The following is a 72089-nucleotide window of genomic DNA, read 5'->3' on the forward strand; positions in this document are numbered from 1 at the left end:
ATGCTAGCACCAGCAGTGCACATATGAGAAGAGTCTCAAGATGACCGAATGAGTTCCTCGGTTCGAAGCCAAGTGAAATCGAGCAGCCAAGCAGCCCTCACCATGCATCCGGCATTGGTTGTGGATGCATACCAGCTATAACCGGCTGTATGTATAGCAGCTACTATTGCTCCTTGCCTTTGTCGCAAGTCCCAACCGGCATATCAAGCAACAGCTCTAACCAAGCACTAAACTCACCATGCATGCGGCACGAATAATACGGATGTATGTGCGAGTAATGTAACGCTCCTAGCAAGCACAACCAGCCAGGCGTCTAGCCTTATCCTCCGGCTGTGTATACGGGTTACGCAATGAGCAGCCGGCATTATCCCAGCCGGAGCATGCTATTGCACTCAAAGAGTTAGCCGGCTGTATATGCATGAGCAGAGTCGTTATTACATGCAAATCCCAACAAGCATGCTGAAGCATTATTGTTATTAAAATAATTATTTGATTATAATAATGATTTATCAAATCATTATTATGTTTGGTGTAATGATTTGATTAAAATAATAATTTTTCACATCATTAAAAAAAAAAAAAAAAAAAAAAGAGGACCGGCTGTATATATGCGAGATGAGCCTTGAGATCGCCGGAGGCATGGTGCAAGTATGCATTACGCCATTGATGCCGGTTGTGGGTACATCTTTGCTAAGCCGCCTGTATGTATGTGGTTTAAGCTATGAGCTGTCCGGTTGGGTGATACTTTTGGTACACCATTGAAATCGGCTGTGGTGCGAAGCTATCAAGCAAAGCCTTGTGATTGTAACAAGTGTTCATCATTATTATGATTGTAAAAAAAAAAAAAAAAATTAGAGAGAGCCGGCTGTGTATATTCGAGGTAAGCCTTGAAATTTCCGGATGAATAGTGCATGTATGCATTACGCTATTGAAACCAGTAATTGGTACATCTTTGCTAAGCCTCCTGTATATATGGAGCCTGAGCAACAAGCTTACCGGTTGGGTGATACTCCTGTCACACCATGGAAATCCGCTGAGTGTACAAAGGTCAATACAACCTCATGAGAGGTGTGAGGCTGGAAGCTTTTTTGCGTTTGTAGGGTTTGAAGCATTGCCTCATGTGAAGCCCTACCTTCTGTATGCATTGCCTCTTGTGAAGCCCTGCCTTCTGTATGCATTGCCTCCTGTGAAGCCCTGCCTTCTGTATGCATTGCATCCTGTGAATATGCATTGCCTCCTGTGAAGCCTTGCCTTTTGTATGCATTTCCTCCTGTGAAGCCTTGCCTTCTGTATGCATTGCCTCCTGTGAAGCCCTGCCTTCTGTATGCATTGCATCCTGTGAAGCCCTATCTCTTGTATAAGTGTTGCCTCCTGTATCAGTTGGCCACACAAGTATTCACCAAGCCGAACCAAGGAAAGGTTGGATGAAGGTAGCCTGAGACCCACTCTCCAGCCACTTGTGGTCACACGCTACAGCGGCATGATTATACTTCAATAAAACCGTTTGTTTATATGGGTCGAAATTAAGCTACTCAAATCAAACCGTCTGGGGCATCAATCAAGTAGAGCTTCAGAAGAATGCCTGGGTACCTCAGCAAATTATTGCTCTTTTCCGAGTATATGTTGCTTGGAGTCTTGCTACATGTATATGGGTTGACAGTGCCCTTGGCACTTAAATTCAAAGCTAACTCAAGCGGCATGTCTCATGGCCGCCTGTCACCATTTGAAGAGCCTTGTATCATGAGTTAGCAGGAGGCATTTCAATGCCGACCATCATGTTGGCATCCTCCACCGGAAGGTATCATTCTAACAAACTCAATACGAGTATTGTGTACATCCTTACTTAGTTTTCAATACCGCATTTTACTTGGGTTTTTGAAAACATTTTATATTGGTTCAAGTCTCCCTTAAAGGAAGCATACCGATCGCAAGAGGTCTAAAAAAGTATGCCGAGCAGGCTTAAGTAGAACCACCGCCTGTGCAATGTGCAGGCGGCAAAATTTAAAACAAACCGTCTACCCTAGCAGGCGTTCGGCGACGCCCATACGGGTGAATTCGTCGAAGAGAACATCTCCCTTCTGGGTGGTACATTGTTCTAGCGATCAAGCGAAGGCCAATGGCCGGATGATCCTATTGAGGCCAATGGCCGGAATGATCAAGCAAAGGCCAAAGGCCGGAAGATCTTATTAAAATAAAACAATTCGTCTGCCCTAGCAGGCGTCCGGCGACGCCCATACGGGTGATTTCGTCGAAGAGAACATCTCCCTTCCGGGTAGTACATTGTTCTAGCGATCAAGCAAAGGCTAATGGCCGGATGATCCTATTGAGGCCAATGGCCGGAGTCATGCCATAACCAGCGTTGCTAAAAGCATCCCCTACGGTTATGCGCTCGTATGATCAAGCGAAGGCCAATGGCCGGATGATCTTCCTTCATATATAAAAAGCCGTGTAAAAACACAGGCGGCAAATGTCAAAAAATGGCATCCGGCGACGCCCATGTGGGTGAATTCGCCGAAGAGAACAGCTCCCTTCCGGGTGGTACATTGTTCTAGCGGTCATAACTCAAACGGCTTTAAATCGGCTAAGGTTAAAGATAACTCACGTTTGAATGATCCATTGTAACCAAGATATAAACCGGCTGTCACTGCAAAGTAGTACAGAAGGTATTTAAAATCTTGGTCATACCATAACCAACATTGCTTTGAAGCATCCCATACGGTTATGCACTCAAATGATCAAACAAGCGCCCCCTGGCCTAAATGATAAAATGTAGGCCAACGACCATATAATATTGCATGCAAACCTCCACTTGATGGTCGACAGTTCGCCTAGGCCGGGGCTATCAGCATAGTGGGGCTAAAAGCTATAATCGTCGACATCCGTCTAGTTCAGCAGCAATCATTATTATGATTTGATTAACTCGGAAAATTTCATACCACTCAAGGTATCAAATTTTCCAAGTCAACCAAATCTCTCTCCAATTGAACTAGACAGATGCCGACTGAAGAGGCTCAAGCGGTCTCGTATTCGAAAGGAGCAATCCCTCTTAAAAAGAGAGACTACTCCTTCCGAGGGGCTAATGTTGGGGGTAAAATAGCCCTAACAAGCGGACCACTGTCAACGCGACATGTGTCCCAATAGCTTGCTGACACGTGTCACCAAAGCCCTATAAAGGGATTGATCCCCTTCTCTATAAATAGAGGAGCCATCCTCATTTATAGACAACAATAACAATAACATAAACACAATACACATTATAGAGAGCATACATTGAATACACATTCAATACTCTAAAAAACCAAGCAATCTTCATTGCCAAACCTTCCTGACCCAGGAGGGGTTATTAACCGAGCAATCTTCATTGCCAAACCCTCCTGACCCAGGAGGGGTTATTAACTGAGCAATCCTCATTGCAGAACCCTCCTAACTCAGGAGGGGTTATTACTTTCCGCACTATACTCCTCAAACACGTTCTAACTTGATCGTCGGAGGCGGAACTCCCACCCTTGGGAGTCACCGTTGTTTTACAGGTACAGGCAGCTGGAGGTCAGTCTCAGTGTTATAACTCTCCCGCAGGACACATAAAAAAACCCCGAAACAAATCTTATAATTGATAATATTGTGCAATAGAATCAATTACACTTAGAAATAAGCAACACATTAAACACTAATCAAATATTGCGTCAATCCTTTCAAAAAAAATGCGTGCATCATAAGATTTATATCCATAGTTAATCACACATATTATGTAATATAATCTTATAATTGATAATATTATGTAATAGAATCACACATATATAATATAATATAAGAATATGCTAAAATCGGGGAACTAAAAAGTAGATACACAATATCATATGTTTTGTTGATCTATTTTTGGTCATGCAAAGGATATAATGAGATCGTTAAAAGGACCCAAATATGATGGAAAGTATCTACATGAAATTGCAAAGGAAAAGTTGGGAAATACAAGGCTACATCAGACACTGACTAACATTGTTGTGCCAACATTTGACATTAAGCATATGCAGCCAATTGTCTTCTCCAGCTATGAGGTTATAAACTCTTAGGTATCAAATAAAATTTAGGCCTTGTTCATTCCACCTAATCTCTACTAATTTAAATTACTATGAGGGGTTGTTCATCTAAAGGAAAACAAATGATTTAAATAAATTGAAAAAAGAAGAATAGAATGTAATTCCCTTTAATTTACAATGTTATTTTTTTAAATAAGAAAAGGAATCACAACCACCATACAACCACCCATTCACAACCACCAAGAACGGACCGCCAAGAGTTCATTCCCAGAGATTGTTATCACAGAAGAGGATCTGGGAGGTGTTAAGGGGCCGCATGATGACCCCATTGTTATTGAATGTAAGGTGGCCAACCAAAGAGTTGGCCGCATCCTCATAAATACCGGTAGTTCTTCTGATCTCATCAGTAGCAAGTGTTTAGCAAAGCTCAAGTATAAAACTGACTGCATACATCCGGTATCTCACCCTTTGGTAGGGTTTGGAGGAGGTGTCGTACACCCAGTAGGACGAGTGGATCTACCCATCCGTTTGGGTGAGAAAGGGGAGGGCCGTCACATGGTGGTTCGGTTCTTAGTAGTTGAAGAACTGTCGGCCTACAATTCTAAAGCTGTCATTATACCTTCTCTTATGCTGCTCAAATTTGAGAAGGATGATGGAATAGTCGGCTCCCTAAGGGGAGATCAAAAGATGGAACGAGAGTGTTACCTCTCGGATATCAAACCCAGTGTGGTGGCTGCTGGCCCAAGTGGTGAAAAAACTGACCTTGAACTCATCAAGGAGGATGCGCCTGCTCAAAAGGCAGGCGGCAAGAAAAGAAAGGCTACCCAATTGGTGGCCGAGAGAAAAGAAAAAAGATAGCAATCACTGGCAGAGGAACGGTCAGACGAATTCCGCCCTCAGCCGGCTGGCGAGCACACGGTTGTTGTCCTGGACGACTCACGTCCTGACCGAAAAGTCAAGGTTGGGACGACTGCTCTTGAAGCTTTGGGTGAAGATTTTCACCAACTTTTGAAGGAATTCAAAGATATCTTTGCATTCGAAGTTCATGAAATGCCAGACATCAGTCCTGACCTGGCCGCACATAAATTGGTTGTGGATTAAAAAAAGAAGCCAGTCAGGCAAAAGAAGCGGAACCATGGTGAAGAAAGAAATCAGGCGGCTGCTGCCGAGGTTAAAAAGCTGCTTGATGCTGGGTTCATTCGGCAATGTTGCAAATGTTGTACTTGTAAAGAAGCCGAATGGTACCTGGCGAATGTGTGTGGACTACATTGATTTGAACAAGGCGTGCCCCAAAGATAGCTACCCTTTACCTAAAATTGACAGTCTGGTCGACTCAACAGCCGGCCATGCTTTAACGAGCTTCATGGACACCTACTCTGGCTTCCATCAGATTCCTTTGTGAAAGAGAGAATAGGAGAAGACGGCCTTCGTCACTGATCAAGGGCTTTATTGTTATACGGTCATGCCGTTTGGTTTGAAGAATGCCCCGGCCACCTTCCAACGAATGATAAACACGGTATTCTTTGACCAAATTGGAAGGAATGTCGAGGCATATATAGATGATATGATTGTAAAATCCAAGCTTCAGACAGACCACCTGGCTAACCTTTGAGAAACATTCACCACACTCAGGCGGCACCATGTCATGCTTAATCCCAAGAAATGTGTTTTTGGGGTTGAGTCTTGGAAGTTTCTCGGATTCCTCATTAATCAGAGAGGTATAGAGGCGAACCCTGAGAAAGTGCAGGCAGTCATTGACATGCAGTCGCCTCGCACCGTCTGAGAGGTTCAGAAGTTAACAGGTTGTCTGGCGGCCTTGGGAAGATTTCTCAGCCGGTCAGGCGACAAGTGCCTTTATTTTTTCCAAGCAATAAAGAAGAAGGCAAGGTTTGAATAGCGGCCGGATGCCGAGGCGGCCTTCCAAAAATTGAAAGTTCATCTACATTCCTTGTCAAGGCTGGTCAGTCCCTTGCCCAAAGAAGTGCTTTACATGTATCTCGCAGTATCTGACCATGCTTTGAGTGCCGTCCTCCTTGCTGAAAGAGACGGCTGCCAGCTCCAGGTCTACTTTGTCAGCCATGTGTTGCAGAATGCCGAGTTGAGGTACCCCTTAGTGGAAAAATTCGGTCTTGCTCTCTTCATGGCCGTTAGAAAATTAAAGCCTTATTTCTTGGCACATTCAGTCGTCGTATATACAGATCAGCCAATCAAGCGGCCACTGACAACCATGGAGTCGTCAGGCCGGATGATCAAATGGGCGATAGAGATTCAGAGCCTTGATATCACATTCGAGCCTAGGAAAGAAGTAAAGGGGCAAGCCTTTGTTGATTTTATTGTAGAGATGACTCGGCCCTCTGATTCTCAAATTCCAGACCAAGTCTGGAAGGTCTTTGTGGACGGGAGCTCCACCTCAAATGGTTGTGGAGCAGGCGTCATATGTCAGTCGCCAGAGGGCGACAGGTATGAGTATACTCTACGTTTCAACTTCCAAGCCTCGAACAATGAGGCAGAGTATGAAGCTTTACTGGCAGGTATCCGCATGTGCAAGGCGGCTGGGGCAAGAAGAATAGATGCCTGCTCTGATTCACTATTGATAGTGAGTCAGTATAATGGCGGATACACAGCAACCCATCCGGCCATGATTAAATATTTACAGGCGGTACGAAAAACAGGTGGTACGACAAGCAGTTGGGTCCCTTGAAGAGTTTCATCTAACTCAGGTGCCCAGGTCTAAAAATAACCAGGCGGATTCTCTCTCAAAGTTGGCATCCTCGGCCTCCTGTGATACTCCAAGAACTGTCTTCTGGGAAGTTATGGAGAAAAGAAGTATTGAAGAAGATCCTACTGGAATTCTAGATCGAAGTTCAACCTTGGATGGATCCAATCAGGGCATACTTAACAGAGGACACCTTGCCGGATGATCATTACCTGGCGCTTTACTGAAAAAGCGAGCGTCCAGCTTTGATATGCGAAAAGGGGAACTCTTCAAGAAAGGGTACCTTCAAATCCTCTTGAAATGTGTTACTCCAGAAAAAGGACGAGAGGTTTTAGAAGATCTGCACTCTGGATACTGCGCCTCTCATGTAGGCGGCAGGTCGCTTGCTCAACGAGCAAGGTGGCAAGGTTACTTTTGGCCTATCTTAGAAGCAGACGCCATGGACATGGTGAAAAAATGTGACAAGTGTTTCGGGGTTTTCTGATGTCCTACGGGAGAGTTACAATTCCGAGACTGGAACCGGACGCCTGTACCTGCAAAACAAACGGATGCTCCGGATGATTGGAGATCCGCCTCCGACGGTCAAGTTAGTACTTGATTAAGGAGTAATTAATGCGGAAATTAAAGTGATTGGGTCTCTCTAGGTGAGAGTGTTTAATGTGTGTAATCTGCGTTTTTTGCGTCCTCTCCCTTAATGAGGATTAAGGGAGGTATTTATAACCTCGGGAAACGTGCCAATCTAGGTTTAGGTTAACCTTGGGCTGATTGGGCTTCCCTCGGAAGTTGGGCCTAGGTGACCGGCTTCTCCATTAGGCATGGAGTATGCCACGTGTCATGACATAATAAGTCCAGGGTGGACGAATAAGCGTGTGCCACGTGGCAAGCCCTGAGAGGTCCAACTGGGGGACACTTGGCAGGACCTGATTGGCCCACGTGGCGCATTCCGATTGGTGGGAGCAAAATCCCCTAATCAACAAGTGTCAAAGGTTTGGCAAATTAATACACCGTCCGACTACTGGGTCCCTATACGCTTGCTATAGGCGGCAGGAAGTACATACTTGTTGTAGTGGACTACTTCACCAAATGGGTAGAGGCAGAGGCTGTTAAGGGAATCAAGACGAAGGATGTGATTTCATTCATCTGGAAAAATGTCATCACTCGGTTTGGGGTGCCCATGTCTATGGTTTTTGATAATGGTCCCCAATTTGAGACGTCTGTTCTTAGAAATTGGTTAGGAGACCAAGGAATCTCACACTGCTTTGCATCAGTTGGCCGTCCTCAAGCAAACGGCCGAGTAGAAGCTTTCAATAAAATCATCTCAGACGGTCTTAAGAAGAAGATTAAATGAGCAGGCGGCCTATGGGCAGACGAACTACCACATGTTCTCTGGGCCATTAGGACGACTGAAAAAGGGTCGACTGGAGAAACCCCATTCCTCCTAACTTATGGTGCAGAAGCTATTCTTCCAATTGAACATTACGAGCCGACTCTTCGAGTAATGTTGTATGACGAAGGGGCGAACTGGGAGTCCATGCGCCTGGCATTGGACTCACTTCCAGAAAGAAGGGGCAATGCAACCCTGCACCATGAAATCTACCACCTGAGAATGACAAGGTCATATAACAAAAGAGTGCACAAGCGTCCACTCAAAGTGGGGGACTTTGTACTAAGGAAAATGGAAGCAGTCGGTAGGGCTAATGAGTCAGGCAAGTTAACTCCCAACTGGGAAGGACCCAACCGGATCTATGAAGAGGTTCGGGACGGCACCTACCGCCTGGATACACCAGACGACCAACCCTTGCCTCGGACCTGGAATGTAGATAATCTAAAGAAGTATTATTTCAGAATGATGTAAATAGCCAAGAGCTAGTAATAAAAGTTTGCTACTTTACTTCATCTATTTTATTATGAGGGGCATGCCGCCTGCCCTCCGTTTTTTCTATCAATTGAGGGGCATGCCAAACTGGTAAAACAGTTGGCTACTCTTCATTTTCCTCAAATATGCATTCAATTAAGAGGGGCACGCCGCCTGTAGCCATACAGTCGGCTACTCTCCTATACTTAGTTCGCCATGATCTACCTAAGGCTTATGGCTAAATGATCAGACCAGGCGCCTAGCCATCTGATCTAATCTTTAAGCTAATACGACCTATCCCAACATCATAGCAGGCGTCCGGCGGCATCCATTCGGATGAAATTCGTCGCAGAGAGCAGCTCCCTTTTGGGTGGAACATTGTTCTATAAACTAATTACACGGCACCCAGACGACTGTCCCCAAGGACAACCACGTAGACGTTTTTGAGACAAGGATAACTCTATCACCAACCAAACCAGTGGTAGCAGTTGACATCCGAGTCGGATGACCGCCTATATTACTTGGGATAAATGCAGGAGGTACCTCTTGAGTTAATAGCCAACAAACATTGGCGAATCAAGGGGTCCAGCCGGCCTCCGCCGCCTGGTACCTCTACTACTCAAGCAGGAGTGACGGCGACTGAGTAACACCAACGTTAACTCATAGTCACCCCCTCAAACTTGGTATGGAACCTAAAAGGTTTGCGTAGACCGCCTGTTTTTTTGGCAAACAGGGGCATTCAAACCCCTATCCCTACTAGGTTACCATTTCTTGAGTAAATAGCCAATTAAAATTGGTGAATCAAGAGGATCAGCCAGCCTTCGCCGCCTGGTGCCTCTACTACTCAAGCATAAAAGATGACGAATGGGTAATTTCAAAGATTGCCCTTAAGTCACTCTCTCATACTTAGTAAGGATTCGAAGGGTATGACGAGTCCGCCTGTCTAAAGGCAAACCAGAGCTCTCGTAACCCGACCCTGCTAAGATGATTTCCTTTCAAACCAAACATGTTTAAAAATCTGGTTCGTTGGTCGACTGCTTTTTGACAAGCAAGGACTCAAGAACTATTCTTATCTTAACAAACAGGCGGGCTAGTTATAAGTGGCATGTTCCTTTCTAACTTGAAAAAGTTAAACAAATCTAACGTATTGCCTAAAATATGTTGGGGTCCGCCTGGGAAAATGGCCGACTGATTGCCTTACATGGAACCAAGACAACCAGTCGTCCAGGGGCATAAGCAGTCGTTACTTTGTACCTGTTCACAGTCTGGCTTACAAATTTTAAATATGGCTAAAACACAGTCGGCATGACATGCAAGCGGATATCAAGGATCCTCGACACTTAGCAAAAATAAAGTACGAAACAAATTCAATAAGCAAAGACGACCAAAAGATGGTCGCAAAATTCATATAAACTGCCGGCCATAAAAACCGACAAAATATTCAAATACCCCGGCCCCCTGGCCGGGTAAAGAGACAAAAATAAACGGCACGCAGGGCAAAGAAGTTGAAAATGAAAAGCTTAAGCATTTGGAGGGGCATCGCTATTAACGGCCGCCTGATCGACATCAACCGTGGGCGCTTGGTCCTTCGAAGCACCCTTCTTAGTTGACTCGCCCTCAGGGGCCGAATCCTTGGTTGCATCCACCCCCATTGGATCAAGGGCAACCACCTCCTCTTCCTCCTCGCTGGCCGCCTGTGCCTCATCCGCCACAATCACCGCCTCCATTATCCTTTGATTGTACTCTTCAGTACAAGCTTTGAACTTCTTCTCCCATGAGACATAATTGGCTTTTGGGAAGAGGCTGGACCAGGTCATTTTTTGGATCTTGGCTAGGTCCTCCATCATAGACCTAACCAAAGCCATCATTTCAGTCTCTACTGATTTCAGCAAAGATTCATTAAGGTGCGTAATATGCTTGAGTGGCTCCAGCTCCTCTCGGAGGGTCTTGATGCCGGTCTCCAGCTCCGCATTCTTCTTCTTGGCCGCCTCCAACTCAGTGCGGACCGTCAAAGTGGCATGCGCCTGATAATAAAGAATATCAGTTGTCAAAATTTCATTTTGGGCAATTTGAAACATTGCCTTGTCACAGTCAGAGCGGCCATGGCTTTAGCAGCCTTTACCTCTTTGTTCTTCGCATTAATTGGCTTGCGAAGGCCGTTTACTCGGAGCAAGGACTCCCTGGACCGCGTCCCTCTCCTCAAGAGGGACGGCTCTCACCATGGACTTGGCCATTTCGACCAAGTCTGGTCCTTACTGGCCGCCTGTATCAAACGGTAAAACGTCAGCTCGATGTAGTAAAGAAAATAAAGCAATGAATCAACAAAACAGGGGACCGGATTGTACCTCTCGGGGGCCGGCTATAGACTTGAGTAGTTTTACCCCCAGATTGGGGGGTGACCGGCTGCTTGTCGGTCGCCTGTTTCATGGCAGAACCAGGCGTACTCCCACCAGTCGTTTTCCGAACCTCTGAGTCCGGTTGCTGGGAGGAGGAGGGCTTAGAAGCACCCGCCTGCAAAAACAATGGGTGGTTAATATTAATAAACACAAATGTATAAAAGACAATGTTTGAAGGGTCAAGGCTCACTTGGGGCGACTCATTTGAAGGAGGTTCAGTGGAGGGCCTTGGACTGCCCATTATAGCGGCTTTGAGCATGGCTGTCGCCTTCCTGGAAGCAGAAATATTGTCCATAGCTTCCGCTGAAAAGATACAACCGAGAGTTAGGAAAGTTAGGTGGAATAAATCAACATCTGCTTAAAAAAGAAACAAGGTTCCGGCTACCTCTCGAGACCCGACTACTCAGGCCACAGGCGGCTAGGAAGTATTCGTCATATAGCCACCTAAATTTGGGGATACAGTGTAAAGGCACCTGCTCCCGTTCCCCGCTAGCAGGGTTGAGTTGTGTTTTCATCTTGAAGAGCCCTCGGTCCATCACATGGTCCCATAGAAAGGATTCCAATTTTTCTTTCATGGCCTTGATGCGGCCCTTTGGGACATGACAGAAGTAAGGAGTGTTCAACTCCCTGTTAGAGGCAGATGGTTCTGACCATTCGTCCCCCTTCTCGACCGCATGAGAAAGTCTTGACTCACGCAGTCGGGAGTGTTTCTTCTTTGAGATCAGGGAATGACGGCTTGAGGAACTAGAGCTGGACTCACTATCAGAAGAGTCCGACTCCTCCCCTCTCATAGAGGGGGCCGACCCCTCTCCTTCTGTAGGGGTCAATTGTCGACTAGCTAAGTCAACAGTGAAGTGGGTAGGAAACACCTTGGCTCCCTCCTCTGAGCTCCCAGCGACAGAGCCACTTTGGTTGACTTCAGCATCAGGCGCCTGGTCAGACGTCTCGCTGACCGGCACATAAAAGGAGGAGCCATCAGAGTTGGTGATCCTGGCAGTCCTCTTAGTTCGAGCCATCGTGTTCTGCAAAGGCACAGAGACAGTCGGGCTATGTATAAAGGGCAAATTTTGGTCCGGAAAGGGGTAGGTGGCACTCCTAGTCCTAGATTCAGCCGTCCCCGGTGACCGACTGATCGCTACCCTAGGTCGTGCGGGGTGCTTTCGTGGTTTCATAGTTTAAAAGAAATAAAAGAAAAGTAAGAGAACAGATGGTTAGCTGAATAATTGAAGAATTGATGAAGTTGTAAAAAGTAGGTATCTGAAAAATCAGCCGGCTTGTCAGATCAGGCGGTAGGCTATAAAAGTCCAAAATGTCAGAGCAAGTTCAGGGATCCGAGTGTTCTCTTTCAAAGATTTCAAGTGTGAAAATAAACATGAATTCAACATGCCCTTATATAGGCAAAATGAGAAGTCGAAGGGTCACTCCCAAATTCAAAAATGAGCGTGAAAAACCCTCGGCCACTCGCCAAGCAACACCTGTAGCAGGCTGTCGCCTGTTATAGGCCGACACTTGTCACAGATGACATGTGACCAGTCACGTGCCACCTGTGAGGGGCAAATGATTAGGGGATTTTTCCCTACCAATCACCATCTGACAAGTGGATCAATCAAGTCTTGTCATGTGTCCGCCACATGGGCTAATAGGAGTCTGCCACGTGTCAGGCTGTGATCTGTCCACCATGGACCAATCGTGTCACGCCACGTGGCCTCCATATGCCAGAAAAGGCCAAAAAGCCACCTAGGCCCAATTTCCGAGGGAAGCCCAGTCAGCCCTAGGTTAACTAAAACCTAGGATTTGACACGTTTTCCAAGGTTATAAATACTCCAATTAATCCTCATTAAAAGGGGGTCAGCAATTAATTACTCTCACCTAGAGAAAACCTTTACTTTTTCCGCATTTATTACTCCTAAAACAAGTACTAACTTGACCGTCGGAGGCGGAGCTCCCACCACCCGGAGTCTCCGTTGTTTTGCAAGTATAGGCGCACGGTTCCAGTCCCGGAATTGTAACTCTCCCGCAGGACATCAGAAAACCCCGAAGCAGGCACAATATTTTATAACATACTTTGACCTGCACAAGTGTTGTATACAAATTTAGTATGGGAGTAGTATATAATTCTAATAATATTACCTTATATATGTAGTATATGTAGTTTATTACAGAAAATACCTACTATAAAATATATGAAAGATATGTTAAAATATTTTCATTGAATGTATATAGAATATACTTAGAATATAGTTGCCAAATTGAAAGTTAGATTTTATAGGATATATCAATTAATATGCATGAAGATTTGAAAAAAAAAAAAAAAAAAAAAAAAAAAAAAAAAAAAAAAAAGAAAAAAGTGGCGGGAAATTTTTTAGTCAGATAAGTGTCATGTCAGATTCGCTTGTATTATGTTATTGATTGGAAATAGGAAAAATTGGTCTTATTAATCCCAACTTTAGGCCATTTAGTATAGTTAATCTCAACTCTCGATTAATTTTTTAATAATCCCAATTTTGGAGGCATTGAGTTTTATCAAGCCTTATCGGTTACCAAACCTATAATAGCATGTCATTTGCCACATGTCAACACTATATTGGTTTTAAAAAAAAAAATTAAAAAAAAAGTAAAAAAAAAAAAAAAAAACTAAAACAAACCACCACCACCCAACCTGGAAGCCTACAATGTCGGCGACACCCTTGCCACCAGCAAACCCCCTCCCCTTCCCCCACACCGAAACCCCTCCCCGCCCTTAGCTTCCCCCACCCCGGAAGCTTCCTTCCCCGCCCCCAAAACCTTCCTCTCCCTTCCCCTACCCCGTAAAACACTTCCCCTGCTTTCCCCTTCTTCGATTCCCCTTCTTCGGTTTTCCCCGTCTTAGATTTGGTTGCAAGGGTGGGGGTTTTGAGTGTGGCGATGGAAGCAGGGGTGGTGGGGGTCGATTTTGGCGACGGAAACAAGCAGCGTACTAGGGGTTCGGTGCAGTGGCGACAGAAACAGGGGTGGGAGGCTGGGGGTTCGCGGACTAGGGTTTAAGGTGCTGGGTGGGAGCTTAGCTTTCGTGGGCAGAGGTTTGAGTTTGGTTGGGTCATCGGGATAAGGTAGGGTCGCCGCTGCTGCGTGGCCCGCTGGGGGTGGAGGTGGTTGCGGGCTGGGAAGGAGGCGTTTTCCGGTAGGGGCTAAGCTAGGAAGGAGAAGGGAAGAGGTGGTTCATTATTTATTTTTTAAGAAGAAACTTTATTTTTTGGTCATTTAAAGTGTGACATGTGGCAATATAAAAAAAAAAAAAAAAAAAAAAAAAAAAAAAAAAAAAAAAAACTTTACCTTTTCTTCAGATCACCGGTCATTTGCACCTGATGAAAAAAAATGCCCTCCAAAGATAGTTGGGATTAACAAAAGTAAATGGCCTAAAGTTAAGCTTAATAATACCAATTTTTCATTGGAATTATGCATTGATACACATGAAATGATAATGTTTTGCAACTAATAAAAAAACAGAGGGAGCATATGCCTCCAATTGTTGTTGGTCTAACGACCACCTGATACTTGTCATTTGTCAATGGTTTCTACTGCTTGGTACATTTGGTGTAAAATATGAGGAGTAGAATGCCATCTTCATTTTTGAATTCATATATGTTAATGAAGCTAAGTCGTTTTCTAATGCAAAAGGAGACAGTATATACAACTATCTTCGTTTTTAAAATACATGCAGTCCATGTTCATTATATATAAATGCATACAATAACTAAGTTAAATCGATTTATGCGTACGGAGCATTTGTTTTTCTCTGAATCTAGTAAATTATTTTGAACTCTTTATCCCAAAGATTTTTGATTTTACTGTATAAACCTCTCATAATTTAAATAAAATTTTGATTTATTGTGTTATTTTAAAAATTCAAGGAAAAAAAAAAAGGAATTTGTGTTAAACATTTTGTATAAATTTATATACTATAAATTTGCTTACATTATTGTAGGATGATACATTAACCGGAGATTTAGCATCTGTTGATATTTCAACAGAGGAAAACTTGGTTAATCTAGTAAGAACTGGTGAAGAATTGCTTAAAAAACCAATTTCAAAGGTGAATTTGGCCACTGGTGTATGTGAGCCAACCAGTCAACACACAAATGAAGAAATTCTCAAGAGGTCAGTAATTTACATCGTTTAACACATACTTTGCAAAATAAGAAATGTGCAAAGGATTAAGCTTATATGAGAAATACTTGACATGTGATCTATGTAACCAATGTAGGATAGCAGAGATACTTTCGAAGGAGAGGCGACTACATACGTTACATAAGATCACCTCAAGGGCAAGGACGCGTTCATTCCAGCCTGCTGCTACAGCCGTCGTCCCAGCTCCGAACTCTTTAAAAGGCTATCTCGTACATGTTACATATGTTATTTTATTGTTTCTATTCGGTTATATTCTCATCAAATATGTAATTGTAAAAACACTCATTATAGTTACGGGGCTTCCAAATCCCTATAGAACCGAGCGCTTGACAGTTGCTATGGACACTATGGGGCCAAGGCCCACTACATGACGTTTATATCATCCATATGAAAATTCTAAGCCGGAACATACGAGGGGGGAAAAAGCCTGAAGCTTTAGCAGAACTTGTACACCTAAAGAATAAACACAAACCGGATATTATTTTCATACTAGAAACAATGACTAATGCTGAAAATAGTAAGAAAATTTTTAGATCCTTACATTTTGATCACAAAATGGTAATAGAACCTACTGGTCATTCAGGGGGCATTTGGGTGTGTTGGAATGATGAAAAAATTTCTATAAATCAGACTACCTTAACAGATAGATGTGCACATTTAAATATTAATTTTAAGCCATTAAATCATAATTTCTTAGTTACGGGAATCTATGATCGGACCAGCTCAAGAAATTGATAAAAATAATTTTTGGGATTACCTTACCTCGTTTAGTTCTAATATAAGCATCCATGGTTAGTATTAGGAGATTTTAATGAGATGTTGTGTCTAGAAGACAAGATTGGGGGAGATCTTTTCTACCCCACCAATTAAAACGACTACCAAAATTCTTATCTACTACTTCCTGCGTTTTTAAATACTTGCTCCATTTCTCCATGCGTGGAGTTTTAGGAGAAATTGGATAAAATAAAAAAATATGGAGGTAGTGGGGTAGGTGGAAAAATAAAAAAGTGTAAAAAGCAAAAGTAGTTGAGAAAATTGAAGGGGAGAGAATATGTAATTAGTAAAATATGATTTATGTTGGGTCCACTAGTTGAGAGAAATGAATTAAATATTGTAAAAGCTATCCAAATAAGGAAATGGAGCAAATATTTAAAAATGATCGGAAATGAAAAGTGGAGCAAGTATTTAAAAACGGAGGGAGTACCTCTTCTATAAACATACCAAGCACCCAAAATTCTTTTTCTTGGAAACAATGCACTAATAATAGTGTAATATACGAAAGGTTAGATTGGGCACTATGTAACACCCCGACCCCAAACAAATTAGGGAGGGGCCTATTGTCACGAAATACGCATCAAGGGCCAACAACTATCCTCACAGACCAACACAAATCCTTCCGGCGCATTTTGTCTACATTCATGCGCACCCTAGGAAAACATCCCAGGAGGTCACCCATTCCAAGACTACTCTCAGCCACAAGATGCACCTTGTTGGTATGAGTAGTATATTAAATCTTTTTAAAACAATCATGAGGGGTATCACATACACCCCCACTTGAGAACGACAACGCCCTCGTTGCGCCTGGAACCCTGAGGATCCCAGTATTACGTCTAATGGCAACTGGGTAGCCAAAGTGTTACATCCAATCTGGATATGGCCATATGGCCCCAGAATTCTCCCCCGCTAGGCAACTGACATAGGATTAATTATCCACAATAGCACGCAGTCGCAGGGTTGCTCTGATACCATTTGTAACATCCTAACCCCAAACAAATTAGGCAGGGGCGTATTGTCACGAAATGCGCATCAAGGGCCAACATCTGTCCTCACATACCAATACAAGTCCTTCCAGCGCATTTTGTCCTCACTCATGCGCACCTTGGGAAAACTTCTGATTGTCTGGCCCTATTTTTTACCTATAAATAGAGGTTGTTTTCACTAATTTTGGGAGTCAGTTATAGCTAAATTAACCGGGAATCTCTAATTTTCCTATGCCTCTAGCCTAAACACACATCCTAAACACATCTTAATCATCCACCATACATCCTTTACATGATTTGAGTACTCCAAGCTATACTCGACGTTGTTGTCTTCGACCTCGGCGTGAAAGGTTGGTATTTCTGAGGGTTTGGACCCAAATCTATATTTCTATCCTTAATTAATTCATTTAATTTATTATTTATTAGTTTTACTCTCTGGAAGTTTACTAACGCGTGTATTATTTTGTAGCAAGAAAGTCAAGGCATCAAAGTAAGTAATTTAATTACTTTTTGGATAGAAATCATGTTTAGGATAATGCGTTGATTTCGTTATGAATAACATGCTAGGATTGTTTTTAATCTGTTTAGTATCATGCATAGGATCTTACTAGTTGTTTCGGGGTTTTTTGATGTCCTGCGGGAGAGTTACAATTCCGGGACTGGTATCCGTGCGCCTGTACCTGCAAAACAACGGAGACTCCTTGTGGTGAGAGTTCCGCCTCCGACGGTCAAGTTAGTACTTGTTTGTGGAGTAATAAATGCCCAAAAAGTAAAGGTTGGGAGATCTGGTTCCTCTAGGGGAGGAGTGATTAGTGTGTTTAGGCTCTCTAGGCGAGAGTAATTAAAATTTCTTAATCCCCCTTAATGAGGATTAATTAGAGTATTTAGAACCTTAGGAAACGTGCCAAATACTAGGTTTAGGTTAACCTAGGACTGACTGGGCTTCCCTTGAAATTGGGCCTAGGTGGCCGTTTGACCTGCTTGGCATATGGAGGCCACGTGGCGTGACACAATTGGTCCATGGTGGACAGATCAACGCTCGACACGTGGAAAGATTTTATTAGTCCATGTGGCAGACACTTGGTAAAGCCTGAATGGTTCACTTGTCAGATGATGATTGGTAGGGAAAAATTCCCTGATCATTTGCCCCTCACAAGTGGCACGTGACTGGTCACATGTCATCTGTGACAGGTGTCAACCTGTAACAGGCAACGTCCTGCTACAGGTGTCTCTTAGCGAGTGGCCGAGGGTTTTTCCCTCTCATTTTTGAATTTTGGGATTGACCCTTCCACTTCTCCTTTTGCCTATATAAGGGTTGTTGACTTCAGGTTTATTTTCACACTTGAAATCTTTGAAAGAGAACACTCGGATCCCTGAATTTGCTCTGACATTTTGGACATTTTTAGCTTACCGCCTGATTTGACAAGCCGGCTGATTTTTAGATACTTGCTTTTTACAACATCAATTTTTCAATCATTCAGGTAACCGTCTGTTCTCTTACTTTTCTTTTTATTTCTTTTGAACTATGGTACCTCGAAAGCACCTGGCACGATCTAGGGTAGTGATCAGTCGGTCACCGGGGACAGCTGAATCTAGGACTAGAAGTGACGCTTGCCCCTTTCCGGACCAAACTTTTCCCTTTATACATAACACGATTGTCTCTGTGTCTGTGCAGAACACGATGGCTCGAACTAAGTGAACTGCCAGGATCAGCAACTCTGATGGCTCCTCCTTCTATGTGCCAGTCAACGAGACATCTGACCAGGCGCCTGATGCTGAAGTCAACCAAAGTGGCTCTGTCGCTGGGAGCTCAGAAGAGGGGGTCAAGGTGTTCCCTACCCACTTTACTGTTGACTTAGCTAGTCGACAATTGACCCCTACAGAAAGAGAGGGGTCGGCCCCCTCTAAGAGAGGGGAGGAGTCGGACTCTTCTAATAGTGAGTTCAGCTCTAGCTCCTCAAGCCGTCATTCCCTGAATTCAGAGGAGAGGCACTCCCGACTACGTGACTCAAGACTTTCTCATGCGGTCAAGAAGGGGGACGAATGGTGAGAACCATCCGCCTCTAACAGGGAGTTGAACACTCCTTACTTTTGTCATGTCCCAAAGGGCCGTATCAAGGCCATGAAAGAAAAATTGGACACCTTTCTATCGGACCATGAGATGGGTCCATTTTGATTTATTTGTGCCGGATGCTGAGGATGCGGTAGTTTGGCCTGAGACGATCAGTTATGGAGACGCCTGCTTTGGTTGCTATGAGGCATCTATTAAGGCGGGGCTTCGATTTCCCTTGCATCCGGCTGTTCAGAAAATCCTCGATGGATACGAGGTGGGGCTATGGCAGCTAGCCCCGAACTCTTGGTTTAACATTCCTGGCTATGTGGCTAGATGTGAAATGCACGGGGTGGAGCCAAGTTTTGAGGCGTTCACCCATATGAACTATTTAAGTCGAACTACCTAAAACAAGTGGTACCGGCTGGTACCAGCTAACAAGCCATAAGGGCTACTTGATGACGAGAGGGAAAGAAAATAAATGGAAGGACTGGAGGAACACCTTCTACCTCATCCAAACCTCCGATCCTTTGTTGAACAAGCCGTACAACAGATGGAATAGAAATCCACCCCTCCTTGCAGGCGGTGCTAGAAGCCGCCTGTTCCTCGCAAAGCGAGGGAAGAGATCCTTGACCGAGGGCTCTTCAAAGTGAAGACACAATTCAACCCCGCTAGTGGGGAATGGGAGCAGGTGCCTTTACACTGTATCCCCAAATTCAGGTGGCTATATGATGAATACTTCCTAGCCGCCTGTGGCCTGAGTAGTCGAGTCTCGAGAGGTAGTCGGCACCTTATTTCTTTTTTTAAGCAAATGTTGATTTATTCCTCATAACTTTCCTAACTCTCGGTTGTATCTTTTCAGCGGAAGCTATGGACAATATTTCTGCTTCCAGGAAGGCGGCAGCCATGCTCAGAGTCGCCGTAATGGGCAATCAAAGGCCCTCAACTGAACCTCCTGTAAAGGAGTCACCCCAAGTGAGCTTTGACCCTTCAGCTTTGTCTTCTATACATTTGTGTCTATTAATATTAACCATCCATCGATTTTGCAGGTGGGCATTTCTAAGCCCTCCTCCTCCCAGCAACCGGATGCTAAAGCCCGGAAGCAAACGGCTGGGAGCACTCTTGGTTCTTCCTGGAAACAAGCGACCAACAAGCAGCCGGTCACCCTCCAATCTGGGGGTAAAATTACTCAAGTCTCTAGCCGGCCCCCGAGAGGTACAATTCGGCTCCCTGTTTTATTGATTCGTTGCTTTATTTTCTTTACTACATCGTGCTGATGTTTTAACGTTTGTTGCAGGCAGCCAGCAAGGACCGGACTTGGTGGAAATGGCCAAGTCCATGGTGAAAGTCGTCCCTCTAGAGGAGAGGGACGCGGTCCGGGGAGTCGGCACCCTAGATCTTGACGGCATAATGGGTCTCCTCTCTGAGGTATTTGATTTTTTTTTTTTTGTCGTTGTTTTCCAAGACGCCTGCTTTTTGTCTTAGTATCTGACGCCTGTTTTTCTTTTATATTCCCTGCTCCGAGTACACGGCCTCCGCAAGACAATTAATGCGAAGAACAAAGAGGTAAAGGCTGCTAAAGCCATGGCCGCCTCTGTCTGTGACAAGGCAATGTTTCAAATTGCCCAAAATGAAATTTTGACAACTGATATTCTTTATTATCAGGCGCAGGCCACTTTGACTGTCCGCACTGGGTTGGAGGCGGCCAAGAAAAAGAATGCGGAGCTGGAGACAACCATCAAGACCCTCCGAGAGGAGCTGGAGCCACTCAAGCATACAGCGCACCTTAACGAATCTTTGCTGAAATCAGTAGAGAATCTCAAAGGGCATCTGAAGGTCCAGGAGGCGGCCACCACCAAGGAGCTTACGGCCAAGGCTGAGACTGACAAGATGGCTTTGGTTCGATCTATGATGGAAGACCTGGCCAAGATCCAAAAAATGATCTGGTCCCGCCTCTTCCCAAAAGCCAATTATGCCTCATGGGAGAAGAAGTTTTGCGCTTGTACTGAAGAGTACAATCAAATGATTATGGAGGCGGCGGTTGTGGCGGATGAGGCGCAGGAGGCCAGCAAGGAGGAAGAGGTGGTGGTTGCCCTTGACCCAATGGAGGTGGATGCAACCAAGGATTCAGCCCCTAAAGGCGAGTCAATTAAGAACGGTGCTTCGAAGGACCAAGCGCCCATAGTTGATGTCGATCAGGCGGCCGTTAATACCGATGCCCCTCCAAATGCTTAAGCTTTTTATATCTTCAACTTTTTCTTTGGCCTGCGTGCCGTTTATTTTTGTATCTCTTTACCAGGCTAGGGGGCCGGGGTCTATGAATATTTTGTCGGTCTTTATGGCCGGCTGTTTATATGATTTTAGCGACCATCTTTTGGTCGTCTTTGCTCATTGAATATCGTTCATGCTTTGTTTTTTGCTAGGTGTAGAGGATCTTTGGTATCTGCTTGCATGTCATACCGACTGTTTTGGCCAGCCATTTATTTGAAATTTGTAAGCCAAAAATTGCGAACAAGTACAAAGTAACGACTGCCTATGCCCCTGGACGACTGGTTGTCTAGGTTCCAGATTGGACGATCAATCGGCCATTTTCCCAGTCGGACCCCCAACATATTTTAGGAAATACGTTAGGTTTGTTTATCTTTTTCAAGGTAGAAAGGAACAGGCCGCTTATAACTAGCCCGCCTGTTTGTTAAGATAGGAATAGTTCTTTAGTCCTTGCTTGCCAAAAAGCAGTCGACCTACGAGCCAGATTTTCAAACATGTTTGGTTTGAAAAGAAATCATCTTAGCAAGGTCGGGGTATGAGAGATCTGGTTCGCCTTTAGGTAGGCGGACTCGTCATACCTTTTGAATCCTGACTAAGTATGAGAGAGTGACTTATGGGTAATCTTTGAGGTTATCCACTCGTCATCTTTTATGCTTGAGTAGTAGAGACACCAGGCGGCAGAGGCCAGCTGGTCCCCTTGATTCACCAATTTTTGTTAGCTATTTACTCAAGAGGTACCGGCTGTACTTATCCCAAGTAATACAGACGGTTATCCGACGCGGATGTTAACTGCTAACACTTGCTTGGTTTAGTGTTAGAGTTATCCTTGTCTCAAGAACGGCTACGTGGTTGTCCTTGGTGACAGTCGTATGGGTGCCGTGTAATTAGTTTATAGAACAATGTTCCACCCAAAAGGGAGCTGCTCTCTGCGACGAATTTCATCCGGAGGGATGCCGCCAGAAGCCTGCTATGATGTTGGGACAGGTTGTATTAGTTTAAAGATTGGATCAGTTGGCTGGGCGCCTGGTCTGATCATTCGGCCATAGGCCTTAGGTAGTTCATGGTGAACTAAGTATAGGAGAGTAGCCGACTGTATAGCTACAGGCGTCGTGCCCATCTTAATTGAATGCACATTTGAGTAAAATGGAGAGTAGCCAACTGTTTTATCAGTTGGTATGCCCCTCAATTGATAGAAAAACGGAGAGTAGCTGGCTGCTCATGGAGCAGGCGGCATGCCCCTCATAATACAATATAATTAAAGCAAAGTAGCAAACTTTTATTAGCAGCTCTTGGCTGTTTACATCATTCAAAAATAATATTTCTTTAGATTATCTACATTCCAGGTTCGGGCAAGGGTTGGCCGTCTGGTGTTTCCAGGCGGTAGGTGCCGTCCCGGACCTCTTCATAGATTCGATAGGGTCCTTCCCAGTTGGGATTTAATTTGCCTGACTCATTAGCCCTACCGACTGCTTCCATCTTTCTTAGTACAAAGTCCCCCACTTTGAGTAGACGCCTGTGCACTCTTTTGTTATATGACCTCGTCATTCTCAGGCGGTAGATTTCATGGCGCAATGCTGCATTACCCCTTCGTTCTGGAAGTGAATCCAATGCCAGGCGCATGGACTCCCAGTTCGCCTCTTCGTCATACAACATTACTCGAATAGTCGGCTCGTAGTGTTCAATTGGAAGAACAACTTCTGCACCATAAGTTAGGAGGAATGGAGTTTCTCCAATCGACCCTTTTTCAGTCGTCCTAATGGCCCAGAGAACATGTGGTAGTTCGTCTGCCCATAGGCCGCCTGCTCGTTCAATCTTCTTCTTAAGTCCGTCTGAGATGATCTTATTGAAAGCTTCTACTTGGTCATTTGCTTGAGGATGGCCGACTGATGCAAAGCAGTGCGAGATGCCTTGGTCTCCCAGCCAATTTTTTAGAACAGGCGTCTCAAATTGGGGACCATTATCAAAAACCATAGACATGGGCACCCCAAACCGAGTGATGATATTTTTCCAAATGAATGAGATCACATCCTTCGTCTTGATTCCCTTAACAGCCTCAGCCTCAACCCATTTAGTGAAGTAATCGACTGCGACAAGTATGTACTTCCTACCGCTTGTAGCAGGCGTATAGGGACCTAGAATATCCATGCCCCACTTAGCAAACGATAGTGGGCTATGGATAGCAGTGAGATCAGTAGCCGGACGGTAAATTAGTTTGCCAAACCTTTGACACTTGTCACATTTTTTCACCATCTCCATGGCATCTGCTTCTAAGGTAGGCCAAAAGTAACCCTGCCGCCTTGCTCGCTGAGCAAGCGACCTGCCGCCTACATGAGAGGCGCAGTATCCAGAATGCAGATCTTCTGCGACCTCTTGTCCTTTTTGTGGGGTAACACATTTCAAGAGAGGTTGAAGGTACCCTTTCTTGAAGAGTTCTCCCTTTCGCATCTCAAAACTGGACGCTCGCTTTTTCAGTAAAGTCGCCTGGTAATGATCATCCGGCAAGGTGCCGTCTGTTAAGTATGCCCTGATTGGGTCCATCCAGGTTGAACTTCGATCTAGAATTCCAATAAGATCTTCTTCAATACTTCTCTTCTCCATAACTTCCCAGAAGACGGTTCTTGGAGTATCACAGGAGGCTGAGGAGGCCAACTTTAAGAGAGCATCTGCCTGGTTTTTTTCAGATCTGAGCACTTGAGTCAAATGAAACTCTTCAAGTGACCCGACCGCCCGTCGTACCGCCTGCAAATATTTAATCATGGCCGGATGGGTTGCTTCGTATTCGCCATTATACTGACTCACTATCAATTGTGAGTCGGAGTAGGCGTCTATTCTTCTTGCCCCAGCCGCCTTGCACATGCGGATACCGACCAGTAAAGCTTCATATTCTGCCTCGTTGTTCAAGGCTTGGAAGTTAAAACGTAGAGCATACTCATACATGTCGCCTTCTAGCGACTGACATATGATGCCTGCTCCACAACCATTTGAGGTGGAGCTCCCGTCCACATAGACCTTCCAGACTTGGTCTGGAATTTGAGTATCAGAGGGCCGAGTCATTTCTACAATAATCAGCAAATGCTTGCCCCTTTACTGCTTTTCTTAGCTCGAATGTGATTTCAAGGCTCTGAATCTCTATTGCCCATTTGATCATTCGGCCTGACGACTCCATGGTTGTGAGTGGTCTCTTGATTGGCTGATCTGTGTATACGACGACTGAATGTGCCAGGAAATAAGGCTTCAATTTTCTAACGGCCATGAAGAGAGCAAGCCTGAATTTTTCCACTAAGGGGTACCTTAACTCGGCATTCTTCAACACATGGCTGACAAAGTAGACCGGGAGCTGGCATCCGTCTCTTTTAGCAAGGAGGACGGCACTTAGAGCATGGTCAGACACGGCAAGATATATGTAGAACACTTCTTTGGGCAAGGGACTGACCAGCCTTGGTAAGGAATGTAGATGGACTTTCAGTTTTTGAGAGGCCGCCTCAGCATCCGGCCCTCATTCAAACCTTGCTTTCTTCTTTATTGCCTGGAAAAATTAAAGGCACTTGTCGCCTGACCGACTGAGAAATCTTCCAAGGGCCGCCAGACAACCTGTTAACTTGTGAACCTCTCGGACGGTGCGAGAAAATCTTCCAAGTGTGGTGAATGTTTCTCGGAGGTCAGCCAGATGATCTGTCTGAAGTTTGGACTTTACAATCATATCAACTATGTATGCCTCGACATTCCTTCCAATTTGGTCAAAGAAGACCGTGTTTATCATTCTTTGAAAGGTGGTCGGGGCGTTCTTCAGACCAAACGGCATGACCGTGTAGCAATACAGCCCTTAATCAGTGATGAAGGCCGTCTCCTCCAGATCTTTCTTCCACAACGGAATTTAGTGGAAGCCAGAGTAGGCGTCCATGAAGCTCATTAAAGTGTGGCCGGCTGTTGAGTCGATCAGACTGTCTATCTTAGGCAGTGGGTAGCTGTCTTTTCGGCATGCTTTGTTTAAATCAGTGTAGTCCACACACATGCGCTAGGTACCATTCGGCTTTTTAACTAGTACAACATTTGCAACCCAGTCAGGAAAGTAGCATTGCCGAATGAACCCTGCATCAAGCAACTTTTTAACCTCAGCGGCAGGCGCCTGACTTCTTTCTTCACCATGGTTCCGTTACTTTTGCCGGACCGGCTTCTTTTTCGGATCCACAGCCAATTTATGCACAGCTAGGTCAGGACTGATACCTGACATTTCGTGAACTTCGAAGGCAAAGATATCTTTGAATTCCTTCAAGAGTTGGTGAAAATCTTCTCCCAATACTTTAAGAGCAGTCGTCCCTACTTTGACTGTTCGGTCAGGACATGAGTCGTCCAGGACAACATCCATGTGTTCGACAGCCGGCTGAGGGCGAAATTCGTCCGACCGCTCCTCTGTCAGTGATTGCTATCTTTTTTCTTTTCTCTCGGCCCCCAGTTGGGTAGCCTTTCTTTTCTTGCCGCTTGCCACTTGGGCAGGCGCATCCTCCTTGATGAGTTCAAGATCAATTTTTTCACCACTTGGGCCTGCAGCCGCCACAGTGGGTTTGATATCCAAGAGGTAACACTCTCGTGCCATCTTCTGATCTCCCCTTAGGGAGCCGACTGTTCCATCATCCCTCTCAAATTTGAGCAGCATAAGAGAGGGAATAATGTCAGCTTTAGAGTTGTTCAGGGTGGGTCGTCCCAAGATCATGTTATAGGCCAAGAGTTCCTCAACCACTAAGAACCGAACCACCATGTGACGGCCCTCCCCTTTCTCACCCAGGCGGATGGGCAGATCCACTCGTCCCACTGGGTGTACGACACTTCCTCCAAACCCTACTAAAGGGTGAGATACGGATGTATGCAATCAGTTTTGTACTTGAGATTTGCCAAGCACTTGTTGCTGAAGAGATCAGAGGAACTACAGGTATCTATGAGGATCCGGCCAGCTCTTTGGTTGGCCAACTTGCATTCAATGAAAATGGGGTCATCATGCGGCCCCCTAACTCCTCCCAGATCTTCTTCTGTGATGATAATTTCTGGAAATGGACTCTTTTCGGTCCGTCCTTGGTGAATTAACATCTAACCGCCTGATATTGTCTTTGTTGCCCCTAATGGTGGGCCTGCCTCCTCAGAAGCCGCCTGCTATAGTGTAGACGACTGCGTCATCAGTATCAGAACTGTCAGTCGGCCTGTGATTCTTCTTGGCCAACTACTTGTGCTTGGGGGGAGCATTCCCCTTGGACTTCTTGACATAGGATTCAAGGTTGCCTTTCTCAGCAAGGCGGTCCAGGTAGCGCATGAGGCTAATACATTCATTGGTTTCATGACAGAACCCTTAATGGGGGCCGGCTTGTAGAACCCTCAATCCTCATGAAAATGACAGAACTTATCTTAGTTCCGATTGCTTGTAGAACCCTTAATGGGGGCCGGCTTCTCGATTGAGATCCGGCTCTTGATTTCTTTGAGGATAGCTTGGATATCCTTGTTGAACGCATACTTGGGAGAGTATGGTTTGAATTCTTTCTTCTTTTTCTAGGTCGGCTGTTTAGAGGAGTCGGCCGCCCAGACTTCTTTTCTCTTTTTCTCATCTTTATTTGCCGACTGCTTTTGTTGGCTTTCTTTTTTGTCAGACCTCCTTCCATCCGACTGTTTTCCAGGGTTACAGAGATCAGTCGCCTGTATATAGGCTTCTGCTTCAATCAATGCTTCTTGGAGAGTCGCAACTCTCTTTCGGACCAAGTTGAACTTGAAGGTTGACCCATCCTTAAGACCTCTGAAAAAGTCAGTGTAGGCTACCTCATCCGGTAGCCCTTGTATTTGAATCCTCATCAGGTTAAACCGCCTGATGTAGGAACGGAGTCCCTCTTTCTCACCCTGCTGAATGGTCCCTAAGTCAAGGGTCGTCTTCTTAGCAGGGATGTTCATAGCAAAATTGGAGGTGAACAAGTAGGCAAGTGTCTTGAAATTATTCACACAACCAATCGGCAGGTTGTCGAACCATTGTTGTGCAATTCCCTTGAGAGTGGTTGGGAAGCACTTTCACCAAGTGGGATCATCCAACCCTTGGAGGTACATTAGGTTGGTGAACACCATTAGGTGATCTTCTGGGTCAGTAGTGCCATCATAGGCGCCTACTAACACATTCTTCACTTTGGCCGGCTGGGCGGCCTCAATAATTTCTTTGGAGAAGGCGGACGGCTGTTCTCCAAGTCTGAGCAACCGTAGTTGCCAGTCCAGTGGTTTGACGTTTCTTGCCGCCTGCCCTCCAAACAAAGGGGGCTGCAAGAAGTATTATTGTTGCGGTATGTATGGTACATTCAATAGCGACTGATCTTTATGAGATCCGGACCGACGGGAGGTACCGCTTGTCTGACTCTCATAATTTGATTGAGTATACCTCATGGAGGTATTATGAAAACTATCTTGAAAATCTGATGTAGAGGCCGACTCTGACAGTCGGTTATTCTTCTTCTGCTCTAGCAACAGTCGAGCATCTAAGTAAGTTTTCTTTGACCCATCCGCTTGTACATGACGAATGGGCTTTCACTTCCCTGGTGAGGGAAAGCGATAATTTGTTAAGTCAATCACAGGCGGCTCCCACTTCCTAGAATTAGGGTGAGGAGTCGTCTCTCGACCCTGCACAGGTTTCCTTCTTCCAGACCGAGAAGGTTTTCTAGCCGACTGCTCCTTGGAGGGAGCAGGCGTCTTCTTATTAATCAACTCTTGGATCTCTCCCTTGAACCCCCTCATGAAAGTCATGAGTTCGTTCCTTGTAATGAGAGCGGATCCGTCAGCCGCCTGTTATTGCTCAGGCGGTGGGCCGGCTGGATTGCTGGGTCCAGCTTGGCAATTTACCCATTCTTTCCTCTCGGTGTGACGGGTGCGTCGGGCCCTTAAGGTCCCATTTGAGGCCGTGTGTGCTTCAACCTCGACCTCATTTTCAGTATCTTGGTCTGAGTAGACATGAGGGTCGTCCACTGGACGCCTCTCTTCTGGATTCGGTACTGACTGTGATGCCATCTCGAAAGTACTCTCCCCCACAGACGGCGCCAAAATATTTCGGGGTTTTTTTATGTCCTGCAGGAGAGTTACAATTCCGGGACTGGTATCCGTGCGCCTGTACCTACAAAACAACGGAGACTCCTTGTGGTGGGAGTTCCGCCTCCGACGGTCAAGTTAGTACTTATTTATGGAGTAATAAATGCGGAAAAAGTAAAGGTTGGTTCCTCTAGGGGAGGAGTGATCAGTGTGTTTAGGCTCTCTAGGTGAGAGTAATTAGAATTGCTTAATCCCCCTTAATGAGGATTAATTAGAGTATTTATAACCTTGGAAAACGTGCTAAATACTAGGTTTAGGTTAACCTAGGACTGACTGGGCTTCCCTTGAAATTGGGCCTAGGTGGTCGTTTGACCTGCTTGGCATATGGAGGCCACGTGGCGTGACACAATTGGTCCATGGTGGGACAGATCAACGCCCGACACGTGGCAGGCTTTTATTGGTCCATGTGGCGGACACTTGGCAAAGCCTGAATGGTCCACTTGTCAGATGATGATTGGTAGGGAAAAATCCCCTAATCACTAGTAATGATGTTTTTTATGATTATGATAATTATATGTTGCTTGATTATTAATGTTTTGTTGCCATTGCTTGATCACCCCCTTTTTGCAGGTTTAAAGGGAATTTGTAATTGAAATCATGCTAAATAAGATAATTAATAATTGAATTTAGGTTTAACATGATTTTTAATTCAAGTGATCACAAGTATTAAATTTAATTATGCATTAATAATCAACCAACGTAGATTAAACATGTTTAGGATTAATTTTATGTATGTATGTTGATCGAAAAGCTCGCAAAAATATCAATAAGAATTAAGTAGAGGCCTATTTTAGGGCGGGTTTGACCTCTTTGAAGGTTAAGTTCGTACCATCATCCCCGAACATCCAGTCATGGTTCCAGACCACTATGGAGTTAGCAATCTCTGTGATTGTGAATGGCGACAGTGTAACCTTCACAATCGTAAACGGTTTAAAAGTTCCTAAAACTTATTGGCGACTCTCTTTCTCTAACTTTTTTCTTAGGATCAGTGACATGCCTAAAAACATGACCCACAGTAGGGTGAGATAAAAATTCCCTACAATGGTGGTGGTGGTTGAAGCCAACTTGGTGTAAAACAAAATTGAGTGGATTTTGGACACCAGAGCATCAAGGAATTTTTGTGCTAACAAGGCTTTATCGACCGAGTTTGAAGATGCAACCGACGGCGATCATGTCTACATAGGCAATAGTAGCACCACCGGAGTCCTTAGCAAAGGAAAAGTCCATCTTAAACTCACCTCCGGATAAACTTTGTTTTTGAACAATGTGTTGTACGTACCTTCTCTTAGAAGAATTCTTATTTCGGAAGCCCTTCTCAACAAAGCCAACCTTAAACTTGTATTTGAGACCGACAAGATTGTAATGTCTAAGAATGGTGACTTTATTGGGAAAGGTTACCTCAATAATGGTTTGTTTGTGTTGAATGATATGAATGAGAACGATAGTACTTCTGTTGCTTATATTGATAAGTCTTTGGACGTTTGGCACAACCGTTTTGGCCACCTTAATTCTTCTTACTTGAAAAAACTGAAGGACATGAATTTGATTAATTTTTCAATGGATAATAAACTTGCCAAATTCCAAATTTGTGTTGAGGCCAAACATACTAAAAAAGCCATTTAAGAAAGTGGTCTCAAGAAGTACTAGACTACTAGAATTGATTCATTCGGATTTAGCAGACTTTAAAAATTACACAAGTAGCGGTGGAAAAAAATTATTACATTAGTTTTCTTGATGTCTTTTCACGATTTACCAAAGTGTATTTGCTTAAAAAAAAAAAAAAAAAAAAAAAAAAAAAAAAAAAAAAAAAAGATGAAGCCGAAAGTGCATTTTTAATAACAAAGCCAAAGTTGAAAATCAATTGGACTTAAAGATCGAAAGAGTTAGAACCGATAGAGGTTGTGAGTATGGTAAAAGTTCTTTAAAAGATTTTTGTGAGGCCAATGGTATCATACATGAGTTAAGTGCACCTTACACACCCCAATCAAATAGTGTTGCCAAAAGGAAAAATAAATCTTTGAAAGAGACTATGAATGTTATGCTTCTTAGTTCCGGTTTTCCCAATAACTTATGGGGATAAGCGTTTCTTTCCGATTGTTATGTACTCAATAGAGTGCCCCATAAGAAATTGGACAAAACCCCCTATGAACTTTTGGAAATGATATGGTCCTACTTTAAAATTTTTGAAAGTGTGGAGGTGTTTGGCTAAGGTTGTTTTTTCGGATTTTAAGAAAACAACTATCGAGTCTTAACTTTTTATTGTGTGTTCATTGGATATTCTCATAATAGTGAAACCTATAGATTCATGTTATTAAGTGATAAATCAATTTGTAAAGCTAGAGATGCGGTATTTTTCGAGCATATTTTTCCTATGAACAAGTCCTTGTCTTTTAATGTCGATGTGCATGTTAGTGAGTCAAATATGAATGTGTCTCTTGTTAATTCTATGCCAAATTCTAGTCTCCCCCCTTCCTCTACCAAATTGGTAGAAGTTGAACCTAGGAGAAGTAGGATACGTAGAGTAGAGTCTTCCTTTGGACCGGATTTCTTGACTTCTCTTGTAGTAGAAGACTTTGATGTGGATTCTTCAAGTGCGCAGGTTGTGTCTTTGTTTCTTTTAGAAGAAGGCCCTAAGACTTATGATGAGACAATGAGGTCCATAAATGCTAGTTTTTGGAAAGAGGCCATTAAGAGTGAACTTGATTCTATTATGGCCAATCATACTTGGGATGTTTGTGACTTGCCTAAGGGTTATAAACCTATAAGTTATAAGTGAATTTTCAAGAAGAATCTTAGACCAGATGGGACCATAAAAAAATTCAAAGCTAGACTTGTTATTAGAGGTTTCATCCTAAAGGAAGGTGTAGATATTTTTGACACTTATTCTCCTGTGACTAAGATTTCCACCATTAGAAACTTCGTAGCCATTGCGGCTATTCATGACTTAGTGGCTCACCAAATGGATGTTAAAATGACTGGAGACCTTGATAAAGAAATTTATATGACTCAACCGAAAGGTTTTGTGGTGAAGGGACAAGAACACAAAGTGTGTAAGCTTAGAAAGTCTCTTTGCGATGTTAAGCAAGCTCCTAAGAAATTGTTTGAAAAGTTTAATTGTACTCTTAGGAGTGTTGGCTATGTGACTAACTCTTCGAATTCTTGTTTGTACTCTCAGGAGTTTGGTTCATCATGTGTGATAGTTTGTTTATATGTTGATGATATGCTAGTGGTAAAAATCTTGATGTTGTGAATGATGCTAAGGATTTACTTTATACTAAGTTTGAGATGAAGGACTTTGGAGATGCCGATGTTATTCTTGGAATTCGTTTAAGGAAAACCAAGAACGGATAATGATGAAGTTTCTTCTACTAGTGGGTATGTTTTTGTTTTAGGTGGTGTTGCTATTTCATGAAATTAAAGTCCGATCCTCAAAACAACCTTGTCTAGCTTGCTCTACCATGGAATATAGATTGATTGCTCTTGAGTTGCCAAGTCATGAAGCGGGATGGCTTACGAATCTCCTAGCCGACGTACCAGTGTGTAGGGAAAGACTTCATCTCTGGTGTCTTTATATTGTGATTCTCAAGCAGCAATCGGAGTAGCTAACAATAGCAACTACAATGGCAAGAAGAGACATATTCGTATGAGACAAAAAGTTATGAGACAATTGCTCAAGAATGGAGTGATTGCATTGGACTTTGTGAGGTGCGAAATGAACTTGGCAAATCCTTTGACGAAAGGGTTAGCAAGAAAACAAGTTGAAGAATTATCAAGGGGAATTGGACTCAAGGCCATGTGATACATTACACTTGTCCTAGCTCCTATGGTGATTGAGTTTGTAATGCATGTATGAGGTTGAGTTGTTTAACTCTTAATGGATGAGTGGTACCCACCGTTGTATTTTTGTGAGGTTGAGATTTTACCTCTTAATGAGTCCTTATGCTATTAAGACGCATTTTTTGGACTCACCTATGTGGTTGTGAAGATTAGCTATCTTCTATGAAAACTTTGGTAGGCTTTCTAGAGCCTTCACTAGACCTAAGGTGATGTACTTGGCTATAAAAAGTACATCTTTTCGCAGCGATCATGTAAAGTATGGAGCTATGTGTGTGTTGTGGAAGTCTTGATTTAAATCTTAGAGTTTCAAGGTTAGTCCACTCTTTGATCAAGGGTGTAAGGATTTCAAGGTTTGTCCACCCTTATGCTTGTAGCTCATTGCCTCATTTCACAAAGCTACTACTGTAATATCTAAGTGTTACGTATTACATCTCCTCTTATGCCCATATGTTGTTTCTTAATTCTTTTGTTGGATTTTCATTTCTTCCTTTAGTGGGGATTGTTAGAATAAAGGTAGAAAAATGTTGACCTTGATGCATCTGCCTAGTTGGGCGCTCGACAGGGTGAGGTCCGCCCGACAAGACGCGAGAGCACGCAAATTTTGAGGTTGAAGTTCACCCGGTCAGGCGAGGTCCGCTTGACCGAGCGCAAGAGTGATCGTTTCTAACGTTGATCCATCACCTGTTAAGGTGAGCTCCGCCCAGTCGGGTGCGTGAACGTGCCAGGTGACCGTTAGAAGCTCCAATCTTTTTCCTTCCTAATCTCCTTTGTAACTTCCTCTTAACTCCCAATTACTGGGATGTTTAAGGGATTGTTAAACACCTTAATCTCTGATTAAGGCTTGTCTTTTTGGCTTTATCAACTCTTGATTTACCCATACACATTATATATTGTTGCAAAAATCGGAAAAGGGCGAAAAAAAAAAAACACTAAACTAAACATAATTCTCTCTTTGGGCATAAGTTTACTAGTCTCCAACCTCCCATTCAAAAGTGCCTTTGTGTGAGAGTGGTGCGTGTCACCTTAGGTGTAGGGAATTTTTCATCTCGCCCTACTGTGGGTCATGTTTTTAGGCATGCCGGCGCTCCAAGGAAAAGAATCTAGAGAAAAAGAGTCACCAACAAGTTTTAGGAACTTGTAAACCGTTCAAGATTGTAACGGTTACACCCCATTCACAATCACCGAGATTGCTAACTTCATAGTGGTCCGGAACCATGACTGGATGTTCGGGGATGATGGTACAAATTTGACCGAAGAGAAGCCAAACCCGCCCTAAAATAGGCCTCTACTTGATTCTTATTGATATTCATGTGCGCTTTTCGATCAACATACATACATCAAAATAATCCTAAACCTGTTTAATCAATGTTGGTCGATTATTAATGCACAAATCAAATCTAATATTGGTGATCACTTGAATTAAAATCATTTTAAACCTAAATCCAATTATTAATTATCTTATTAGGTGTGATTTCAAGTACAAATTCTCTTTAAACCTGCAAAAAGGGGTGTGATCAAGCAATAACAATAAATCATCGATAATCAAGCAACATATGATTAACATAACAATCATCATCATAAAAATATCGCTAGTAGTAAAATCCTAGGCATGATACTAAACGGATTAATAACAAATCCTAGCATGTCACTAATAACAAAATCAACACATTATCCTAAACATGATGCTAGAAATCAAAATCAACATGTTATCCTAAACATGATTTATATTCAAAATCAAAAGAATGATTAATTACTTACTTTGAAGCCTCGGCCTTCTTGCTATAAAATTAATACACACGTTAGTAAACTTCAAGAAAGAGAAATCAATAAAGTAAATAATAAACTAAATTAATTAGGAATAGAAATATATATTTGGGACCAAACCCTCAAAGCTATCAACTTTTCACATCGAGGTCAAAGGCAACGTCGAGTATGGTTTAGAGTATTTGAATCACGCAAAGGAGGTATGGTGAATGATTTGGATGAATCAAATATGTGTTTAGGCTTAGGCTAAGAACATGGATGTTTGATGATGGTTGTTGATAAAGATTCTTGATGGTTGTTAATGATGATTCTAGCTGATTTGAAAATGGGAAAAACGACCTCCATTTATAGGAAAAAGGAGAGTTGAAACGATCAGAAAAAAAAAATCAGAATTTGGACTGAAATAAAACTGCTTTTGACGCGACGCGACAAGATTGTCGCGCCACGTTGGACATTGTCGTGCTGTGTCGCAGTGCGATGGTCCTGATCGCACGATGGTTCGTAAGATAATCTAATTTTGTACGGAGTTGATTTCTGATGGGTTTTCTATGCAAAATATATCTGAATGTATTTGAATTCAAATAGAACAAGGATTATCAAAAAGAGAAGTTTTATTCGATTTCAAACTCTTTGGTCTTTAAAAGATAAATTAGAACCTTCTAGAAATTTCTAAAAGAATCCTAATTGATTTAGGATTAGGAGTATGATCAAATAGGGCCTAAATAAAATATTTGGACTCCATATAATCATTGGGTTGTACTAATGATGGACCTAGGCTCGGTTTAGTATTTTGGCCATAACTTATTTGATTTAAGTCGGATTTGGACTTATAATATATCATTGGAAAGCTTTTTTCAACCACATCCAACTAAACAATAATTGGACTAGTAACATGGACCAAAATAATCAGGTTTGGATAATTTTTATATTTTGGGCGCGAAATGAATGATTTAGGGTTTAAGGACACAAAATGAACGATTTGAATTAAAACATTTTAGGTAGGGTTGGAAATATGGTCAAGGCTTAAGGAAACTTTGCGATACTGTTCAACTCTTTACCGAACTCGTCAATCAAAACGTGAAAGATACTCATCACTGAGTTTGGTTTTTGGGAAGACACAATTAGGTGTCTACATTAGAGAATGTACCGGCGAATACACTTGTGCACTTTAGTTGCGCTGGATTTCGTTTTCATGTTAGTGATTATTATCATGTTGCACCAAAATTCTTTTGAGTTTTATTTCTCTTCTCTTGTTCATTTTTCCGTTGACTATATGTTCTAGACACCATTATATTACAACATGTTCATCTTTGCATCCACGTTGTACCTACAGGATTATGTGGAACATTCTTGGTGGTGTTTAGAGTTGAGGGCAATCATTCACTGCCAATATATGTATAAACTATTTTGCTAGGATTTTCATATTAATTTACTTTGAATTTAAATTAATCTCTATTAATAAACTTAATTAAATTTTCATATTATTTACCAGATTAGCTGCATATGCCACATAAGATTTCTAGTTAATTATATTTGTATCTATTTTGCATCCCACTGGTTAGGTAATAGCTTATTATTTAAACTAAACTCGGCTATTAATTATTTGTTACTTTTAATTAAAATAATTAATTAAATTATAAGATTTTGTAAGATTTTACTTGCCTTTTTTTGCTTTAAACAACTACATCTATGATATTTTTTTAAAAAAAACCACATCTATAATATAATAACTATATAATCATAGAATAAGTATTGCCAACAACATAAATATACCGAAATTGCATTTGATTAAATTCAACGTATATAATACAGCCTTAAATAAACCCTCGCAAACAACTTTTTAAACTTCGGCTTCTAAATTAACCAAATTGAACCATTAATAATTAAATCATATTGACTAAACTTTCGGCCTCTACATGTACCACAACACCACAAGTAAATATCGACAATACAATCCCAACAAATACTATTAACATAGTATCGCTCGCAACGTGAGCGCGCGATAGGATAACTAGTTTATTAAGAAAATTTTAAAATAAAGTTGATATTATGAAACTAAAATACGTATAAAAACGAATTTAATATGGCACGTTATAATTTAAATTGTCTTATATCTAAACTACAAAATATAGTCAATATTGTTATTGGTATGTATTTGACTAAATGAATAACAGATAGAAAAATAAAAATGATTAGATAGAGTACTTATGAATAATTAGAATAGTAGTGATTTAAAGAATTTGTTGACAAAAATGAAATGAAAAGTGTTGCACGTAACGAAAACTTATTTAAGGAAATACTTCGACAATCCATTAAGCCACCATGGTCAACAATGCATTAGTTATGAATTTATGATGTGGAGGTGACACCCAGTACTGTACTAGCCATATATTTTAGAAGTTATCACTTTAAAATATAGCAACAACTAAGGTCTTAAACTCCTAATACACAAATTCAAGTGTGTTGGAAATCGGGTAAACTCTGCTTTACTATCGGATATGTTTGAATAGAAAACAAATACGAGTATGAGATGATCCATTTGTCACCTCTACTAATTAATTTATCAATTAAGGGCGTGTTCGGCAAAATATAGCTATGAAGGTAGCTGTTAGCTGTGAAGGAAACTGTTAGCTGTCAACAAGCTGTTAGCTGCGAAAATAGATAATTTAGGTATGAGTGTTTGGTAAAATAGCGGTTGAGTAGCTATTACATGTAAAAATCAATATATATTTTTTTAAAAAAATTATAGATTAAATTTTCAACAGCTATCTCTAACTTCAAAAGCTAATATTTAACTTTTGAAAAAAGCCACCTCCACCACTAAAAACTACTCCAACCACTACATTGTCAAAAACACTCTTTTTTTTTTTGTTAAGTAGTGGTCAAACCACTAAAAGCTACTTAAAAGCTACTCTAAAGTTAACGCCAAACACGCCCTAAATTAAATTTTTTTAATATGAGGATTACAACATATAAGTCTACTAATACACATCTTGAACTAAATCAAATACTCGAGTCTAAGTAATATAGAGTAAAAAAATTTCACTTACAAAGTCACAAGTCACACCTAGGCTAACTGCATTTTGCAAAGAATTCACATTCAAGATAGCGGTCTTGCTATCTGGAGTATAGAAAAGGGTAAGATATTAAGATGATAGATTTATCTATTTTCTTACCTATATGGAAATATATCTATCCAATTGACAACAATTTGCATTTCGTCAACCAATGACTGAGATCTAATCATTATATCTCCATTTATTGGTCTGACAAAATAACTAACAACAATGTAACCAATTTATAAATATTGGGTTGTTAAACACGGTACTCAAATTTCCGAGTAACACCCACAAAATAAAATTAAATTTACAAATTTACCCTTATGTATTAGCAAAATTGTTTTTAGTTGCTACCATCTCCAATCACTTTCACCAACACCAATTTCACTCCACTCCAAAAACTTTCACCAACACCACCACCACCACCTCCCTTTACTTACAAATCACCACCACCCACACTACGAAAACATCCCGATCTACCCATCACCACCATCAACCTTTGATAATAGTAGTTAAGACATTTAGTTATTGGTAATTTGGTAATAGGACAATCTATATGTATCAATTCTGCTTTTAATTTTGGCATTAGCTGATAATTTGGGGCACCGCCGCCACCACCACCACCATCATCCTTATCCTATTGTTCAGATCAATTCTAGGTCTGTCAATTCTCTCCAATATTCAACCATTTTTAATTTATGGAATCTTGAAGTTCTACGATTCCTCTTTTTAATTTTTTTCTTAAAATGAATTCTTTTTCTGGTTATTCGTTTGCTGGAATTTGTTACAAAATGATGAATTTTCTGGGTTTATTTAGTGGATTTTGGTAGGAACGCCCAATTTTTCTGAAATCTCTGGGTGGAAACGCCCAGAAACTTCGTATCTTTAATGGAGGTTCGTAATTTCTAGGCGTTTCATGTGGAATCGCCTAAAAACTTCGAACCACTGTCTAATTAATTTATAATTAGACATATCGAATTTTTTGGGTGTTTCCTACTCTAATGTGCGAAAATATGGAGTACTTGTTAATTAATTAGTTAATAAAATTAATTATTACAGTTGAATTAATTAGACACTGGTTCGAAGTTTTTAATTAATTATATGTGGAATCGCGTAAAAACTTCGAACCACTGTCTAATTAATTAGTACAGTTGAATTTAATTAATTAGTCTATAAAATATGGAGTACTTGTTACAAACTAGTAAGTACACCTTCGTTAATAATATTCACATAAATAATTCACTAATTCTTCCTCCAATCCATCTAACATAGACTAAGCAAAAGACGCTGTTGTTTAAGCACGTGCATAGTGTTGATAAGTAGCTGGCCATGGAAAGAGCTAGTTCGCTTCTACAAGCACCAACTTACGGTAACTTAATAACTATTCTTAGCATCGACGGAGGCGGAGTCCGAGGGCTGATTCCGGGAACCATTCTAGCCTTCTTAGAAGATGAGCTTCAGGTAAAGTTAGTTTGCAATACTACTATATATCGTACCAATTCTTACTTCAATTCAATCAAGCTAGGTTATTATTTTCTCTGACCAACTTAAAATTGAAATGATGCAGAAATTAGATGGAGAGGAAGCAAGACTAGCAGATTACTTCGACGCGATGGCAGGAACCAGCACAGGTGGTCTAGTGACAGCAATGCTTGCAGCACCAAATGAAAATAATCGCCCTTTGTTTGCTGCCAAAGATATCAACCAATTCTATTTAGACCATTGTCCCGGGATTTTCCCTCAAGAGAAGTATGCTTCTATTTATTTTTTTATTTTTTTATTTTTATTTTTTTAACATTGATTAAAATATTAATTTAAAATGTTGATAATATATATGGCTTCAATATAGGACCAATAAAAACTAAGGAGGTGTTTGGAGAAAACAGAATAAAAAGGAAACATAGAAATAAATCACTATAAATCACTTAAACCTAAGTCAATTTCTTTTTTGGTTGAGGGTAAGGATAACTGTTATTTTAGGTTTGATTACCCCTAGGTAATGGTAGGGTACTAGACTACTAGTGTTTGAGTTAGAAGATTTGGGTAGCTTTCTTCTAACAATCCCTTGGTAACGGTAATAATCTAATATATAGAGTGAAGAGGGGTTTGACTAACATTTTTGATTTATACATATAAGAAAAATATAGTTTTGTGGGTACTTGTTGCAATCATATTAATGAGTAGATTATTGTCTTACTTATTGATAACTAATTAAAGATATTATTGATCAAAGATTTGTATCGGAATATGTGCCCAAAAGAAATGGAGCAACCAATAAAATACGGAGGGTATACTGATCGCCGGATAATAGGTCGTGTCTACTATCTAGCTAAATCAAATCAACAATTTATAATCCTAATCTTACTCTATTAAGTTTACACTAGATAGTGGCAAGCTAGGGTCAAACCACAAGAACTAAGTGTATTAATTTGATCTAATTAAACTAGTAGGAAGGTTGTGAGATAGAGAGAGAAACAATATTAATAAAACACTACTTAAAGCAATTAACAAGATATTAGAGAAAGGGGAATCCAATTACATTAATGAATTCAATAACAAAATGCAATTAGATGATCATGATCTAATTTAGACACGATCAACACACTCAACTCACTCCTGCGCAATTAAGCATGTCAATTATCCTACTAAGCTAATTCACTCCCGTGCAACTAGCCTAGCATAGGCATGGAAGAATTTAGACTCTCAATCAACTCACTTCCGCACAACTGATTGAAAGCACAATTAAAAACCTAGAATCAATTAGCTAAAAAGATTCTAATCAATGTAAGCATCATCCATACACAATAATCAAGAATCAATCGCACACTAATAACAATCAATCACTCAATTCATCAACATAACCTTCATCCATTTCCCTATAACAAAAACTAAGCAAACATAATGAAGATAAACATGGAAAACAAGGTAAAACTAGAATCAAACAAGAATGTTTACTTATTGATAATTAGATATATTAATTGTTAGGCTTGTGCATTCATAGTAACAAATGGATATATAAAGCATCTGGAAAAAAAATCTACTCTAATCAATAAAGAATTAACCAAAAACAAGAATTAAACAAAGCAATAAAGATGACAGAAAGTTAGAAAAGCTCATTGAATAGATGAGAAGAGAAACCACAAAATTTCTTATTCAAGCTCTCAAATCTCCATTGAAATCCCAAGCTTTCTACCTCTAAACCTTCTCCTAAACTAGAGAGAGAAACTCCTAATCTAAGCCCAATCCTAATTAGAGGAGAGAGATAATGTAAAAACTTGCTTTTTTGAAATCTAAGAAATCGTTCTATTTATATTACAAGAAGTGAAAGATGGAAATCCAAAAAGTAAGATCGAAAAACACCCAGAAACCCGCACCCGTGGTGGCCGGAGTCGCGCCCGCGTCAGAAGAAGTCGCGCCCGCGGTGGCTGCAGTCGCGCCCGCGTCAGAAGAAGTCGCGCCCGCGGTGGCTGCAGCCGCGCCCGCGGTGACCTGGGCTGCCGAGCTGCTAGTTGTGCTGCTCTTTGCTGTTGCGATGCTGCTCGCTTCAGCTGCTTGAGGTGATGCTCGGTGTGCTCGGAGGGTTCTAGCCTTAAGTGCTATAATTGCTCAACTTCTTAGCTTCTTTCTTAGCTTCAAGATTCTTCTATTGAAATTTCTTGCCTTCTCTCGGATCATAAGCATCGAAGAAAGCACCAAGCACCTACACAAATAGACTAAGAGAAAAAAGAGTGAAAGAACACATAGGAAAACACGCAAATCAAGCTAGAAACCGAGCAAAAAGCATATTATTCACAACTAAGGCCCAAAACCATAAACTAAGACAAAGATAACTAAAACAAGACTAAACGTACTAGAAATAACAAAGAAACACCGAAATAAACCTAAAACTAAGGGAGAAAAACGCCCTAAAATGTGTCATGAATGACACTTATCAAGTACCATAAACATGCTTTTAATATTTGATGTCGTACCATCTAAGCTAGCTATTAACACTAACTTTTATATGTGGTTGGCCATACCGTGTGGCCAACCACCATGAGATACTGTCTAAAAATTTCATCATACACAATGTACACCCGTCAAAATACTAGGCTTGTAAAAAACACAAAAATAACATTATATATTAAGGAAAAGTACACGAGCGAGTAAAATAAGTTCAAAACGTTTCTTCCTTGATATATGATTGATATGTTATTTATATTCCTTAATTTAAGGAATTGATTTATTATTTACATTCCATATAAATAGAATATTGTTGGTTAACTTATTTCGATGTTCTTTATGCAGAGAGATAAATTGGTTTTATATAGAGAGAGAAACAATGGAAAAATTTAAATTTCGAAGTGATTCAATGTTATTATATACAAGTAGTTGTTTTGATGAATCCTTTTATAGAAATATGTAATTGACGAAGTTGTTGTTGAGTGAAAAAGTATTATTTAATTTTTTTTATCTCTTTTTTTTCCTTTTTTTATGTTATTTTATGAGGTTAAAGAAGATGTTCTTTAAATTATGACAAACGTCCTTTTACCATTTCTTTGTTCTATATTTATTTTTTTAACTGGAATAAAATATGTTCTTTGAGTCTGATCAATATGTTCTTTGAGTTTAAACTATATGCTCTTTACATTACAAATTATGTTCATTAAGGTATGTAGATTAAAAATGTTTTTTTTGAATTTAATAATAGAAATAGAAGTATGTTCTTTTTACTTATGTTATTCTATATATGTTCATTTGAAAACCTGAAATTTTGAAAGTAAAGTTTCAAATTTTTAAATTTGAACATAAAACCTTGAAGTATTTTTTGTAGAAAATAATTTTAGATAGAGAAATTCTAGAAAACTGAATATTTTTGAAATGATTTGACATTCTATACATGATAATAATCAATTAGTAATTATCTTTTACCTTTTTGGAAAATCTATAACTATAACTAAAATAAAAACCACTTACATCACCACGGTACACATGTCAATTTCTCATGAAAAAATTTCCCTCCAAAATTGCTTATGACATCATTTTTCCCACATATTTTTCCTTCCAAATTCAATATTGGGAAAATAATTCTTAATAAATAAATATAAATGAAAACATCAATTAACCAAAAACTTATTAGTGATATTTCTCTTTCTAAAAACCCTCCTTTTGTGAATAGATTAATTTATATTCTTTATTGAATTTTTTTTAATTCTAAATCGTGCATCGCATGAGTACTAATCTAGTTGTTACTAAAAAATTATGTTTATATTTAAAATTTGCGTTCTTTTATGAATTTGTGATGTTCTTTACAATTATAAGTTATGTTATTTCCACTTTGACCCGGGTGTACCATATACATGGTACACTCAGGTGTATAAACCATCAATTAGGTATTGTCAATGTTGTAGGGGGTTACTCTATTAGTGTTATAGGGGATTACTTTTTTTTTTTTACGAGCGGTCACATAGTGTGGCTAGCCGCACAAAAAATGCGTTAAACTATTTATTGTATGTATAAAGATGGAAAGATTGTATTGTATTTTATTGATTGATTACAAAGGATATACAATGGTATATGTAGAAATACAAGAGTATAAAAGATAATTAGAAAAGATAATAATTCCTATAATTAAATAACAAGATAATTACATTGACTAAGCTAGCACTAGATATAAGGAAGCTATTGAAGTTTGTTGAGCAATTGTAGCGGCAATGCATATCATTCTCTAACAATATGTTCTTCTTTCTTGAAAAAAACTACTTCCTCCGTTTCAATATTATAGCAATAATTGGACTTTTACACTATTCACCAGTCTTGTTTGGCTAAAAATGTAGTCATGTGAAATCTTGTTAGATTCGTCTCATAAAATACTTTCACAATATCAACTTTTTATAATTTTTACTCTTGTGTATTTATAGATATTTAACATATAAAATGTGCTTTAGGATGCGTAATTTCATCCTTGTTGCAATATTAAAAGAACGGAGGAAGTATTAATTATGTTTTATTTCCACAAGAACGTATATAATTTTGGTGATGCAAGTACTTATTTTAAAAAACTATTAATTATGTTTTAATTCCACAAATTTGTAATACTCTTATCTAATTATTATTTTTACTATGGCAGTTAACGCACACGATGCGCGCGCCATAATTAGCCATATCCGGGGAGCTCTTTCGTTTTAGCCTTAAATCACAAATTTGGTCGTTAGCAACATTAATGAAAGAAAATATGTAAACAAATATTTTAGTGGTATAAATGTCCACACATTACTTTTAAGAGTTTTTTTAACAACAACAACAACAACAACAACAACAACAACAACAACAACAACAAAAAAGCAACTAACATTAAAAAAAGGAAAATAAGTAAATCAACATTTTTAGAGGGTATAAATGTCCAAACATTATATTATTCATAAAAAATTTAAATAAAAACTTGTGCATATTAATAAGGGTAAATATGTCTAAATACACATTTTGATAGGTATAATTGACAACACACTATTCATAAGAGTAATCTTGTACTTTTTATAAGCTAGTGATTTGTAATACTCTTTCTAATTTTATTTTATTTTTTACTAGCTAGGGCAGCTAATTAAGCACGCACCATAACTAGCTATATCCGGGGAGCTCTTTTGGTTTCGCTTTAAATCACAAATTTGGTCGTTAGCAACATTGATGAGAGAAAATATGTAAACAAATATTTTTAGTGGTATAAATGTCCACGCATTATTTTCAAGTGTTTTTTTTTTTTTTAAAAAAAAAAGGCAACTAACATTAATAAAGGCAAATAAGTAAATTAACATTTTAGAGGGTATAATTGTCCAAACATTATTCATAAAAAAAAAAAAAAAGCAAAAACTTGTGTATTTTAATAAAAGTATATATGTAATTACATATTTTGATAGGTATAACTAGTTTAAGTCCCGTGCAACGCACGATTTTTACTAAACCTAATTATGAATTACAATGTCAATTTAAAAATAATTAAGCAAAACTAAACCTAATTATTAATTACAATGTCAATTTAAAAATAATTAAGCAAATACTTGAATTTCTTTTCAAAATAACTTGAATTTTATATTATATTGATCGATATCAAAAGCTGTTGATCATTAAAAATAAAATAAATAAATAAATAAATAAATAAAAACTCAAATTTAATGATTATGTGGTTTTATATAAGAATAAAATTTTATGTTAATTATAACCCTTGCAATGTACTTTTATACCCCATATATCCCTATTTTGTTGGTATATTTTGACCGACACAATATTTTATAGCGTACTTAATTTGACTGGAAAAATATTTTATACAAATTTAATTGACTTATTTTTTGTGACAATTAGTAATCAAGGTTTTTTATTTTTATTTTATATTTATAGTTATTGAATTGTAGTGTTATTATTATAAATAAATCAACAAATATATAATAAAAGCTAAAGTGTCAATCTGGATGGAGGTAAGAAACTTTCAAAGAAAAAAAATATGATGTAGAGTGATACAATTTTATATTAGTCAAGTAGAATAATGTTATTATATCTTAAGATAAGAATATATGAAGATCCTTTATATATAATATATAATAGTAGATAATGGACAAAATTTTGGTATAATATATATTCCATGCATAACTACCTAATATATTCCATGCACAAATTCCATTACACTTAAAAGTAAGCAACGCATTAAACATTAACCAAAAATATGTGTTAATCCTTTGTCCAAAAAAAACAAAGAACAAAAAAAAAATCATCAATTTTAGGATTTAATTATTTATATCCATAGTTAACATAATATGTAATAGAATCTTATAGTTGATAATATTGTTCAATAGAATCAATTACACTTAGAAATAAGCAACACATTAGACACTAATCAAAATATCGCGTCAATCCCTTCAAAAAAGAAAAAAAATTACGTGCATCATAAGATTTATATCCATAGTTAATCACACATATTATGTAATAGAATCTTATAATTGATAATATTATGTAATAGAATCACACATATATAATATAATATAATATAAGAATGTACTAAAAATAAGTAAAATAACTACTTATTTTTTTATTTTTATACTTATATTTATATATATTTTTTAGATAATAAAGAAATAATAATTAAATAAGAAAATAATGAAAGTGGCGGAAAAATTGTTAATGACATTGTGACAAGTGTCATTTAAGGTTTGCTTTTAGTATAAGTTAATTGATTGATTGGCAACACTTTTTAAGAGTAATCTTGTATTTTTTATAAGGTAGTGATGTTACTTTCTCACTTTATAATTTAAACTATTATAGTTAAAAACATACTACTTAATATATAACTTAAAAATTAACTAGACTTATTAAATTAGGTTGCACTAAAACAGGCAAAAACATGCATCTTTTCTTTTGATAATAGCTTTTTTCGCTCAAAATTAGCAAAAACTATTTATAATAGGTAAGTAGTGTGTGGTCCGGACGTTGCACCAGGTTGCTACTTTAATCAAATCCTTTTTTTTTCTTTTTTTGATTAACCCTTGTGATTTGTAATTATATACATTTATTTTCATATTTATAATATGGTTGTTAATTGGTTTAGCCTTTAGATGGTTAAATAACCATCTTTCTTATAATAGGTTGGGTGTTTGAATCTCCTTAGGTGACAGGGCATAAGTGAAAGGATTTACATGGCACATAAACTTTCTTATAAACGGCTTTTAATAGATTAGTATAGATCGATAAAGATGTTCTCTACTCTTATTTTCATGACTTTAAATAAAATAGGGGAACTAAAAAGCAGATAAACAATATCATATGCTTTGTAGGTCTATTTTTGGTCATGCAAAGGATATAATGAGATCGTTAAAAGGACCCAAATATGATGGAAAGTATCTACATGAAATTGCAAAGGAAAAGTTGGGAAATACAAGGCTACATCAGACACTGACTAACATTGTTGTGCCAACTTTTGACATTAAGCATATGCAGCCAATTGTCTTCTCCAGCTATGAGGTAATAAACTCTTAGGTAAATCATTTCAACTAATCTCTACTAATTTAAATTACTATGAGGGGTTGTTTGGTTCATCTAAAGAAAAACAAATGATTTAAACAAATTGAAAAAAGAAGAATAGAATGTAATTTCCTTTAATTTACAATGTTGTTTTGTTTTAAATAAGAAAAGGAATCACAACCACCATACAACCACCCATTCACTTCTCTTTCCTTCTTTCTCCGGCCACCTTGAAAATCGAACCACCGAGCGACCACCACCGCATCACCCCGCCGCACTCTCCCCTCACCATTGTCATTTGATGAATACCCCCAACCAAATGATCCTTGAGTATTATTGATTGAATTTAATTTGATTGAATTGTCGCAAACTCGCAATTGATTGATTGATGTTTTTGTAGTGATCGTTTCAAAAATGACGATCATAGTATTTTAATAATAAAAACAATATGATTGGTTCAGTTTTTTCACATTATAATATAAATAGAATTAGTCTTTTAATATCTAAAATACAAATATAATTTTTGAAAAATTTAATCCAACATAAAAAAAAAAAAAAAAAAAACATATTCAAGAAATTATAAAATAAAAATAAGAATTACATAAATGAACTAAAACTTGCATAAATAATAAAAATATTGATGATACTATTTTATACCAAAAATAAAGAAACACTTTATTTCTTGAAAAAAAAAAAGTCAATCATGAACTGCATTAACATTAAAACAGTATAATAGTCATTTTCAATCAACCATTATAAAATTTTCTTTGATTTTTACATATTAATTTGGTTTGTGATTAGCTAATTATTTGCTCAATCAATAATGACTAATGAGGATTTTGAATGACACATACCTTGTTGAGTCTAAATGAGTGGCTAGCTAGGCACGATACACCTATATGAATATATGATACACATGGTGCGCATGCATGTAACATTATTAACTATTTACTACCTCCATTACTTTTTAGATATGACAAAGGGGTATTTTTGTAAGATATAAAAAATTTTTTTATTGCAACTTAACAAAGGCAGGTTTTTTTTTTTTTTTTTTTTTTTTTAATTCAAATGAGGAAAAGAGCTTCGAAAACGTGTAACATTATTATTCGTATGCACATATAAATTGTGTGAAAACTAACTAATACATTACGAATAATGATCAGGTAAAAAGAACACCAAGTTTAGATGCCTTACTCTCAGATATATGCATAGGAACTTCAGCTGCACCAACTTACCTCCCACCCCATCACTTCAACACCCAAGGACCGAATGGAGAAGTCCGAGAATTCAACCTTATCGATGGTGGTGTAGCTGCCAACAATCCGGTAATGTATCGTATAATTTCTATATGCATTATGCCATTATTACATCGTTAGGGCTACATTTATCATTTTCCAATGGAACTGCGCTTAATTTATATTATAGGCATTGGCCGCGATAAATGAAGTATCAAATGAGATATATAGCGGAAGCCCGGATTTCTTTCCTGTAAAACCATCAGATTATCATAGATATTTAGTACTGTCCTTAGGTACAGGAACAACAAAGTGCGAAGAGAAGTATGATGCAGAAACCGTAGCAAAATGGGGTGTTTTAGGGTGGCTTACTTGTGGTGGATCCACTCCTTTGATCGATGTGTTCATGCAAGCTAGTGCTGATATGGTGGATTTTCATCTTTCCACTGTTTTTAAGGCCCTTCATAGTGATAAAAATTACATTAGAATCCAGGTATTATATACTATATACTCTCTACATTTTCCTAAGTTCTTCTCATTTACTGTAGCAAAGCATACGAGCATCAAAGAAAAGTATAAATGGGGACATAATGCATGTGGTTACTTTTGCTTTAATGAAAGAGAGATAGAAAGTAAATGATTTATTATGCAAAATTTGTCTCACAAAGTGGGGTTGTAGGTAATAGAAAATAAATAAAAGATTGACACAAAAGCAATATAATATAATTCTAGGTATTTATTATGTTCGATTTTGTTCTATTCATCTCAATTTATACTTTTATATTTTAGAAATACTTGTAAATATAATAAAAGTAACTAGTTTAAGCTAAGTCTTGTATAACGCACGGTTTTTACTTAACCTAATTATGAATTACTACCTCCGTTTCAAGTTAGTTGCAACTTTCACCTTGACACGGATCTTAAGACAAAATTTCATAATAGCTGATTAATGAATTAAAGGATAGATAATTAAGGGTAGGAGAGAGAAAGTGAAGATAATTAATAAATTGAATACCACCACGTCGGCACCACCAACAACAGCCACCCCGCAACTGTTGCCAACAGCAGCCACCCAAAATTGAATACCACCACGTCGGCACCACCAACAGCAGCCACCCTGCAACCGTCGCCCAACAGCAGCCTAAAACCACCCTCTCTCTCAGCCCGAACCACCCTCTCTCAGCCGAACCACCCCCTCTCAACCCGAACCACCTAAAAATCACCCACACGCACCTCGAACAACCCTAAAACCACCCCCTCTTAGCCAGAACAACCCCGAAATCTCGAACCACACCGAAACCACCTCCCCTCAACTCGAACCACATCAAAACCGAACCCCTCTCAGCCGAACCACCCCAAAACCACCAACACTCCCCATAAACCATCCCAAAACAACCACCATCACTCAGCCCCAAAGCCACTCACACTCACCCTAAACCAACCCAAAACTACCCTTACTCACCTTAAACCACACCGAAACCACCCCAAACTAGCCCATTCACCCATCAAACCATCAAATCTAAACAATTAAAAAAAAAGAAAAAAAAAAGATAGAGAGAAAGGAACACTGAAGCAACGACTTTGAATATGGTGATGAGCAGGGAAGACGTTGACGGTGGTGGTAGATGCAGTGACGACGTTGACGGTGGTGGTTAGATACAGCGGCGACGGCGACGTTAAGAAAGGGGTGTTGGGTGTTCTGACAATTTCGTGGGATTGAATGAATCTTTGAATTGAATTGTTTTAATTAGATATGAGTTAAATTAGGTCATATAAGTTAGATTAGGAGTTTAATGAAATCTGATTTAGGTAGTTAATAGTGTTTATGAGTTTTTTAGTAAGAGTATTTTTGTACATTTATTTTAAAAAACTTACTAAAATAAGAAAAAAATGGAAAGTTGCAACTAATTGTAGCACCTCGTTTTGGCAAAAGTTGCAATTAATATGTAACGGAGGTAGTATTATGTTAATTTAACAATAATTTTTTTAAAAAAAAATCAATATTTTTAATTGAAACAAATACTTGAATGTCGTTTCAAAAACAACTAACTTGAATTTTATGTTATATTGATATCAAAAGTTACTCGTATTATTGATCATTAAACATTTTTAAAAAACACAAATTTCATGATTATAGGATTTATATAAGAATAAAATTTTATGTTATCTATAACACGTGCATGTACTTATATACTCAATATGTCCCTATTTTGTTGGCATGTTTAGACCAGCACAATATTTTATAACATACTTTGACCTACACAAGTGTTGTATACAAATTTAGTATGTGAGTAGTACATTATTCTAATAATATTACCTTATATATGTAGTATATGTTGTTTATTATAGAAAATACCTATTATAAAATATATGAAAGATATATTAAAATATTTTCATTGAATGTATATAGAATATACTTAGAATATAGTTGCCAAATTGAAAGTTAGATTTTATAGGATATATCAATTAATATACATGAAGATTTGGAGAAAAAAAAAAAAAGTGGCAGGAAATTTTTTAATCAGACAAGTGTCATGTCAGATTCGCTTTTAGTATTATGTTATTGATTGGAATTAGGAAAATTTGGTTTTATTAATCCCAACTTTAGGCCATTTAATTTAATTAATCTCAACTATCGATTATTTTTTAATAATCCCAACTTTGGGGGTATTGACTTTTATCAAGCTTTACCGGTTACCAAACCTATAATAGCATGTCATTTGCCACATGTCAACACTATATTGGTTTTAAAAAAAGAAAAATTAAAAAAAAAGTAAAAAAAAAAACCAAAATAAACCACCACCACCCAACCTGGAAGCCTACAATGCCGGCGACACCCTCACCACCAGCGAACCCCTCCCCTTCCTCCACACCGAAACCCCTCCCCGCCCTTCCCCCACCCCAGAAGCTTCCTTCCCCGCCCCCAAAACCTTCCTCTCCCTTCCCCTGCCTGTAAAACACCTCCCCTGCTTTCCCCTTCTTCGATTTCCCCCTTCTTCGGTTTTCCCCGTCTTAGATTTGGTTGCAAGGGTGGGGGTTTTGAATGTGGCGATGGAAGCAGGGGCGATGGGGGTCGATTTTGGCGATGGAAGCAAGCAGCGTACTAGGGGTTCGGTGCAGTGGCGACAGAAATAGGGGTGGGAGGCTGGGGGTTTGCGGGCAAGGGTTTAAGGTGATGGGTGGGAGCTTAGCGTTCATGGGCAGAGCTTTGAGTTTGGTTGGGTTGTCGAGATAAGGTATAAAAAATTAAAAAAAAAAAAACACTTTACCTTTTCTTCAGGTTACCGGTCATTTGGACCTGATGAAAAAAATGTCCTCCAAAGATAGTTGGGATTAATGAAAATAAATGGCCTAAAGTTGAGATTAATAATACCAATTTTTCATTGAAATTATGCATTGATATACATGAAATGACGATGTTTTGCAACTAATAAAAAAACAGAGGGAGCATATGCCTCCAATTGTTGTTGGTCTAACGACCACTTGATACTTGTCATTTGCCAATGGTTTCGACTGCTTGGTACATTTGGTGTAAAATATACGGAGTAGAATGCCATCTTCATTTTTGAATTCATACATGTTAATGAAGCTAAGTCGTTTTCTAATGCAAAAGGAGACAGTGTATACAACTATCTTGGTTTTTTAAATACATGCAGTCCATGTTCATTATATATAAATGCATACAATAACTAAGTTATATCGATTTATGCATACGGAGGATTTGTTTTTCTCTGAATCTAATAAATTATTTTGAACTATTTATTCCAAAGATTTTTGATTTTAATGTATAAACCTCTCATAATTTAAATAAAATTGTGATTTATTGTGTTATTTGAAAAATTCAAGGGAAAAAAAAAAAGGAATTTGTGTTAAACATTATTGTATAAATTTATATACTATAAATTTACTTACATTATTGTAGGATGATACATTAACCGGAGATTTAGCATCTGTTGATATTTCAACAGAGGAAAACTTGGTTAATCTAGTAAGAATTGGTGAAGAATTGCTTAAAAAACCAATTTCAAAGTTGAATTTGGCCACTGGTGTATGTGAGCCAACCAGTCAACACACAAATGAAGAAATTCTCAAGAGGTCAGTAATTTACATCGTTTAACACATACTTTGCAAAATAAGAAATGTGCAAAGGATTAAGCTTATATGAGAAATACTTGACATGTGATCTATGTAACCAATGTAGGATAGCAGAGATACTTTCAAAGGAGAGGCGACTACGTTACATAAGATCACCTCAAGGGGAAGGACGCGTTCATTACAGGCGAACCCATACTGAACAAGCAGGAACTAATGAACCAGCTAGCTAGGGAATGTTATCAAAGATTGATCTGTTGGTGCAGTGACACCACTTGCCTGCCTCTTGTTTCTTCAATGTCGTATTAACACTCGGAAAAAGGAATATGAATGCTTATCACTTTTCTTATCCTGTGTTTAGTAGAAAGTTTAATTTATGGATGATAAAATACTATGTATTTATTTACTGTACCAATTGCAGATGATTGATTCTTCTTATCTTGATGATGGCTTTTTACCTGGTATTTTGACTAAAACTTACTATTATTACTTGATGTGTCGTACACTAATTTGGGTTGTGTTCTTCTATATGGGCATTTACAAGTGCATGTGTCTTGCTTCCAGCCTGCTGCTACAGCCGTCGTCCCAGCTCCGAACTCTTTAAAAGGCTATCTCGTGCATGTTACATATGTTATTTTATTGTTTCTATTTGGTTATATTCTCATCAGATATGTAATTGTAAAAACACTCATTATAGATACGGGGCTTCCAAATCCCTATGGAACCGAGCGCTTGACAGTCGCTATGGACACTATGGGGCCAAGGCCCACTACATGACGTTTATATCATCCATATGAAAATTCTAAGCCGGAACATACGAGGGGGGAAAAAGCCTGAAGCTTTAGCAGAACTTGTACACCTAAAGAATAAACACAAACCGGATATTATTTTCATACTAGAAACAATGACTAATGCTAAAAATAGTAAGAAAATTCTTAGATCCTTACATTTTGATCACAAAATGGTAATAGAACCTACTGGTCATTCAGGGGGCATTTGGGTGTGTTGGAATGATGAAAAAATTTCTATAAATCAGACTACCTTAACAGATAGATGTACACATTTAAATATCAATTTTAAGCCATTAAATCACAATTTCTTAGTTACGGGAATCTATGATCGGACCAGCTCAAGAAATTGATAAAAATAATTTTTGGGATTACCTTACCTCGTTTAGTTCTAATATAAGCATCCATGGTTAGTATTAGGAGATTTTAATGAGATGTTGTGTCCAGATCGAAGACAAGATTGGGGGGAGATCTTTTCTACCCCCACTAATTAAAACGACTACCAAAATTCTTATCTACTACTTCCTGCGTTTTTAAATACTTGTTCCATTTCTCCATGCGCGGAGTTTTAGGAGAAATTGGATAAAATAATAAAATATGGAGGTAGTGGGGTAGGTGGAAAAATAAAAAAGTATAAAAAGCAAAAGTAGTTGAGAAAATTGGAGGAGAGAGAATATGTAATTAGTAAAATATGATTTATGTTGGGTCCACTAGTTGAGAGATTGAATTAAATATTGTAAAAGATTTCCAAATAAGGAAATGGAACAAATATTTAAAATCGGTCGGAAATGAAAAGTGGAGCAAGTATTTAAAAACGGAGGGAGTACCTCTTCTATAAACATACCAAGCACCCAAAATTCTTTTTCTTGGAAACAATGCACTAATAATAGTGTAATATACGAAAGGTTAGATAGGGCACTATGTAACACCCCGACCCAAACAAATTAGGGAGGGGTCTATTGTCACGAAATACGCATCAAGGGCTAACAACTATCCTCACAGACCAACACAAGTCTTTCCGGCGCATTTTGTCTACATTCATGCGCACCCTAGGAGAACTTCCCAAGAGGTCACCCATCCCAAGACTACTCTCAGCCACAAGATGCACCTTTTTGGTATGAGTAGTATATTAAATCCTTTTAAAACAATCATGAGAGGTATCACATACACCCCCACTTGAGAACGACAACGCCCTCGTTGCGCCTGGACCCCTGAGGATCCCAGTATTACGTCTAATGGCAACTGGGTAGCCAAAGTGTTACATCCAGTCTGGATATGGCCATATGGCCCCAGAATTCTCCCCCGCTAGGCAACTGACATAGGATTAATTATCCACAATAGCACGCGGTCGCAGGGTTGCCCTGATACCATTTGTAACACCCTGACCACAAACAAATTAGGCAGGGGTCTATTGTCACAAAATGCGCATCAAGGGCCAACATCTGTCCTCACATACCAACACAAGTCCTTCTGGCGCATTTTGTCCTCACTCATGCGCACCTTGGGAAAACTTCTTTGGAGGTCACCTATCCCAAGACTACTCCCAGCCAAGCACACTTAACTATGGAGTATCTTAGCATATGAGGTCCCTACAAGGAAGATGCACCTTGTTGGTATGAGTAGTATATTAAATCCTTTTAAAGAAATCATGAGAGGTATTACACACTATGCAGCTATTCCTTCCTCCATCAATTTCCTAAAAGTCAAGTCCGCTTTGATACTTTCACAATTCGGACCATGCGTCGTTAATTTATGATTCTCATTACAACGACCAGTTAAGTCATCACCGTCTTTTTCGTTTCCAAAATCATTGGACACTAGAAAAGGAATCTCATGATATAGTTAAAAAGATTTGGCCTCATCCAATCCAAGGATCGAGGTTTTATTGAATCCAACAAAAGCTAGTTCGCATTAAACATGAACTAAAAATTTGGGCTCGAAAAAGATATGGAAATAATAATAACAAATTATTACTTAACACGGAAAAAATTACTAGCCTTGAGAATTCGCTGCGTGTCCAACCTTTTAATCCTATTCTAGCTAGCCACCTTAACCGAATGATTCATCGAAGAGAAAAACTTCTTTTATTTGGCTAACATTAATGAGGTAAGTTCTCGTAAAAATTAATTATCTCAAGGTGACAGAAACACTCATTTCTTTCACAAGAAGATGAGGAAAAAATAGCATCTACTTCATTTTACAGACTAAAGTCCCGGACTAATGACTGGATAGAGTCTCGAGACGAGGTTCATAAACTGCTAATCACTCATTTCAAGGTAGATTCATGTCCGAGGTTCCACACAATAGACATATCGACTACTCTTTCATTACTCCAATAACCTTAGAGGTGGATTGTGATAGCCTCTCAGCCCCTGTATTTAATGATGAAATCAAGACAGTTTTCTTGGATATGAATCCCACTAAAGCTCTTAGGTCAGATGGATTTAAGGCAAAGTTTTTTCAATCTTATTAGCCAGTAATTAAAAAGGACATTACCCTTGCCATCTAAAGTTTCTTCTCTCATGGTTGTTTACCACCGTCTCTAAACCATACCATCATTACCTTAATACCGAAAACGAAAATCCCTGAAATCTAAATCATTTTCGGCCTATTAATTTAATATAGTTTACAAGGCTATCTCGAAAATCATAGTTGCTCGTTTGTGTCCCATACTCCAAAGAACAATAAGCCCCCTGCAAAATGTTTTCACTCCTGATCGCTCTATTCATGACAATATCCTTATAGTTCGAGAATCATGAACACTTTCCATAAACCAAAAAATAAAATGGGTTGGTATGCTATGAAACTGGATATGGAAAAAGCGTATGACAGGATTGAATGGGACTTTCTATGGGAAGCCCTTTCAGCCTTTGGCTTTCCCTTCAAGTGGATTCACTGGATTCGAGAATGTGTGACCAAAGTTTCCTACTCACTTAAAATAAACGGTGAAACTACAAAATGGTTTTAGCCCACATTAAGACAAGGAGACCCCCTGTCTCCTTATCTTTTCACTTTATGCATGGAGGTTCTTATCAGGAAATTATCTCTAGAAAGCATGACTCCCAAATCCGGAATAGGCTTTAAGATTACACCTTGCTCTTTCAATATTCCTTGCCTTCTTTTTGCAGATGACAGTTTCGTCCTTCGTAAAGCAACATCATCTGCGTGTAATAAATTAAAATGACTTTTGTAGTATGTCGGGGCAGCTTGTTAATTTTCATAAGTCCTCAGTCATTTTTTCTCGACAAATTGACAATAGGCGACGTCCAGGCCTCGCAGCTCATTTTAACATGACGCCAAATTCATCGCTCGGAAGATACTTAGGAGTATTTTTTAGCTCTTATTACCCTTTAAAAAGAGATTTCAAAAAAGTTATTGATAATACGCAAAATAGAATACAACAATGGGAAGCAAGATACCTCTCTAAAGCAGGTCGCCACATGCTAATTCAAAGCAATTTGGAAGCGCTCCCTTCTTTCCTTTGCTCTTCATCCCTCCTTCCCACGGACGTTGCTAAGAACCTAGATTCCGTCCATAGAAATTTCTTTTGGAGACAACAAAAATAATAAAAACGGGAGTCCACTAATAGGTTGGAATGAAATATGTAGACCCAAAACTCTCAGGGATTTAGGATTAAGAGACAAACTTTGCCTCTATATAAAGTCTTCTTAGCCAAGCTAGGTTGGAAGATTCTCTCTGACCTTTCTAATTTGGGTCAAAATCATAAGATATAAGTATCTTCATAATTCTTCTATTTTCGAATACCACAATCAACCAAAAGATTCTCATATATGGAAATCAGTTCTGGCCCAACGGGAAATTTTGCGAAAAGGTATTCGGTTGAAAATTGGTAATGGTTCTGACATTTATTTTTGGATAGATAATTAGGCTACCAATAAAAGCCTACTAGAAACTCTCAACTTACAAGGACACCAATTGGATATTGATCTTAAAGTTGCAGACTTTATTTTGCCAAAAATCAGTGGGACAAACCTAAACTCACTTCCCTATTACCAAAACATATTGTAGAACTCGTCATGGGCATTCCTCTACCCAGTTCAAAAATGACAGGTATGCCAGTATGGGGGGCTTACCCCCTCTGGAAATTTGGCCACTTAGATAGCACACAATCTCGAACTTGACATGCCTAAATGGCCCTACCGTTGGATATGGAAGCTCGATATCCCTCCTAAGCTCCAAATCTTCTTATGGCAATTGATGCATGGTAGCCTTGGAGTTAGAGATATCCTTCACAAAAGAAAAATTATTCCTTTTAGCAACTGTAGCCTTTGTACTTTAAATTCAAAGACAATCAATCACCTCTTTCTCAGTTGCGAAAAAAGCAAAAGAAATTTGGCTTCATCCTTTAACCAAGAGTTGGCTGAGCAGTTCTCTTACATATGGGGACCTGCTATCTACCCTAAACAACCTCAAAAAGAACAACTCCATTCTTAAAAAGTTTATATTTTTATTATGGAGTATATGGAAATAGCTAAATTCTATAATTTTCCGAAATGAAACGTTAGATATCCCTCGTACTTTCCATAGAGCGTAATTTGCGTTCAATGAGTGGCAGTGTCGTACTCTCACATATACCTTTTTAAGTTTGGGATCACCTATGTAGAGATCCCAAACCCATACCCACCACCAACCCACCCATTCCATTCCGCGCCAAGTTGCGTGGGAAGGCCCCCCCCCCCTTTTAAACTCTTTCAAACTCAAATTCGATGGTTCACTCAAAAACAACTCAGCGGCATCAAGTGTCATCATCAGAGACATACAGTTCCCTTACAGCAGCTCGCACCTTTATCCTTGGCAATACCTCTATATTTGTTGCAGAAGCTACAACTCTCCAAAAAGGCATCCTTCTCGCACTTCAGCACGAGATTCAATAATTGGTCATCGAAGGAGATAATCTCCTAATAATCAATGCAATTAAAGGAGTTTGGTCTGTTCCGTGGCAAATCGATCACATCATCGCCGACATCCTCAATCTTCTACAAAGGTTTCAGCAATGGGAAAATAACCACGTTTACAGAGAGGTAAACACAACAGCAGACTGGATCGCGAATGTAGGTCATCTTATTAGTGATAACATGGACATTACTTTTTGTACATCCTCATCTTTGTACCTTATTATTTCCTCTAATGCATTAAGAATTACCATCGTGAGGAGGAGTTCCTAATGTTTTCCTTATTTTTCTTACCTTTAAAAAAAATATTGCAGATACGAAGTATAAAATAAATAAATAGATTTAATTGCATTATGATGATATAATTTAAAATTTTAATAATACCAATGACATAAGAGTTAACACATGACAATTTGTTCGGAATTTCTCAAAGAAGAGTTGGAATTTCTATTGGTGCAAGGGCAATGGAAATTCTACTCTCTCCGTGTTTTAATAAGTGTTACACTTTCTTTTTTTTTAACAAAATACTACATTTTAATATTATATCTCTCCTTTAATAGTCCTCACCCAACCGCACTACTATTTTTTTTATTATCTCTTTCCTCTCACATTCATTACTTTTCAATAAACTATTAACCACGCTATCTTTATTTTACAATCTTTTAATACTCCAGCTTCGTCACTTACCTCTTATTTTATTTAAAACAATTAAATTGCATAAAACTATATGTCGATCAAAGTATAACACTTATTAAAACATGGAAGGAGTATATAGTCATGATTTCATATAATAGCACGATACTTTATAGGAGTAATCAAAGGTAAAATAAGCATCCATATAGAGTTATAGCTAAACTAAAACTTCGTAAACAGTAGCAAAACGAATAGATGAGCATAAGTATGCATCACAAGATCTACATATCCATAATCCATATTCAATAAGAGACTGAGGAGGCCAACTGAGAGCTGACTATATAGATGATGAGATCCTAGAGATTTTCATACAACGCTGCATGCAGACACAGACTATTACTTCGTGCTCTCATTATATTCTGATTGCTCTCATAGTACGATTAGAGCTACTGAATTTTATTAGCTTGATATAAACAGACAAGTAAACATGTTACTAGCAAAAGCAAAGAATTTCAACAATTGTAGCATATGTAATTTGTAGTTCAGTAAACTCATAAAGTACTACTTGATAGGGAGTGCATAACAACAAAACTCTAAGACACCCAAGAGATTAAGTATGCAGCCAATAGTGTGACGATGTCAAACATCCAGGAACTTAAGGAGGCTGATGCAAATAAACAAGGATTAAAACTCAGATAATATCAACCACGAACGAAATCAAACTAGTCATTCCACACAAACATCATTCTGTTTTAGGATAAATGTTTACTGCCTGCGTATGTTTTCATGCAAAAAATAACTAAGTCGTAGCCCAAACTTCATACTACTAATATGAACAATCCAAAAATACTGTCTTTCGATTCAATTAAACATAAAACAAAATCTCACATAGTAAACCTAATTAAGGCCAAGACCTTAGAAGCCAAAACTGAAATATAGCCGCAGAAAAGAGAGTGAGTACTTCAACGAAGTCTTCTTGCTTCTCTCTCAGACTCGAGGAGGGTGAGAATGTCTCCCTCTCTGACGGGTCCCTTGACGTTCCTCATGATGAAACGGTTTTGGTCATCCAAGAACTTAACTCTGACCTGGGTCACCTGCCCCCTTGATCCTGTGCGGCCCATGCACTTCACAACAACAGCATGCTTAATCTGAGACTCCATTCTGCAAATGAAATGGTAATATCTATTAATAACTACTAGTCTTCTGTATTTATCAATAATTTTAATCTTCTGGCAAAACATAAACTTCTGTATTTATCACAATGGAAGTTTAAACTTCTGGCAAACTTCAAACAACAATTTTGATCTATCCCTCGCAGATACCAAACAACACATCATATATCTTAACCAAAAACAATGTCTTTGTTGCGGAATAACAAAACTGGTTCGTGGCAGAACGAATTGAAGAAATGAGACACCCATCAAGAACAAGTGATTAAAATTCCATGTAAACAACAGTCATTATGAGTCGAGGGTGCTAGACTCTATTCATTAAAATCGCCAAGTCATTATGAGTCGAGGGTGCTAGACTCTATTCACTAATCAGAATGTCAAAGCTTCTATATTAAAGCTATTATGCCCTTACGCCGCCACTAATGACGATAGCACATCTTTTTCAACAACATATACAGATTCAACTTTCTTAAACAGAATACAAAGCTAACCACATCCATTTAGTCGAATACGAATGATACTAACCAATATCATTGCATTCAAACAATTCAATCACTCTGCATTAATAATATACGCATCAAAAATTGAATATTCAAGAACATATGAGAATCAAAATCGAAAATCAATTTCTATATAATCAAAATTCAAGTTATAAAGACATATTAAGTTACAACATACTGATAACATACCGATTCATGAGAAATTCCCTAAAATTGGAAATCAGATCCTCAAAATTGAAATTATGTTTCTCTAAAATCAGATTTACTAACCATAAGTTCATTCTAATCTCAACAAAATAATTATGAACGGTAAACACAATAGTAACAAAAACAGAAATAATAAATCAAAAGATTTATCCTGATAAAATAAACAAACAGATAAAATCAACAGGTGAAGAATTCCAAAACCATGAAAACTACAACAAAAATCAAACAATTTAAACCAAAAATGTATAAAACATAGCATAATATTGATCATTACTCAAGAAAATCCGCAAATTAAGCGGAAAAAATTAATTAAATTTAAAAATAGAATATAGAATATTAGAAGATGATGAATTAGGATGAATTTTGCAGCAATTACCTGGTTTAGGAGAGAAAATTAGAGAGGAACTGGTGAGAGAAACGGCGCTTGAAGCAGGAGGGTATAAAGAAAAAGGGAGGGTTAGGGTTTAGGTGTTTATAGTACATAACATATTCATTGGGTCAGGGTCCCGGCCTGATTAAGAAAAGGGTCTGCCTGCCTATCCGGGTCAGAATATCGTCAATCAATCAATAACTATATACTAAAGGCGAAATTAAGGATGACAATTTTAAACGAATATTTGCAAACTTGATCCACCCAATATAGATAAATGGACAAAAATCCGCGTTGAATTGATGAAGGGCGGGTGACAAATCGGGTAGGATTCGGATGGAGCTTCGTTTCATCCATCACCCGATCCGTCATCCGTTTGTCACCCGATCCACCATCCACCCGAAGATATATATATATAAATTATTGTTATGTACTATATATATATATATATATATATATATATATATATATGCCCAAATTGAATCAGACAAATTAAATGATTTCACGAAATTCTAAGCGGGAATTCTCTCTCCTCTCTCTCCTTCGCCATTTTTTCTCTCCTTAATCACGCTCAAACAATTTTAAAAATCGCAAAACCGCTATTGATAACCGCTCAATTTCACTATTTAAGCACAATTTATCTTACATAATAAATGTTTCTTCAGTTTTGGATAAAAAAATTGAAGAAAATTGGTGAAATTTAGGTATACTTCGATCCTTCAAAGTTAATACAATTTTGTTCATTTTTGGAGCAATTTCCTTACTTATTTTTGTGTTTTTAGGTTAAAATTTGTTGAAATTGAAGTAGACGAATTCAATCGAAGTGTGTCGAAGTTGAAATTGCTAAATAATCAGTTTTTTTTTTGAATTTTTTGTATATTTTTTAAATTGGCAATAGAATTAGTTCAATCGAAGTTTTGTTGTTCTAATTTCGTTTGATTTAGTTTTGATTTGTACTTTTGATTTACTTCACTGAAATATATCATGTTTCAAAGTGATTTCTTACTTTCAAAATGATTTCGAAGTTCTAATTGGATGAATTTATTTTTAATTCGTTTTATTTACTTTAGATTTTTGTGTTTCAGTAAATTTATGGATGTATTTGTGTGTATGAGTGTGTTTGTGTAAATATTTGATCTACATGCAATTATAATTATGTATTTGTTTGTGTATTTAGCAGTTTCTTACTTTAGATTAGGTTAGAAATTTGATAGGAATACTGCTTAGGTATGTATTTGTATGCTTGAGTGTCTTTGTCTAAGCTTTTGATCTGCATGCAGTTATAATTATCTATTTGCTTGTGTACTTTGGTATAAATTTGGTGCAAAAAAATAAATTGGATCTGCATGTATTTCATAATGTTCTGTTTAAAGTAAATGTTTTAGTTTTGAAAGTAAATACATAATACTTTAAAGTTAATGAAATATTTATATAATAATTTGATATGACTAATTTTTCATATTGTTTTGAATTACAATCAGATTAAAATGAAGAAAACTACAAAGAAAACTGTTGCAACTGCAAAAAAAATCTCATGTAGCAGCTACAAAGAAGGCTCCTGCAGCAACTGCAAAGAAACCATATGTAGCAGCTACAAAGAAAGCTCCTGCAGCAACTCCAAAGAAAACTCATTTAGCAGCTACAAAGAAGGCTCATGCGGCAACTCCAAAGAAACCTCATGTTGCAGCTACAAACAATTCTCCAAAAAAACTTGTTGCAGGTATATTATATTGAATATTCAGTTCAAGTTTTTTTCTAAAATGTGTAAGGTAAATACAGTAAGTATAGTTGTGTAAGTATATATACATTGTTTTAGAATTAATCTAATTTTTTCACTTCAATAGTAAAAGGTGATAAGGATGAAAAGCTGTCAAAAAATCAAATATTGATAATGAGGAGGCTAAAGCAACTTGAACCTTTAAAAGGTTAAACAAAATTAATTACTGTCATATGTAATCAATTGTGTTAAAAGTAATTGATTTACTTTAACTGGTTTTTTGTTTACTTTAATTGCTTTCTTTTTAACTTTTAATTTAATTGTTTTACTTTTGAAAATGAATTACTGAATGTTGTGTATGGGTGTTTGTTCAACCTAAAAAAGGTTAACAAAATATAAATATTTAAATTTAGGGATATTAGCTATGATGATTTAGTTTTAGATTAATATTTGACATAATATGTCATGTTCTATGTTTGATTCTGTTATGTTTAATGTTTCGGGGTTTTCTGATGTCCTGCGGGAGAGTTACAATTCCGAGACTGGAACCGGACGCCTGTATCTGCAAAATAACGGAGACTCCTGGTGGTGGGAGCTCCGCCTCCAACGGTCAAGTTAGTACTTGATTAAGGAGTAATTAATGCGGAAATTAAAGTGATTGGGTCTCTCTAGGTGAGAGTGTTTAATGTAGGTAATCTGCTTTGTTAGCGAGATCAGCCGGTTATTACTGTGTGTAATTAATGTGTTTTTTCGTAATCCCCCTTAATGAGGATTAAGGGAGGTATTTATAACCTTGGGAAACGTGCCCATCCTAGGTTTAGGTTAACCTAGGGCTGATTGGTCTTCCCTCGGAAGTTGGGCCTGGGTGGCCGGTTTCTCCATTAGGCATGGAGTATGCCACATGTCATGACATAATAGGTCCAAGGTGGACGAATAAGCGCGTGCCACGTGGCAAGCCCTGACAGTTCCAACTGGGGGACACTTGGCAGGACCTGATTGGCCCACGTGGCGCATTCCGATTGGTGGGAGCAAAATCCCCTAATCATTTGCCCCTCACAGGTGGCACGTGACTGGTCACGTGTTACCTGTGACAGGTGTCGCACTGTAACAGGCGACGACCTTCTACAGGTGTCAGTCGGCGAAAGGCCGAGAGATTTTCCCGCCCAAATTTTGAATTCTAAAAGTGACCCTTCGCCTTCTCACTTCGCCTATATAAGGGAGGATTGTCTTGAGTCATTTTCACACTTGAGAACTTTGAGAGAGAACATTCGGACCCCTGAACTTGCTCTGACATTTTGGACCTTTTCTGCCTACCGCCTGTTCTGACAAGCCGACTGCACAGGATTTTCAGCACTTCATCAATCGTCACTCGTTCAGGTAACTGTCGGTTCTCTTACTCTTAATTTTCTTTTTATTTTTTGAAATGGCACCACGGAAGCACACGACACGACCTAGGTTAGTGATCAGCCGGTCACCGGGGACGGCTGAATCTAGGACTAGGAGTGCCGCCTGCCCTTTTCCGGACCCATCTTTGCCCTTTATACAAAGTCCGACTGTATCTGTGTCTATGCAGAGCAGGATGGCCAGAACGAAAAAGACTGCTAGGATCTCAAATTCAGACGGCTCCTCCCACAGGGTGCCGCTTAGTGAAACATCTGACCAGGCGCCAGATGTGGAAGTGAAACAAGGCGGCCTGAAAGCCGGCAATTCTGTGGGAGGAGTCATAGTGACCCCTTCCCATTTAACAGTTAACAATTCTGCTCCTTTTCAAAGAGAAGAGGCGGGCCCCTCCGGGAGAGGGGAGGAGTCGTCCTCTTCGGACTCGTCAGAGGACGATTCCGAGTCAAGCTCTTCTGGCCATGCTTCTTTGGACACAGAAGAGAAAAACAGCCGCCTGCAAGAGGCGAGACTTTCTCACGCAGTTGAGAAGGGGACAATTGGGCGGAGCCATCCGCCTCTTACCGAGAGCAAAATACCCCCTACTACTGCACGGTACCTCGGGGCCGGATCACAGCCATGCAAGAGAAAGTGGAGAGCTTTATTGCAAACCACACCACGGGCCCCGACTTTCTAGTGTTTGTGCCGGATCCAGAAGACACAGTCGTCTGGCCGGCTGGTACCAGTTATGATAGCGCCTGCTTTGGCTGCTACGAGGCGGCCATCAAGGCAGGGCTGCGCTTCCCATTGCATCCGGCTGTTCAGCGGATCTTGGATGGGTATGAGTTGGGGTTATGGCAGTTAGCCCCAAACTCCTGGGTCAACGTACTCGGCTATGTGGCCGGGTGCGAACTGCACGGGGTGGAGCCGAGCTTCGAGGCTTTCGCCCATATGAACTATCTCAGCCGGACCCCTAAGGCAGGCGGTACGGGCTGGTATCAATTGACAAGCCACAGGGGCTACCTCATGACGAGAGGTAAAGCAAACAAGTGGAAGGACTGGCGGAGCACCTTCCTCATCATTGAGAGTTCAGACACTGAGCTGAACAAGCGCTTCAATAGGTGGAACAGGAATCCGCCCCTTCTTGCAGGCGGCCGTAGCATGCCGCCTGTTCCCCCCAAGGCTAAGAAAGAGATCCTTGATAAAGGACTCTTTAAAGTAGAGTCGAGGGTCGACTCTACTTCAGGGGTACGAGAGCAAGTACCCCTGCACTGCGTCCCGAGCTTCAAATGGCTCTACGACGAGTACTTTTTGGCTGCCTGTGGCCTCAGCAGTCGGTGCTCAAGAGGTAGTCGGCCTGTCGAATACTCTGTTGTTCCATACATTTCTTGTTATGAGTTTTATTAACTTTGCTGTTTGTTTTTGCAGCTGACGCCATGAGCAAAATCACCGCCTCCAAGACTGCGGCGGCCATGTTGCGGGCCTCCATCATGCAACAAGCTTCAACCGACTCCCCCAAGAAGGGGGCACCCTTGGTGAGCTCCGAACCTTTCACCCTCTTTTTGGAGTTGTGTTTATGCATATACTGACTTTTTTTCTTCTTTTTTAGACGGGTGCTCCAAGAGCTTCATCTTCCCAACAGCCGGACCCCAAGGCCCGGAGGACGACTGTTGCGAGCTCTCCTGGTTCTGCCAGGAAACATGTGGCGGCTGAGAAACAGCCGGCCACTTCTTCTAAAACTCCAACTGGGCCGCCTAGAAGTATGAAGTTGTCCTTGTAAATTTTAGACTCGCTCCCTTTTTTACTAGGTTTAATCCGTTTGTTTATGTTTGATGCAGCCGACCCTCAGGAGCCTGACTTGGTAGAGATGGCCAAGTCTATGATCAGGGCAGTTCCTCCAGCTGAAAGGGAGGCGGTCAAGGGTGTCGGCACCCTTGACCTAGACGGGATTGCAGGGGTCCTTGCTGAGGTATACTTAGCATATTTTTGAGTATTTGAATTTCTGGACGCCTGTTTTCTTTTTTGTTTGGAAACTGACGCCTGTTTCTTTTTACTTAGGCCCTGCTCCGAGTGAACGGCCTTCGCAAGCCGCTTGACCGGAAGAACAAAGAGGTAAAGGCAGCAAAAGCTATGGCCGCCTCCAACTGTGATAAGGCAATGTTTCAAATTGCCCAAAATGAAGTTCTGACCATTGATATTCTTTATTATCAGGCGCAGGCTACCGCCGCTGTTCGGGCTCAGTTAGTGGCGGCCCAGAAGAGGAATGGCGAGCTGGAGGCGACCATCACCGATCTCAAGGCCGAGCTGAAACCTCTTCGCCTAAAGATGTACTCATACGAAGCCTTGGAGAAATCCTTGGTCAACGTAAAGGAACGCCTAGTGACCCAAGAGAAGAGTCTTACCCAGGAGCTCTCGGAAAAGGCCGAGCAAGAGAAGAAAGAGCTGGTCCGGGAGATGATGGAAGACTCCGCTCAAATCCAGCGCATGACTTGGGGCCGCCTCTTCCCTAATGCCGACTTTGCCTCATGGGAAAAGACGTATCGCCAGTGTTCTGATACATATAATCAAGAGATCCTGGCGGCTGCTGAGGAAGAGGCGTTGGAGGAAGCGTTGGAGGAGGAGGAGCCGGTAGTGGCGCTTGTGCCGCTTGGGGGTAATGCATCAAAAAAGGATGCAGCTGAAGCCGAGTCCAGCAAGAAGAGTGCTGACCAGGCGGCAGCTGCTAATATTGAAGATCTGCCCCCTTCTTAAGCTTTATGTATTCTTTCCACGACCTGCGTGCCGTTTGTTTTGTATTTACCCGGCCAGGGGGCCGGGGCTTTGAATATTTTGCCGGTCTTTAATGACCGGCTTCTTTTTAATGAATTTTTGTTTTGCCTCAAATTTTTCTAAGTATTCCATATTCTAATATCCAATTGTTCACTAGACCGACTGTTTTACATGGCCGATAGTTGCAGACAGGTACGGATAGTTAGTCACGCCGCCTATGCCCCTGGACGACTGGTTGTCTGTTTCCAGGATAGACGATCAGTCGGCCATTTATCCAATCGGTATTCGAACTATTTTAAGGTTTGGATCCTTTTTAGGCAGGCGGTCCTGTCATTTGTAAATTTAACCAAGTAGGAAAGTGGTCTGACCAAGTAAACATGAGTGTTACCTAGTCGCCAAGGAACTGAGTAGTAGAGATAACAAGCGACGGGTACCGGTTGTTTCCCTTTATTCGCCAATGTTTGTTGTCTTTTAACTCATAATTTGTTAACCTAGCAGGAGTAGTGGTTGAGAGCCTCTGTTTGCTAAAAACAGGCGGACGACTCATACCTTTTAGGCTCCATACTAAGTTTGAGGGAGTGACTATAAGTTAACATAGGAGTTACTTAGTCTCCGTCACACTGTAGATTGAGTAGTAGAGGTACCAGGCGGCGGAGGCCGGCTGATCCCCTTGATTCGCCAATGTTTGTTGGCTATTAACTCAATAGGTTACCTAGTAGGAATAGGGGTTTGAGTGCCCCTGTTTGCCAAAAAACAGGCGGTCTACTCAAACCTTTTAGGTTCCATACCAAATTTGAGGGAGTGACTATGAGTTAACGTTGGAGTTACTCAGTCGCCGTCACTCTTGCTTGAGAAGTAGAGGTACCAGGCGGCGGAGGCCGGCTAGACCCCTTGATTCGCCAATGTTTGTTGGCTATTAACTCAAGAGGTACCCGTTGCATTTATCCCAAGTAATACAGGCGGTCATCTGACTCAGATGTCAACTTCTACCACTGGTTTGGTTAGTGGTAGAGTTATCCTTGTCTCAAAAACGGCTACGTGGTTGCCCTTGGGGACAGTCGTATAGGTGCCGTGTAATTAGTTTATAGAGCAATGTTCCACCCAAAAGGGAGCTGCTCTCTGCGACGAATTTCATCCGGAGGGATGCCGCCGGACGCCTGCTATGATGTTGGGACAGGTCGTATTAGTCTTGAAGATTTGATCAGTTGGCTTGGCGCCTGGTCTGATCATTCGGCCTGTGGCCTTGGTTAGTTCTTGGTGAACATAGGTGCTAAGTAAGAGGAGGGTAGCCGCCTGTTAGGAACAGGGTCGGCCAGGCCCTAATCTTTTTTAGCTAAGTATAGGGGGGTGGCTGTGTGTTTGGAACCAGTCGGTCCTCTTCTATGGAGAGTAGCCGACTATATGTCCAGACGGCATGCCCATATGGTGAGAAAATGGAGAGTAGCCATTTGTAAAGGTACAGACGGCATGCCCCTCTGAAGATAGAGTGAAAAACTCAATGGAGAGTAGCCGACTGTAAAGGTACAGACGGCATGCCCCTCTGAAAATAGAGTAAAATACTCAATGGAGAGTAGCCGACTGTAAAGGTACAGACGGCATGCCCCTCTGAAAATAGAGTAAAATACTTAATGGAGAGTAGCCGACTGTAAAGGTACAGACAGCATGCCCCTCTTAAGTAAGAATAAAAATTAAACATGGAGAGTAGCCGACTATTTGTTAGTAGGCGTGCCCCTCTTAGTACAAAATTGAATAGTAAGTGCAAACTTTTATTAAGTAGCTCTTGACTATTTACATCATTCAAAAGAAATATTTCTTAAGATTATCTACATTCCAAGTTCGAGGCAACGGTTGTCCGTCTGGTGTTTCCAGACGGTAGGTACCGTCCCTGACTTCCTCACAGATTCGGTAGGGTCCTTCCCAGTTGGGAGTTAGTTTGCCAGACTCATTAGCCCTACCAACTGCTTCCATTTTTCTAAGTACAAAGTCCCCTACTTTGAGTGGACGCCTGTGTACTTTTTTGTTGTATGATCTAGTCATTCTCAGGCGATAGATTTCATGGCGCAAGACAGCATTGCCCCTCTTTTCAGGAAGTGAGTCTAATGCCAGGCGCATGGCTTCCCAGTTTGCCTCTTCGTCATATAGCATTACTCGAAGAGTCGGCTCGTAGTGTTCTATTGGAAGAACAGCTTCCGCACCGTAAGTTAGGAGGAATGGAGTTTCTCCAGTCGCCCCTTTTTCAGTCGTCCTAATGGCCCAGAGAACATGTGGTAGTTCATCCGCCCATAGGCCGCCTGCTCGTTCAATCTTTTTCTTGAGACCGTCCGAGATGATTTTGTTAAAGGCTTCTACCTGGCCGTTTGCTTGTGGATGGCCGACAGATGCAAAGTAGTTTGCAATTCCTTGGTCACCCAACCAGCTTTTGAGAACAGGCGTCTCAAATTGGGGACCATTATCAAAAAACCATAGACATGGGAACCCCGAACCGAGTGATGACATTTTTCCAAATGAATGAAATTACATCTTTCGTCTTGATTCCCTTTACAGCCTCCGCCTCTACCCATTTAGTGAAGTAGTCAACGGCAACAAGTATGTACCTCCTTCCGCCTGTAGCAGGCGTATATGGACCCAGAATGTCCATGCCCCACTTAGCAAACGGTAGTGGGCTATGAATGGTAGTGAGGTCAGTAGCCGGACGGTGAATTAGTTTGCCAAACCTTTGGCACTTGTCACATTTTTTCACCATCTCCATTGCATCTGCTTCCAAAGTAGGCCAAAAGTAGCCCTGCCGCCTTGCCCTTTGAGCAAGCGTCCTACCGCCTATATGAGAAGCACAGTAACCAGAGTGAAGATCGTCTAGTATCTCTCGTCCCTTTTCTGGAGTAACACACTTTAAGAAGGGTTGAAGGTACCCCCTTTTGTGAAGTTCTCCCTTTATCATTTCAAAACAGGTGGCTCGTTTTTTCAGTGCTGCCACCTGTTGAGGATCATCCGGCAGTGTACCGTTTGTCGGATATGCCCTGATTGAATCCATCCAGGTTGAGCTTCTGTCTAGGATTCCAATAGGGTTTTCCTCGATGCTTCTCTTCTCCATTACTTCCCAAAAAACAGTTCGAGGAGTATCAGAGGAGGCGGATGATGCTAATTTTGACAGTGCATCCGCCAGGTTGTTTTCTGATCTCGGCACTTGGATCAGATGGAAATCCTCAAGGGAGCCGACTGCTTGTCGGACCGCCTGTAAATACTTGATCATGGCCGGATGGGTTGCTTCGTATTCGCCATTGTACTGACTCACTATCAATTGTGAATCGGAACAGGCGTCTATTTTTCTTGCCCCTGCCGCCTTGCACATGCGGATCCTGGCTAGTAAAGCTTCATATTCTGCCTCATTGTTTGAAGCCTGAAAACTGAAGCGTAGAGCATACTCGTACCTGTCGCCCTCTGGCGACTGACATATGACGCCTGCTCCACAACCATTTGAAGTAGAGCTTCCGTCCACATATACCTTCCATACTTGGTCTGGAACTTGAGAGTTAGGAGGACGAGTCATCTCTACAATAAAGTCAGCAAAGGCTTTCCCCTTCACTGCTTTTCTAGGCTCGAAAGTAACTTCGAGGCTCTGTATTTCTATGGCCCATTTGATCATTTGGCCTGACGACTCCATGATGGTAAGTGGCCGCTTGATAGGTTGGTCTGTATACACGACGACTGCATGTGCCAAAAAGTAGGGCTTCAATTTTTTAACAGCCATGAAGAGTGCAAGACCAAATTTCTCCACTAGGGGATACCTCAACTCGGCATTTTTCAGTACGTGACTGACAAAGTAGACCGGGAGCTGACAACCGTCTCTTTCAGCAAGGAGAACAGCGCTTAACGCATGATCAGAGACGGCCAGGTACATGTAGAGTACTTCTTTGGGCAAAGGGCTGACCAGCCTCGGCAAGGAATGCAAGTGAACTTTCAATTTCTGGAAGGCCGCCTCAGCATCCGGCCCCCATTCAAACCTTGCCTTTTTCTTAATTGCCTGGAAAAAGTATAGGCATTTGTCGCCTGATCGGCTTAGAAATCTTCCCAAGGCCGCCAGACAACCTGTTAACTTCTGAACCTCTCGGATGGTACGAGGCGACTGCATGTCAATGACCGCCTGCACCTTCTCAGGGTTCGCCTCTATTCCTCTCTGATTGATAAGGAATCCGAGAAATTTCCCAGACTCAACTCCAAATACACATTTCTTGGGATTGAGCATGACATGGTGCCGCCTGAGTGTGGCGAAAGTTTCTCGGAGGTCCGACAGATGATCTTTCTGAAGTTTAGTCTTGACAATCATATCATCAATGTATGCCTCGACGTTTCTCCCAATCTGATCAAAGAACACAGTGTTTATCATTCGCTGGAAGGTAGCCGGGGCATTCTTAAGACCAAACGGCATGACCGTGTAACAGTATAACCCCTGATCAGTGACGAAGGCCGTCTTCTCCTGATCTTTCTTCCATTAAGGAATTTGATGGAAACCAGAATAGGCGTCCATAAAGCTCATCAAAGCATGGCCGGCTGTTGAGTCGACCAGGTTATCAATTTTAGGCAGAGGGTAACTGTCTTTGGGGCACGCCTTGTTTAAGTCTGTGTAGTCTACACACATTCGCCAGGTGCCATTCGGCTTTTTAACAAGCACCACATTTGCAACCTAGTCTGGGAAGTAACATTGCCGAATGAATCCTGCATCAAGTAATTTTTTTAACTTCGGCGGCTGCCGCCTGACTTCTTTCTTCCCCATGGTTCCGCTTCTATTGCCGTACCGGCTTCTTTTTCGGATCCACGGCCAGTTTATGTACCGCCAGATCAGGACTAATGCCTGGCATTTCATGGACTTCGAATGCAAAGATGTCCTTGTATTCTTTCAATAGTTTGTGAAAGTCGTCACCAAGGTCTCTCAGAGCAGTCGTCCCAACTTTGACTGTTCGGTCAGGACGTGAGTCGTCTAAGATCAGGTCCGCATGCTCACCAGCCGGCTGAGGGCGGAACTCATCCGACCACTCCTCTGCCAATGATTGCTATTTTCTTACTTTTCTTGCGGCCCCTGTTTGGGATGCCTTTCTCTTCTTGCCGCCTGCTTCTTGAACAGGCGCACTCTCCTTGACATTGTCAAGGTCTATTTTTCCACCACTCGTCCCAGTGGCCATAGCAGTGGGCTTGACATCCGAGAGATAGCACTCTCGGGCCATCTTCTTATCTCCCCTTAGGGACCCGACTGTTCCATTATCCCTCTCAAACTTGAGCAACATAAGAGATGGGATTATAACAGCCTTGGAATTATTTAGGGTTGGTCGTCCCAGAATCATGTTGTAGGCCGAGAGTTCTTCTACTACCAGGAACCGGACTACCATGTGTCGTCCTTCCCCTTTTTCGCCCAGGCGGATGGGTAAATCCACTCGTCCCAGTGGGTGGACGACTCCTCCTCCAAACCCTACTAAAGGGTGGGAGGCCGGATGTATGCAATCAGTCTGATATTTTAGTTTCGACAGACATTTGCTACTAATGAGATCTGAGGAGCTTCCGGTATCTATGAGGATTCGGCCAACTCTCTGGTTGGCCACTTTACATTCAATAACGATAGGGTTGTCATGCGGCCCTCTTACCCCTCCTAGATCTTCTTCAGTGATGACAATCTCAGGAAATGAATATTTGGACGGCCGTTCTTGGTGAACGGAATTTACATCTAACCGCCTGATATTTTCTTTGTTGCCCCTAATAGTGGGGCCGCCTCCTGAGAAGCCGCCTGCAATGGTGTAGACGACTGCATCATCTGTATCGGAGCTGTCGGCCTGTTGATTCTTTTTGGCCGACTGCTTTTTTGAGGAAGTGTTCCCCGTAGATTTCTTGACATAAGTGTCAAGATCACCTTGCTCAGCCAGGCGGTCCAGATACCGCATGAGATGATGCAGTCATTGGTGTGATGACCAACATCATCATGATAAGCACAGAATTTATCTTGGTTCCGGTTGTTTGCAGAACCCTTCATGGGGACCGCTTTCTCAATTGAGATCCGTCCCTTGATTTATTTTAGGATAAACTGGTTATCTTTGTTAAACGCATACTTTGGGGAGTATGGTTTGAATTCCTTTTCTTTTTCTGGGCCGGCTGTTTAGAGGAAATCAGCCGCCCAGACCTCTTTTCTCTTCTCATCTTTATTTGACGACTGTTTCTGTCGTCCTTCTCTTTTTGTCGAACCTTTCCCGTCCGACTGTTTTAACCGTACAAAGATCAGTTGCCTGTATATAGGCTTCTGCTTCAAATCAAGGCCTCTTGAAGAGTCGCCACCCTCTT

At 40.1% G+C, this 72089-nt stretch overlaps 2 protein-coding genes across 3 annotated transcripts; one reads left to right on the forward strand and one right to left on the reverse strand.

The window, feature by feature from the left end:
* The first annotated feature begins 37249 nt into the window (after window positions 1-37249).
* On the forward strand, window positions 37250-51766 carry LOC110696580 (patatin-like protein 2). Of its 2 annotated transcripts, none has more exons than XM_021873912.1 (8): window positions 37250-37669; window positions 38283-38471; window positions 38578-38759; window positions 45809-45995; window positions 47159-47320; window positions 47421-47723; window positions 51153-51325; window positions 51432-51766. In XM_021873912.1, the coding sequence occupies exons 2-8, from the start codon at window positions 38340-38342 to the stop codon at window positions 51553-51555; spliced, it is 1263 nt and encodes a 420-aa protein (XP_021729604.1). In that variant the 5' UTR covers window positions 37250-37669; window positions 38283-38339; the 3' UTR covers window positions 51556-51766. The 2 variants fall into 2 exon arrangements, with proteins under 2 accessions (XP_021729604.1, XP_021729605.1); XM_021873913.1 differs by having other exon boundaries at window positions 38402-38471.
* Window positions 51767-58352: 6586 nt separating this feature from the next.
* Window positions 58353-58816, reverse strand: LOC110696581 (40S ribosomal protein S28). The gene has a single exon (XM_021873914.1). The coding sequence runs from the start codon at window positions 58814-58816 to the stop codon at window positions 58619-58621; it is 198 nt and encodes a 65-aa protein (XP_021729606.1). The 3' UTR covers window positions 58353-58618.
* Between the last annotated feature and the right edge of the window lie 13273 nt (window positions 58817-72089).

This window comes from Chenopodium quinoa, unplaced genomic scaffold, assembly GCF_001683475.1.
Source record: "Chenopodium quinoa cultivar QQ74 unplaced genomic scaffold, ASM168347v1, whole genome shotgun sequence".
NCBI classification, from domain to species: domain Eukaryota; kingdom Viridiplantae; phylum Streptophyta; class Magnoliopsida; order Caryophyllales; family Amaranthaceae; genus Chenopodium; species Chenopodium quinoa.

Bases quoted from the DNA above. Each gene is read 5' to 3' on its own strand.
- LOC110696580 (XM_021873912.1), top strand. From the start codon at position 38,340: ATGGAAAGAGCTAGTTCGCTTCTACAAGCACCAACTTACGGTAACTTA. The intron at 45,996-47,158 runs GTAATAAACTCT...AATAATGATCAG, and splicing joins TTGTCTTCTCCAGCTATGAG to GTAAAAAGAACACCAAGTTT. The intron at 51,326-51,431 runs GTCAGTAATTTA...TAACCAATGTAG, and splicing joins AATGAAGAAATTCTCAAGAG to GATAGCAGAGATACTTTCAA.
- LOC110696581 (XM_021873914.1), bottom strand. From the start codon at position 58,816: ATGGAGTCTCAGATTAAGCATGCTGTTGTTGTGAAGTGCATGGGCCGC.